The following is a 53968-nucleotide window of genomic DNA, read 5'->3' on the forward strand; positions in this document are numbered from 1 at the left end:
CCGATCCTCCTTCGCTTCCGAGACCTGCCGAGATTGGGCACATGTTTTGTAATGTAGTCAATCGCAATGTAATTACTTTGGACAAATGTGGAAACGTTCTAAAAAGATATAAACTACAATGTAAAATGCTTCGCCGTGTGCCTGCAACTTAGGAACACAACTGTGAATTAAACGATGAAGCATGTTAAAAAATACATCAAATAAAATCGCATTCATAATTTACAACGTGGAATGAAGATGAATAAAGAGACGAGACAAGACCGCAGTGTTGTTTGCTTGTATTGGGAAAAAGCAACAACATACCACGCATAAGACTGTAGCTAGCAACAAAAATATAAAACACCTTAATTTTTGAAGTAATCAATAAATACAAACACTGAGCGTACCCCCAACATGGACAGCGCCTCGAAACCAGGATCACCTTTTAAAAGCTTCAAAAAATTCTAGTGCAATGAAATGTACAAACTTTTCGAGTTGAAGAAAAATGATAACCGTAAACTAAACACAGATGACACAACAATCTTTCACGCGACAGGATGAGTGGCATTGATGCAAAAAAAAAACCCAGGAACATGGTCAGGTTCCACTCAGTTCCAGATTGAAGTTTTCGTGACTGCAAAAATATTTAATCAAATCACGACCCCAAATTTGTAATAATGAATTGAATTTCTAGGAGGGTAAATTGCTACTGTCCACTCTTTCATGCCTTTCCGGGGAGTAGAACCCTGGAGCTACACTGCCACCAGTTGAAGCTGAGTGGAACCTGACTCTTTGGTTCTTTCGGTAAAGTCACGTCGGTGAAAATAAAAAATAAAAATACTGAATAAAAATAGAAATAACTAAATTAAATCACGATGTTTCGGAAGCAGCACAAACTTCCGTCATCAGATGGGACAACCACAGCACTACAGTAATTTTGCTGTGGTTGTCCCACCTGATGATTTAATTTAGTTATTTCTATTTTTATTCTTTATTTTTTCACCTCTGTGACTATCCCGAACGAACCAAAGAGTCGACGTGAAAGAGTGGACAGTAGCAATGCACCCTCCTAGAGATTAAATTAATTCTTACAAATTTGGGGTCGTGATTTGATTTAATATTTTACATCTCATTTTTACTGCCTCGTTTGTACTGTTTCTCACTTTTTTTTGTCACATTTGCAGTTTTGTTCACGCCATCACCCTAAATGTAATATTAGTAAAAACAGCATTTTTGTATTATTTGCATTAAGTGTAGAACAACAATGATTGCCTCGCACAATACGACAGATGTATCATGAGCGTAAGAATATATTTCAAGACATGCCAACTAAAGCCCTTTTCTGTTTTACAACCACCACCATTCACGTTGCATCTGCCCCTTGTCAACAGCGATGGTCATTGAAAAATTGTCCTCCATTGTGGAAGGAAAAAACGCCAGGTAAACATAAATATCTTTTTTACCAACTGTGCTGCTGGACCATACAGAAATAATCCATGGAAGTGTAATTAGAGTAGACACCGTGACTACGAATAATCAAAGGTTTTCACGAGGAGGCCTGCTATGGTTTCCGTAATGAATACAATGTCTGTTGATGTGTTCTATTAATGTAGGGCATAACAAAAAGTATATTTATACATTTGGAGTATATAGGTATATAATTTCAGTTACCATGGAAATACCCAACGGTAAATATTTGTACTGTGCTGTTATTTTGGCCAACTCTGGGGTCTAAAACCGTAATAATTGACCGCTGAAACTGGCCACCATTCCGGCCATCACGGAGGTATGAGTCAATAAGTAACAGCAAACTTTGACCTGAGAACCATGCTTCCAGGACAACGTGGTCCCAGTGAAGTCCCGGAAGAGTGCAGCGATTGGAATATTAAGGTGCTATGCATGGTTTTGTTAAAAACCCTTTCACGTCCTTTGTGCATAACGCAATCTATAAAGTATTAATCAAAATGGTCATCGGCGTTCGTACTGTGGTTATGATCTCAACAGTAACGCTAAAGGCACCCTCCCCCAATCATATATTAAAGAACAAGGAGATTTAAATGAGACTATATCCTGGTCTCTTGAGTTCTCATCTCGCTAAACAAAATACACTTGAATCTATACTGTATTTTACAATTTGTTTTAAAAACACACACACATACAACTGAGTGCAACACCGATAAAATGGGACAAGATTCCTTGGCACGACCTTAACTCGAAAACACTTCCATGTAAATGACAAAAACATTACCCCTCCCGATCTCAGAATTGTTCTCCAGCAGAACACCCAAACTGGCGTCTGCGGTTGGCTACGTTTTTCCCTTAGCTCGGGGCTCCTTGACCAATTGGTTAATTTCACTCAGGCAGCATGCAAATCCGCAGTTACAAAATCACACTTTGCCATTCTCTCTGGCAAGGTCAAATACAACTTGTACAAAACTGAAATTTCAAGCTACGATATATAAATTTTAATTCATATGCTCTCCGCTTTAGTAACTAAGGTGTTCTTCCTGAAACCATAAGTCAATCTCTGTTGAAAGGTGAGGTCACTCCTTCGCTGCTGCTGCTGTAGTCTGGAATTGCTTCTCTCCCAGCCATCCGTGTTGCCAGTTTCATCCATCTGTCTCCATCTGTTGAGGTCTATGTTCAATACCGTCATCTTCTCCACTGCCTATTAACCAACCCTCCCCCCCCCATCTGTACATATATATTTATACGTTTTCCTTGTTCCAAGTCTTGGCCTACAATGCACATTTTCTACTTTTTAACAACGTCTTTGTGACAGCTGCATTTATACGCTGTATAAAACTCATTCATATTTGTATTTAGCAATTTTCACGGGTCATGGTCCTGAGTGCTCGATTTGGCTGTGCTGTTGAGGAACCATCAAGGCTGTGCAGGGATGGGATGTGGGAGTGGATGAATGAGTTTGTGCCAATGCCCTTTGACCTTATTGGGTCCTGAGTGAGTTCTCGCACCGTCGCTGGGGAGGTGGAGCTCACGTGTGCACATTTCTTAGGAGGCCAGCCCCCTTCCTTTGTGAGCGTGACCCTTGACTCCGGATCACAAAAACACAGTGATGCATTACACTATCGGGTCTCCAACAATTCTATATGTACATATATTTAAGAAAATAGCCCTCCCGTTCCTAATCATTTTGCCACTTAAGCGGCAAGCAAACCCGGCTGCAGTGAAGCAAATTCAGCAGCCCAAAGGTGTTCAGAAATCATGGGACGTGCCCCGGATAACCGCTTAGCAGTCGAAGCACCGGGCCTGAATATATATTTTTCTATATTTCATTAGCGCGCGTGCAGCGACAGCAAAGCAGGCCCAAAAGTCAGTACAAACTGAAACCGGCAGTACCAGCAGAACGCACGATGTGGCTTAAAACCACCACAATTGTTTTACATGCCCATTTTTTTTTTTTACAAATAAAGAAAAAAAAACACGTAAATCTGAAAATCTCTTTTTGGATCTAACAGAGAAGCAGATGACTTAACTGCAGCCTTCAGGCAGTTCTGATGCTTTTTCTTATTTTCACTCGTGTGTGTTTTATCAGCTTGCTCGCAGGCTGCTGCTGTCCCCTGGCTGGCAAGCAGGCAGGCAGGCAGCAGTGTGGCTCTACTCTTCGACGGTGTTCATATCTGACAGCGGGTTGGTCTCGCCACCATCTGGGCCTGCATCCTGCAGCAGCTGCTTGTAGCGCCTTCGGAAAAATCCCAGCTGCAATTAATTCAGAGAAGACGAAGAAAAAAACACGCACACATTAGAGAGGAGTAACTAGTGCATCGCAAGGGCTTTAGAAATGATTAGTACACTCTTTATGTAGTGTACATTTGTAATGCGGGCGTAAGCGACCTTCCGGATGTGACGTCACGGGGGGTGGAGTCATGTGACGTGGGGGGAAGGTTCGGGTCCTTAAGCGGGTAAACCGGAAGGGGAAGGCAGTCGGGGTGTGAGCGGAAAAGAGTGAGGCCACGCGGGCGAGTGTGGAGAGGGGGGGGGGGCGCCGACGGCCATCGGGAGCCAACCCCGAAGAGAAGAGGAAGCTGCGGAGTGGTGTGCAGCTGCAGAGGAGACAGCCAGAAGGGCTGCGTGTTAGAGGCAGCGGAGTGGCTGCCAGGAGGAGCTGCGGAGAGAGAGAGAGACAGCAAGAGGCTGTCAGAGCTGCGGAGGGAGAGGAGTTGCAGCGAGTACAGCCAAGGGGGGCTGTGTGAGAGAAACAGCAGCGGAGCTGCTGTTGTGGATCGGGCCGACATTGGAGTCAGCACCGTGGAGAAGCTACAGAGTAAAGACAGCCGTGTGGGTGTACAGCACGAACCGAATAAAGGACACTGAGCCAGACATCGTGGTCCAGTCGTTTATTACACTGGTGTCGGAAGTGCAACGGCATGTCGAAACAAGTGAGGAAGAAAGTTAATCCGGCGCCTGCATCGGCTTCTTCGTCCGACGACGACGAACTCCCTCCAACCACGGATCCTGTTGGGGTGGTGGAGGAGAGCCCGGCTGAGGCGACCACGGGAACGGGAGTGGAGGATGTTGGCGCAGTGGCGGGTCCGTCGACATCATCAGACGCGGATCAACGATGGCAAGCGATGGCGGTACAACTGGAGGCACTTAAGGACGTCCTGGCGCATCTATGCCATCTCGTCGCGCCAGGGACGATGGATGATGCAAGTGGTGCTCCGCGGGCCGCCACGTTGCCTGTCCTGCCGCCGCCATTGCCCACGCGGCAAGAGGCCGCCATTTTGCGCGCTCCGTGGCGCCAAACCGCCATCTTGGCCACGCCGCGGGCCGACGCCATTTTGAATTTGCCATCACAACCACCACCATTGGAAGACGGCGGGAAGAGGAGTCGGAGTCGCCACCTTACAACGGTTAAAGAATTTTCCGTCGGTGGGGACTGGAGCGCGTTCGCCTGCCGCTTCTTGGCGGCGGTACGCACAGCAAGATGGACCGATGCGGAGGCTTTGGAGGTGTTGCCGACTCTCCTGGACGACGAATCTGTCCGATTCTTCCGTTCCATAACGACCGATAAGAAGGCAACTTTATGTGGTGTTTTTCAAGAAATGGCCGATGCTTATGAGCCACCAGATGATGCGCATCGGCGATTCGCTCAACGACAACGAGCACCAGAGGAGTCGCCCGTGGCGTTCAGGGGTGCGGTGCTGGAGCTGGCCATGGCAGCTTATCCTGAGACGCCACAGGACCTGCTCGAGCCTCTCATATTAGGGAAAATGTTGGAGCTGTCTCGGGATCTAGGGATCCCCATGCCTGTGTGTGGGCATGAGAAGCTAACTTCCCGGACGGCTGCTAAGTGTCTCGATGCGCAATTCAACCTCCGTCGCTGGAAACAAGTGACGGCGTGGACGGGGGGGCCCGTCAAAGAAGGGGATGCGCTGGGGTGGAACCCTGCGCAGGCTGTCTATGTTCCGGATGACCGGGGCCCTCAACAACTGACGGCCGCCTCCGCTCCATGGACGGGACGCGGCGGGCCGAGACCGCGCGCGGCGCTACCAGAACGGGGCCGTCAGGAGGCGAGGCCTGCGCTTCGGCGCAACGAGGCCGAATGTTTCCGCTGCGGGCGTAGGGGCCACTACGCCAGAGACTGCTGGGCCCGCTTCCCGGCTCCGCCGCAGCAGGAGGCCTCGGCACCGGTCAAGTCGGCTAAAGATCCTCCGAAACAGGCATGTCGGCACGCACCAGACACTCGGCAAGGCTTTACACCTCACCCATCACCGTCGTTGCGCCATCCTAACGTTGTGGTTAAAGCATGCCCTTCGACGGGGCCTTGTCGCTCGGTCACGCAATGGCGCAAGTTGGCACGGAGAGTCGTCGCGGCCGCTACGGGCTCGTCCACTGTACCGGGGTCTATACAAGGGGTGGACGTACGCATTTTGGTCGACTCCGGCGCGTCTGCGACTATTATTTCGGATGTCATTTTTCATCTGTTGGGCATCCCGCCGGGGGCTGTGCGTCCGGTTTATGGGTCGTGCGTCGCTGCGAACGGGGGTAGCATGGGTATCGTGGGTCAGGTGGATGCTAAGATATCTATTGGGGATGTGTCGGCCTCGGGTGTTGTGTTGATATCGAGATCTTTGGCGGTTCCTTGTTTGTTAGGCACCGATTTTTTGGCTAAGATGCCCATTTTGATCAAAATCAATGAGAATTGTATTGAACTGCCGGGGGGCCGTCAAATCTCGTTTCTGCCGTCGCCCTCGGGGCGACCTGCTTCGGCCGTACAAGTGCAGGCGCTGTCCGTCGCATCTGTGGACATCCCACCTGGTACACAGATGCTTATACCCTTGCGGTATCGGAAGCCCCTGCCTGATCGGCTAGGAGCAGTAGGGGTCTTGTTGTCACCGTCCGCCGCGATAACAACCGGGTTGGCGTTAGTGGGGGCACAGACCATCGTCCGGCCGGATCAATTACCGTTTTTACAGGTGCTTAATGCGGGGGGAGAAAACGTCCGTGTCCCGGCCGGTACGGTTGTGGCACATGCCACTACGGCGTTTGCGACCCATGATTGTCCACATAGCCGGGGAGTTGTTGCTGGGGTTTCCGAGCCAAGGAGTTCGGATGATCGTTGGGTTGCTCATTTATGTGACGAAAATTCTTCCCTGTCCATGGAGCAACGTGGTGCGCTGCGTAAATTGTTGTTGACATATTCCGATGTGTTCAGCTCCGATGATTTGGATTTGGGCCGCACTTCGTTGCTTTACCATCACATTGAGACGGGCGATGCTGCCCCTATTCGATTAAATTCGCATCGGATGAGTCCTGCGGAGCGAGAACACGTACGGGGGGCAGTGGAAGACATGTTGGCTGCGGACATTATATCGCCATCTAACAGCCCATGGGGCGCTCCAGTCGTCTTGGTTAAGAAGAAGGATGGCAAATTGCGATTTTGTGTTGATTTCCGCAAATTGAATAAGATATCGGTGGCAGATGCGTACCCCCTGCCGCGTATGGATGACTCCCTCGACGCATTGTCGGGGGCTAAGTTCTTTTCCACACTGGACCTCTCTTCGGGATTTTGGCAGCTTCCCCTTGACGAGTCCTCACGGGAGAAAACCGCATTCCGTACGCCGCAGGGGTTATTTCAATTCAACTGTCTCCCGATGGGATTGAATGCGGCCCCTGCTACATTTCAAAGATTGATGGAGCTCGTTTTGACGGGGTTGCAGTGGGAGACATGTCTTATATATTTGGACGATATCATTGTCTTCAGCCGCACATTTGATGAACATTTGATGCGGCTGGAGACAGTGTTCACGAGGATGCGTTCTGCCAAATTGAAATTCAAACCAAAGAAATGTCACCTACTGCAACGGTCCGTCCGCTATTTGGGGCACATTGTGAGTGCTGAGGGAGTGTCCACGGATCCGGAAAAGACGGCGTGCGTCCGGGATTGGCCGACTCCGGCCACCGTGGGGGATGTTCGGCGGTTTTTGGGATTTGCCTCGTATTACCGAAGATTTGTGCCGGGTTTTGCGACGATTGCGAGGCCCTTGCATCTCCTTACGGGTAAAGGACGGAAGTTTGTTTGGGGACAGCCGGAGGAGGCGGCCTTTCGGAGTCTGCGTGATCTATTGGCCACGGCCCCAACATTGGATTATCCCGATTTCGATCACCCATTCATTCTTGATATGGACGCGAGTGACACAGGTATTGGGGCGGTGTTATCACAGTCTAAAGGGGGTGTAGAGCGTGTCGTGGCGTATGGTAGCCGAGTCTTGTCTCCTGCGGAAACCCGCTACTGTGTCACTCGCAGAGAACTATTGGCGGTTGTTTTTTTCCTACGGCAATTTCGACCATACCTCTACGGTCGTTCTTTTATTGTGCGTACGGATCATGCGGCCTTGCAATATGCCCTTAAAATTGACCAGCCATCCGGACAGTTGGCACGTTGGTTGGACACGCTACAGGAATTTTCCTTCCAAATTCAACATCGGAAGGGAGTGCGCCATGCGAACGCTGACGCACTTTCCAGATTACCGCGGCGCGCCCCTTGTAAATGTGAGTCGGGGACGCATAGGTGTTCGCCGATTCCAAACCCCCCTCAGCCGCTTACGTTGGCCGTCGAGAAGTCGGACACTCCGATGGAACCGGGACCGGCTGACGGGGTTTTGAATCTGCCGCGGTCTGTCTGGATCCGGGAACAGATGATGGATGAGTCATTGGTGTCCTTGCGGAAGCGGTCTGCTAAGGACAATGGGAGTCCGAGTACGGCTGTGGGGCCGCAAACCGCTCTCCGAGATGGTCTGCTTATGTGGCGGGAGGGGTTCCAGGAACGTTGGCGCCTGGTGGTACCAACGTCCTTGCGATTCGAGTTGATTAGAACCCTCCATTGTGACACTCTCTTACATTTAGGGGTGCAGAAGACCTTGTTGACGTTGCAACGTCATTATTTTTGGCACGGCATGGCGACAGATGTCGTAGGGCACGTGCGCGCGTGCCCTGCGTGTGCACGACGTAAGCCGCCGAAACATCCTTACGTGCCGCCTCTCCAGTCGATTCAGGTGTCTCGAGTCAATGAATTGGTGGCACTGGACATATTGGGACCTTTTCCACCATCGGCGAGGGGTAATAAATATTTGCTGGTAGGGGTTGAGTACCTCTCCCGTTGGCCGATGGCCTGGCCGTTGCCCGATCAGTCGGCCGCGGCCATTACCGACGCCTTTTTGTTTGGGTATATTATGGATAAGGGGGCGCCTGAGAGACTCCTCACGGACCAGGGCAGGAATTTCTCTTCTAAATTATTGGCGGAAGTGTGCGCGGGCCTTGGGACTAAGAAAGTACGGACATCCCCATACCATCCGCAGACGGATGGTATGGTTGAACGGCTGAACAGGACATTGTCTGCCATGCTTTGCCATACCGTGAGTGAACAACAATCAGATTGGGATCTGCACATCCCCGGGGTGCTTTCGGCGTACAGGATGACGCCTCATGCGGCTACAGGATATTCGCCGTTTTACCTTATGTATGGTCGGGAAAACGTGCCGCCGGTGGATGTGCAATTGGGAACTGGGGTGAAGGGACCTCGTAAACCACTTCCTGAATACATTCAGGACACGGTTCGCCGAGTCACGGAGGCGCGGGAGAATGCCCGCGTGGCTACGGCCAAAGCCCAGGCCCGGAACGAGCGATATGCGCGACGGTCTGAGGGGGAGTGCCCTTGGAAGGTTGGGGACCTAGCCTGGCTTCATTGTCCACAGGTACGTCCGGGGACCTCGCCGAAATTGCACAAACCCTGGCATGGTCCCGTACGCCTCATTGCGGTTCCCAACCCACAGTCAGCACGCGTCCAGATTGGGTCTCGTCGCTGGGTTGTGCATACGTCGCGCTTGAAACCATATGTTGCTCCCTTACATGATGCGTCATCCCCCAATGTTGCCTTGCCGGGGTCTGTTGCTGCTGACTCTCCCCTGCCTGCGTCCATTGATCTTGCTAGAGCGCCTGTCGTACCTGTTCCAGACAGGCCGGCCGTGACATTGCGGGGGACGAGGGGCCCTGCTCGGAGGACGCCTGCCAGGTCTGCGGGACCTTCGAGCCCTGCAGCCCTTCCGACCCAGCTGCGGGCACGGTCACAGGACAAGCCCAAGACTAACTCTTTAGAGACACGGGACGGCGGTGGACTTCCAGCTGCGACAGGGGGATTACCCCCTGTCATTCCTCGACTTTCATCGCGTTCCCGTTCTGCGAGTGGGCCGCCGACCGTCCGGGACGGGCCGGCGACCCGCACACGTTCCAAATCGCTTACGTTTCGTTGATTGTTGTTGTCTTGTTATTTTTTTCTTACAGTTGTATTTATTGCATGCTTTTTGTACGTTCGTTGATGTTAATTGCGTTGTTGTTGTTGTTCTTGCTGTTACATTGTATGCTTAGTGTCCTTTAGGGGGGGAAGCTCGGTTCGCCGCATTACGATTTGCTATTGGTCAGCCGAGGTCGGCTAGGATTTTTCTACGGGGGAGGGTGGTGTAATGCGGGCGTAAGCGACCTTCCGGATGTGACGTCACGGGGGGTGGAGTCATGTGACGTGGGGGGAAGGTTCGGGTCCTTAAGCGGGTAAACCGGAAGGGGAAGGCAGTCGGGGTGTGAGCGGAAAAGAGTGAGGCCACGCGGGCGAGTGTGGAGAGGGGGGGGGGGGCGCCGACGGCCATCGGGAGCCAACCCCGAAGAGAAGAGGAAGCTGCGGAGTGGTGTGCAGCTGCAGAGGAGACAGCCAGAAGGGCTGCGTGTTAGAGGCAGCGGAGTGGCTGCCAGGAGGAGCTGCGGAGAGAGAGAGAGAGAGGGCTGCGTGTTAGAGGCAGCGGAGTGGCTGCCAGGAGGAGCTGCGGAGAGAGAGAGAGACAGCAAGAGGCTGTCAGAGCTGCGGAGGGAGAGGAGTTGCAGCGAGTACAGCCAAGGGGGGCTGTGTGAGAGAAACAGCAGCGGAGCTGCTGTTGTGGATCGGGCCGACATTGGAGTCAGCACCGTGGAGAAGCTACAGAGTAAAGACAGCCGTGTGGGTGTACAGCACGAACCGAATAAAGGACACTGAGCCAGACATCGTGGTCCAGTCGTTTATTACACATTGATGATTTGCATTTTTAAGAGCTGTTGTGTCAATTGTGTTTATGCTTCTCTGGATTCTGCCAACAGCAGACGTATTAAACATTTAGGACAATTTTGTGGTTAAAATAGCATCTTTCAAATAAAAAAATATCCAAACTTCCCAGTTTTGTGTCATGTGGATTTTGCATTGTTCACCTAAATCTATGCAAACTGCAATTAAAAAAACCATCAGATTAAAAATGTTTATTAAGAATGTATTAAGAACCACGTTTAAAAAAAAACACTGGGAGAAATATTACAAAGGTTTTTTAATTTAAAGAATCTTGAGTTATTCATCCAGAAGAGGCTCACCAAGTCCCGAGACTCTTTTTCAGGAGAATTCTGCAAATTGTGTTTGGCCAATTACATTTGAAAGGATGTTTCGAATGGTGGAATAAAGATAACTACCTGGACAAACCCCACTCATATAAGGGGATAACATTCAAAGGGCCGCATAGATGAGTTTCATACTAGATTAGAAAAAAAACATTCTGGGTGGCTCCCTGCCTGGATTCCTGTCTGCCTGCCTGGCATGCCGCCAAGCGGTCATGCCCGGTGATGACGTCACCGCGCCCATCTGCTTGATGACATCACGTACACCCCTTAGCATTGAGCTGGGTTCATACGTCGTGCTGACATCACGACTGCCCCCCCCCCTCCACCTCGGATGTGGATCTTTTACAAATGTGATCGAGGAGAGAGAGTGAAGTGAGGGAGGGAGATAGAGGAGGGAGGTGGAGCTAAAGAGGGCTCTATATTAGATGAAACATTTTGCTGGCAGGCTGGGACAAATGGTCACGTGTAGGTTGTTTGTAGGATATACACGTAAAATATTGACTGAACGTGGACGCTGAAATAATATAAACTGCCAGGCAGGATTCAGTGTGACCAGCTGTCGAGAAAGCAGACATCACCTTCCAGAGGCCAAAGATGAGCAGAGCCAGCAGCAGGAGACCGCCAATGATGCTCCCAATGATTATTCCGACCGGAACTTCACCGCTTTCCAGCCTCGTGACCTCCAGCTCCACCTAGCAGCGACAGCAACAGCGGTTCAAGACCACATGGTACCAGGTGTCTAATGTTAAATTTCCACTGCAGTTAAAACTCAGACCTTAGCAAGTATAGACAAGCGATCATAATTTTCTACCACTTTAACAAAATGAAACGTAAGTTTGGATTAGGTTTTTTGTTGCCAAGTTTTTTTTCTAATTAAAACAAATGGCCTGAAGTTGACCTTAGTAACGGTGCGCGTCTCTATTCCACGTTGACCTGTGTTGTGATGACTTCCCCAAGGTAGCCCGGTTAAAAGCAAAGTGGGCTACACAGGCCCACAAGACTTGGGCCACACAGCCAGACTTGGTACGAGCTTGGCCGAGCAAGGCTACCACGGAAATACGGGGCTCACCCCTCAGGTCCGATATATGAACTAGGCTAGCCCACTTTTAAGAAGTCATGGGAACGAAGCAAAGGTTACATCTTTGCTCTCTTGTGGCGGAGTCTTATTATGCATCATGTCTAATCATTGAACAGCCAGCGCAATGTGTGAAATTGAGATTAGCTTCTCACCGCACGAAGAGGCCTGAACTTTTCATCATCCATAATCATTCATGTTTTAACTTTGTTTTCGTTTTTGTACTCAACAGTGGGCAGTGCAGTCTATGTGCTGCTGTGCATGTTGAAATAAGCACAATTCTATTTTTCAAGAATGTGGTTGGATGTAAGGAAGATGCTTGTTTTCAAATGTGTGGGCTATGTGACTCTGTGAGTAGGGTGTTTATGACGTTTTATCAATGTGGAGTGATCTGTGACAATTTTATTTTGAAAGGCGCTATGTTAAATAAAGGTAGATTGAATGATTTGAATGTTGTTGCAGGTTTCAATTAAAATTCAGTTTAACTAAATTACAATCTAAGAGGGGTATTTCGATTGCATAACCGTGGATTGACAAATAAGTTATGGTACTTTAAGGATCACCAAAAGCCTTAACGACAGATTAACTCAATAATCTTGCGCAGGTGTTTTAGGTCATCTCGTTTGCACATTTACTGAAAAATGGTGAAATCTGAGCTGAGTGCAGTCAGAAAACATCTCCAAAAGAAGGTCATCAAATTTATTGTAGTGAAATGGCCATGTGGCCATTTTGAGGAAACAACCGTTGAGTAAGTCTTCGCGGTGTGTGTCAAGTGCTGCAGCCAGGTGGCTGTGATTGGTTGATGTGTGCACGCGGACTGCCTACATCGTTTGCAATGCACACGTGTGTGAGATGCGTTATCGGCACACAGAAGTGAGGTGAGAGGGGATAGTGATAGAACACGGCACACACACATTCACCTCCGATTAGCACGGGTGGCTATGTACGGTGCGAAAGAAGTTCAACATACATGCATATATAGCGACGCGCAGATGTTGTGCGCTTGCTGCTTACCGTCCTCTCTTCGCTGCCCTTTGGAATTAATAAGAATGAGAAAGGACCCAACTCCAGCCTCCCGCGGGACACCAACTTCACAGATTTAAACTTCGCCTTCAAAGAGAAGTCACGCGAACCGACATTTATCATTGAAACACTCACCACCTATTTCATGCTATTTAATGCAGAAGCAGTGGAGTGGTTGGAGCATTTTGCTATGAAGCCAGTGACTCGAGTTCGATTGGCAACTGTGGCCAACACCAATGGCGAGTGAGGAGCTGAACCGGTCCCCACTTCACCAACCCGCATGTGGGTCCAAAATGCCATGACTGGCACTGCCTTCATCCAGCAGTGGATTGACAAAAGGCTGCAAATGATTCATTATTCATTATTTATTTTTATCGGTCATATTTCACAGCCAGCAGGGCATTGCTCTAAGGCACCCTCTGTTGTCAAGTTGTGAATTGCAGACTCGGTAACAATGAACACTATTTCAGTCCTGTGTAACATACTCCAAAGAGTATGTTTCAGTCCTGTATAACAAATTGAAATAAACGCATATTTTATATTTGTTTAAAATTTTGATTTAAATAACATGGTGGCATATTTTAACGTTTTCACCCTTAAAATGTTGTTCGGTTATAGAGGGCTATTCGACTAATTATTGCTATTCCTGGAAAATATTGTGTCCATCTGTCCATCCATCAGTGACGCTTTCCACCACAGCTCTTCCCGTCACCCAGGTCTCTCATATCCCTTTTCCACTGGCACATCTGAGCCATGCTAGTTCGGGGCCGGCCTTCAGGCTACGAGCGGTTTGCCACTGGCTATTGGCTGAGCCAAGCCAGAACCAAACTGTTAAACACTGACATCATACGACATTTGAAACTGGCTCAGGGCCAAGCAGGGTCAGGGGTGGGGTTAATCATTTTTGTCGTGCACTGCAGCTCGACTTATTCATTGCATGTGAAGTCAGTGGCACGGCTCAGCCTCGGCCGTGGAGAAATCATCTGGCACCTCCTGAGCCTCGCTGGGTTGGGCTGGGCTGGATCAACACGGCCCTGGCTCGGCACGGCACAGCTGTGCAGTGGAAAAGAGGCTTGAGCATCTTACCGTGGCGAAGGTGGTGTTCCAGAACCGGGACGTGATGGTGACCGACGCATCCTTGCCTTCGTCCAGCCGGCCGAGCGTGCACGTGAACACAGAGCACTGGACATCTGGGCATGTCTGTGAGCAGCAGAGCAGTGGCGGTCAGAGGACAGTAATTGACGAGCCGTGAGCGCTCGCACCTTCGCCGTGGGAGGCCCGTCGAGATGAAGTGTTTCTTGTGCACGGGGAAAAAGGTAGAAAAATTATGTATAATATCTACTTATTTATATACATATTGAATAACGACACACGACTGTGTGAATCACACGGCTGTGTGATGGGTGGGTGAATCGGTGGGTGGGTCAGTTCGTTGGTTGGGATGGGTGTGTGGTTAGTGGTGAAAGTGACCCTGGAGGTCGATGGGATTGCAGGCCAGTGAGCAAGCCAGCTCAAGCGTCTCCATCGTTGCTGGGGCCTCACCAGTTCCTCCACGTTAGACAGGTCCTCCGTGGTTTGCTGCACCTCGTACTGATGCTTGGCGATGTTCAGGGGATCAACGATGCCAGCGGTGTCACACGTTATCATCTCCGGCTGCCAGAGGCAATGAAGGAAGTCAGCGCACGTGTGTATGGCACTCCCACGCGTGCCGCACAGACTCACGCCACGCGCACGTGCATGCTAACAGCATGACGGAACAGCGCATCTCCCGTACAGTAGCGTTGTCGCAATGTACTATATTTTTTCACAATATAATACCAAATTTGTTTTCATGATATGAAGATTATCTCAATACGGTTATCCATATATTTTATCAATCATTGCGAATTTACAATCTATAATGCGAGGAATGTATAGGCCATCAGTTACACGCGAAAACAATATTAATTGGAGTTACTACGAAAACAACGATGTGAAATAACCTCCGAGACAACAATGAATTTGTTAAATGTTTTGCTAATCGCAAATTTAATTGGTAACGTAGATATTTGACCATCGTGTTTGTTATTTCATGCACATTTCGTCAGGAAATAAAATATTTTGAAAAAGTTAATGAGTGATGATAATCGCAATGTAACGAAGCAATTATGATTTGCCGGTGAGCACAGGGACACACCGGGGAAGAGCGAACGTTGGTCACGTAGAGCAGGCGGTTATTCTGCGCGGTGAACATCGGCAGGGAGATCTTGAGTTGAATTTCCTCCGGAAGAGGGAATCCAAATTTCTGGACCTGTTAAGGGCAGGAGAAAAGTGGTGAACTTGAGGCCAAACATGTTTTACAGATGACTTCCACTCAAATATGAATCCAATCAATTCCGTGTGTTCCGTACGTTTGTTTATATTTTTGTAAAGGTAATATGTTTTGACAATTGGGTTAAGTCAATATTTGAACACTAGACAATTCATGGAATTTGTTATTTCCCAATTCACAATATGACAAATTGTGACAATTCACAATTATCACAATTTCGGACCAGGGTTGGAATCAAATAAATGGAAGTCTTTCGTCTCATTTTAACCACCTCATTTGTATTGTTCATATATATTTTTGTTACTAATTTGTGCAATTGCATTTTCTGCATGAGCCTAAATGTAACTTTACTGAATCATTTGAAAATGACCATTTTATCTAGGTACGAGTCTATGCATGTATTGCCAAAATAAGAATCGATTTTAATTGTGGTGTCAATTCACCGTTAAAAGTCTATCAAAAGTACTTGTTTTGTGGTGAGAAAGAAACATATAACTTGCATTATAAAGATAGGTATGATTTCATGGCATTTACCACCACTTCACCTTAAAAGTGTATTTCAATTCAGGACCGATGTCATCCAGCCCCTTAATGATGTCCAGTCGTTGTGCTTTGTCATTCACCTCCAGCTGTGCAAGGTTCGAGTCCCTGACACACGAGAGACAAAAAACTAAAATAAACCCTTCACACACACGATCCTACAATCACTTGATCCTACAACCACTCGGCAAGACCACACACGGCGCTCGCCCGATCCGACACGTGCGCTCAAAAATCTCGCATGCAAAGTTCATCCGGTTGTACCTGAACAAGATGATGTCGGCTTCGTAGTAAAGGGGGACAGAGATGCGTGCGGAGTTGTTCTCCAGCTGCTGGGCCGTCTCCTCGCTGTCACTGCGTCACCAGCGCGCACGTGCATGGCATGACATTTATTGCTACGTTTCATCTTGAATGTTTATTTAAACGTGTGTAATATTTCCTTATGCAATGTCGTTGCTAATTCTTCTTCAGTGTATTGTCAATAACTAAAATAGATGGTAATAGTGCGTGCGCTATATTGCCAATAAATAATGGCAATATGAAACATACAGTACATGTTAACTGGCTCTGTAATGCCTCGGGGATAATTAAACAAACAATAAGGCTCAAACATGGCAACAAATATCATGCCGTGAAAGTGCACGGCGGCGAATGTGATTGTCCCACAGCCAAAGCCCACAACGTGCAGTTTTTTGTGTGAATATCATCATCATCCATAACCTATCCACTGCTGGATGAGGGCTTCTCGACTGTGTACAACACAAAAATACTCAAGCGCTGTGACTGTCAGACTGACTCAGAGACAAACAAGTTTCTTACAACGAAGATCAGGACACACACCTTTTCACTTCCGCGGAGAACGAAGCTGTGCTCATGATATTTTTGCGGCTGAACTCAAATATAAACCGTATCGTCATCTGTAAATTGATGTAAGACAAAAAACACGAATTAAACACGTGAAAAAAGAACAAACTCCAAAAATGATCGTATTTAAAAACCTGTGTTGTCCGTTAAAGAAATCGCCAAACATTGGTAACGTTGCCAGATTATATTATCAACTAAATAAAATAGCAACATCGCCCCCTACTGTGATGCTTCAGACCGAGTGAGTTTTGAGATTCGGTAGGGATTTTCTGGTCGAAGCAAATCTTAAACGAATAAGCGGGGGAAACACCAACATGCCTTGGCACTCGCTCTGAACACCGGGAATCCGATCTTGCAGAGCTGTGAGTGCGGATGGTCCTTGGGCACTGTGCAGTCGACGCTCACATCCCCGTCCTGCGAAAAGCGAAATTCCATCAGCAACCGACAGTGACGTCACCACGGGTGAGTAGGGATGCCACCTGTCCTGGTTTTCACAGGATCATCCTCTTTTTCAGAAATCTATAAGTCTTCCCAGGACATTAAAAGTCCAGTTTGCTTTGTCAGTTTTGTAACGATAAAACACCAGTTAAAGACTTAAAGTTATTGGGAGATATTATTCTGCCAATTATGTCCCAGGTGTGTGTTCCTCTGAGGTGGCAACCCTAGAAAATGAGCCCTGAGTGTGGACACAGAGATTCGTTTAAATTACTTCAGTAGTTCTGTGATGTAATTTTCGGCCTGGAAATCCAATATGTTGATGCAATAAAAAAAAATTATATGAGAGACAGAATGGAGTTCTGTTTATATTCATCATATCAACTGCTGCACCAGGACATTGAGCTGGCAACGTCTGGATTCACAGTCCAGTGGCCTTACCGTTCTACCATGACAGAATCCCACGTATAACATAGCGCAGGTATTTCCTCGAGTGGCGGTTGGGTGTAGAGGAAGTGGAGATTCAGTTTGATCGGCAGGACCTTCGTGTTATTATGACCTTGTACCGGCCCCGAGAGGCTCTCCTCCTGGACTCATCCCAAACTCAGTTTCGCCAGATGAGTGCCCCGCTTAGGAATGTCAGTTGAGTTTAACCGTCTCACCTCCGTGTCGATGTTGCGGAGTTCCTGGTTTGGCGAGTAGGTGAAGTTGAGCCGGGTGTTGTAGGCATTCTCTCGGCGGTTCTCCAGTGTGATAGACACCACGTGCTTATTCCTCTCTGACCTCACCACGTACGGAGACTCCCTGCGGCGGGATTTCACTTTCACTACTACGGCCATCCGTTATTCACAGCGCAGACTGCAACTCCGTCAGTATGACGCAAATATAGTTTGAATGGATAAACAAACGCACGCCCGGTATTGCATCGAGAGGCAGAAGGAGTAACGCATGGATGAGAGTTCAAGACATCGTGCAAACGGTTTGGAAAAGTGGGATTGGGCAGGGCCTATCTCGAGAAGGGATGATGGCCGATGGTCGAGAATAAAAAATTAACCCGTAAAAACAAAGTTTTTCACTATAAATCCTTTATATGCGTGGCGGCTAGAGTCCTCTCGTCCTCTGGCTTGAGATGGCTGCCACCTATGGGTCAGATGATTGCCTGCCACCATTAAGCAATTGGTAATTAAATATAATTTTTTTTTTCCTAAAAAGTGTAAAGTTATGGAAAAAAAATTTCACGAAAATAAATTGTCACGCACAACGAGTCTGTGTGCAAAATGTCAGCTCGATTGGATCACGGGAAGTGGGTTAAAAAACGACCGAAAGATTTGCACGGTCGTAAGCGCGCAAGCAAGTGAACTTAATATAAAGGATTTAATGACAGTGGCAGCCAAGGAATGGAATGTATCTGAGAGGCCCACCATCGTGGAGAAAGAGCAATGAAACCAGCTCGTGTGCAAGTCGAACAATCGTAAAAGATGGTGATGGCCTGGGCATCCTTCATCCAGCAGTAGATTCATCATAGCTGATGATGGTGGCAGTGTCTAAATACAGCTGCATCTCAAGACACTGTACAAAACTGGGACTTGTGCATCACCGATAACCATCAAGCAGATAGGTGTGTATCTATATTAATTAAAGTGTGGATGACACAGTACTGCAGAGATAAAATACATGTAAGGTCAGGATAAATAGGAAATGAAGGTGTTGAGCCTAGACTTGAAACGGTGTAGGGGTAGGGTCGCCAACCCTTCCGGATTGGCCGGCAGTCTTTACTGGAATTTGTATCGATCTCCCAGTGACTACTGAAAGCAATCTGGGAGATATCAGTTATGGAATATTTTAAGAAAATGTATCGATATAAAATGTGCACATAAGTCATATGGAAGTTAATTCATTGTTATAACATTAACGGTGTCAGCTTATTGCGGTCTTCTTTTGTAATTCATCACGTATTGCATCATTTTGGGAGAAAAAAAAATCTCCCGGAATAGCTTCAGCAGCACAAATGTCAGTGCGGAGGGAATGCCACTTGCTCTGTGCCCAATTGCTTTCATGGCTTTATTTTGGTGATTTCGAAAAGTGTATTGGTTTAGCCATGTTTGTGTTGTTGTAGTACAGAGTTAGACTGATGGCCTTAATCTAAGTTGTCTTGTGGTTGTTGTTGTTGTTGTTTGACTTGCATCCCACTGGGATTTTTGCACACAGCGTTGGTGTACGGTGTTTTTTCTGCAATATTTTGCTGTCTTTTCTTGGATTTTCTGTTTGCACTCAGTCACATATTCACTTTAAGATGTTTTTTGTTCATGTTTTTTGTTTGTTGCGGTTGCACCCGATTCAAGAGCCGAATGGCTCACAGGGCTATACCTAATACATGAACTTCAACTTGAATGTAAATCACACAGCCTCACCGTGTGCCCTTGATATCGTGCTCCAGCGTGAGCACCAGATCCGTCTCGCAGCGCTCGTCGGTGCCGCAGTCCTTGGTGAACGGCAGCTGTAGGGGCCGACAGGACGCCGAGCTCAACACGCGAACCCCGCGGCCGGATGACGCGGCGATTACACGGCGCGTCGTTAGAGCAAACAACGCCACACGTTCACCGCCCACCGGGTTGGATTACGTTTGCATGTATGTTGAAAAAACATCTATTCGTATTTTCAACAGCAACTCTTACGAGGGGCAACAGAATCAGATTATGAGACATCGAGACAACGGGGATAAATACATGGAGTTATAGGTGATCCTATGTATGTGTGTTGAACTTCTTTCACACCGCACGTAGCCAACCATGCTAACGGAGGTGCGGGGGAAGGACAACAAACTAAACACAAAAAATCAGTTCTAAAGAAATGAGTTTACAATCTACATTTAAAAGTGCACAGCTCCAGTGGCTTCCTAATATCGGAAGAAAGAGCGTTCCAGACGGCCGCAGAAACGCATCTTAAAGTGTGCGATGCAGTGACAGCCTTTCTTCGATGGCTAGCCAAAAAGTCGCTGCAAGGATGACCGGAGTTCGCGTGATCAATGGCGGAGCCAGTGGGGGGGATGGTTTTTGCTCTTTGACGTTTGATGGGGGCTAAGGACTGGGACAGTATTGCGGGTTCCCCACTCAAATATTCCTTCTATTTCCTGTCTTATCACCACCTGTGCTAAATTTTCTAAGTAAAGCTAAATCGAAGTTAAACCAAACAAAACGACTGACTTCGACACAGCGCCGGCAGTAATGCACGCAGTGACATGATGGCTTTAATTAAAAAAATACCTATAGGATGTATCATAATGCTACAGTGTTGCTTTTGAACCATTATAAAGCAGTATATATTTTTAGGAGCCCGTCAAAATCAAAGCCCCTTGGTTGCAGTCCCTAAATCCTCTGCATTCATCTATCCCTGACCACCAACAACATTGCCGTATGGTCTGGTAAAAGATGACCAAAAAATGAAAGAATTGGCCTCAGCCACCGTGAGCTTGAGGTCACGACGGTTCTCCCGACCTCGAAGATCTTGCTACTGAGCTCCTCCGCATCCAGCACGGGCCCCTGCTCGGGGTCTTTCAGGGCAAGGTCCACGCGCAGCTCCAGCGGCTTCACGATGTCGGCGAGCTCCTGCGAGGGAAGAGCGCAATGCAGATAGCGAATCGAGACGACCAAATTCAGCTTTTGACGGAGGGTCTTGTCAAAAACCAAGAGAAGGAAATATTGCCGTGAGCACTATCGCTGAAAAACGGGGGGCGGGTGCACGTCTCGGTGTCGCTTCTCACCATCACGTAGAAAGTGTAGTCCCTGCAGAACGGGGAGGAGGTATCTGGCCGGACGGTCGCAGTGCCCTGCAGGGTGCGCTCCACCCCGCCGACAAAGTGAGCGCGCGACACCGACCGCACGGGGTCCAGAGTCATGTTGTACACCAGCTCTGCTGGTCAAATGCGCTCACGTTTTTAATCGAGTGCGGACAAGAAGTAGGCTTTTAAACCTTTGCATTGCTGTGGAAAGTGGGACTAGTTTATTAAGAGTGGACATTGTGCAAGCTTTGTTCGTGAATGATGGATTGTGGCCTTTGAGCTGACCTTAGTTTGGGTGTGCTATGTGTCTTGTGAGGGGCACTTTAGTTCCTTATTTTATTTTATTGCTGTTGCCTTGTACAGCATTGTGAGGTGCAGTTTTGCATGAACGACACTATTAAAAGATATACACATAATTATTACGAACGATACACTATTCTATTAAGTGTCTAGATTTTTAGTATCACATTGCTGACTCATAGCAAATTACGGTCATGGGATTGCTGTGCCAAGAACGAGTAAAAATGTCTGACAGTCACAAGTGCAAGATAAACATGTTACAGATTCTTGTTTTTGCTCTACTGGCCGTGTACACAGCACCTTCCTGTCGAGTAGCCCCACGCACAGCTCGATACGCATCCATGTTGCCCGAAAGCCGATGGTTTGCAATTGTAACCACGTATCACTTCATGAACTAAAATTGATTATTAAGCGAAGACACATCCTCGAATTGTGTGCGTATCAACATTTTTCAATTCGTAATGGGTGCTTTTCAATTCAGTACACATCTGTGCATTCAATTAAATTGTATAGGGCCCTGGCAGCCAGATGGTAGGATATTGGGAGACTGTTTGCGCAAATCTTGGAGGATCCGTTTCTACTTTGCAGCAGCTGTGGGATTTGCCAGAAGCGAGACAGCGTTGCAGAGTCGTGGTGGCATCGACAGCTGTGATTTTGACCCCCGTGTCCACAAACAGCGCAACCATATGGGGTGTTGACACTTCACTCACCAAGCGGAGAGCCGGCCATTTGAGCAGGCCGCACGTTGGCACTGAGGCACAACTGTGCCATCACGCAAACAGCGTCCTGCCCCATCCCCTTGCATGTCTTGTCCATCATGTTGATCTTGTTCGGGTTGAATTTGACCATCACCGAGACCCGTGCGATCGCTCGGGACCTGATGGAAAATCGCGGTCACTTATAGCGGCGTGTGTGTTCATGTTGAACTTCTTTCGTGCCGTATGTAGCCAACCGTGCTGATCGGAGGTGTGTCCGTGCGCGTGCCGCGTTCTATCGCTGTCTCCCTTTACTTTGGTGATTTCGAAACGTATGGTTAAGCCATGTTAGTTTAAGTACGGAGTTGGCCTGATAACTTCATCGAAATTGCCTCATGGTTATTGTTAGACTTGCATCCCATTGGGATTTTTGCACACAGCGTTGATATACGGTGCTTTTTTCTCGAAGATTTTACTGGTTTTTCCTGGATGTTTCTGTTGCGCGTCGTCACTTTAAGATGTTCTTTGTTCATCTTTTGTTTGTTGCGGTTGCACCCGAGTCAAGAGCCTCATGGCTCACAGGGCTATACCTAATAAATGAAACTGAAACCTCACTTCTCCATGTGCCGATAGCGCATCTCACACACGCCGTGCATTTCAGACAATGTCGGCAGTCCGCGTGCACACATCCGACAATCGCAGCCACCCGGCTGTGATACTTGACACCGCAACCCGTGCTGAGAGTCGCTACGATCTTCCGCTGCCCTAGGAAAACCACCTACGTCAACCTAAGCCTAAAGCCAGCGCTGAGCCCCCCCCCCCCCCCAGCCAATTACCATGAGCGCTCGCACCCTCCACCTTCCGTACTCTTCATAGCCCAGCGGCTCCGTGAGCCACGCTGCAGTTGCAGCGCCTGCACGCTCGAGCCATGCCACTGGCTCCTTACCACAGCAGCACGGCCTTGCCGTTGGCCCCGACGGCGAGGTCGGGGATGCCGCTCCGGTCCATGTCCAGCATGCCGTGGAGCGCGCGGCCAAAGTACTGGAGGCGATTCGGGCCGAGTGCGGATGCCGCAACGCGCTGATGAATGAATTCGACAAAACACATCGATTACATTCAACAAAACGGTTCCGTCAGTTCGAGAGACAGAGGGAGGGGAAGAAGGGGAGGGAGGGGGGAGAGGGATTTACGTGAGGGGGGCGGGGGGGGGGTCAGCACCTGCACGTGGGTGGTGCGCAGGGAGCGGCCGTGGCCCTGGAACAGGTAGACAGCGCCCTGGCGCTCGTCCTCCAGCGGAGCCCCCACCGCCAGCTCCCCCCAGCCGTCCTGGTTGAGGTCGGGGACGGCGGCCAGAGCCGAGCCGAAGCGCGAGTCCTGGCTCTCGGCCGGCGAGAGGTGAGCGCTCCACTCCAGCACACCCTGCGTACGTGCAAAGGCAAACAAAGACAAAGATTCCCTGTCTAGCCTGTAACAGACTGTTGGGGCAAGTGCTGTTAGCGAGCACTTATGGAGGCCGGCACGGCACACGAGGGGGTGGGTGGCCAATACCACGCGCGGCCGCCTTTGTCTCCCCAGTGAAGATGTTTACACACTGCACCAGGTACTCATTTGACACTGAGTCGACCTAGTCAAGGCCCACGACCGTTTCAGATAATCATCACTGGTGTTGTGCCCGATCGGGAATCGAACTCGGGTCACCAGGTTCGTAGTGCAGCGTGCTAACCGCTACACTACCGCTCCCCTGCATATGCACACACTCACGCACACTCTCACACACACACGCACGCGTGGGGAGAGATGAGTGCTGCACTCAGCATATCCTGCATGGGCACAGCAAGACAAAGACACACACACACAAAGAGCCCCCAAATAGACTTCAACAGACCACGCTGTTTAGTGCTGTTAGCGAGCAACCAATGTATGCCGGTAACACATGTTCACTGGAGGGAATAACTAAACTTTACCCTGGGGAGAATATACATTCACCAAATATATATTGTCGGGGTGGGGGTGGGGGGACATATTTAGGGGAACCAGTATTCGTTCATACCAGCTCAGTGGTCTGACCCCTAAAGCCTCCCGGCCACCTTTTGCAGTAGTTTGTTTCTAGTGCCGGGGTCACGGCGGGGCACACCTGGGGGCTGAACGTGTAGAGGTAGACGCGGCCCGTCTCTTTGCGGGACGAGTCCATGAACATGGGGGCGGCCACGAGCAGCACGTCCGACACCGAGTCCCCGTCCACGTCCATGGCGCACACCTCCCCGCCAAAGTACGAACCGATCTGCGGGTCACGGCAACGCGGCGGCGTGCCCGGTGACCGGACCGCTCACCGGATAACGCTCGCGCCGGAACGCCGGCGCATTCGTCATCGAGAAACAAAACAATCCCCCTCGAGAAAATAAACTAATGAGGCGCGCAGCTTAAAAGTCCATTCATCATCAGACACGGGGTACGCCTGTAAGTCTCACCGCTGGGCCGCTATGCCAGTGTTTCTCAGCTCCAGTCCTCGCGAAATCCCTCACGTTGCAGCTTTCAACGATTACCAACTATCAGATGTGTGTGTGTGTGTGGTGTGTGCTGTGGGCTAATTTTTATTGTGGATAGAAAAACATTTGTAGCCATGAAAAGGTGGGCCATGGGGAGGTCGCAAGGACTGGAGTTGAGAAACAAACACTGCCCCTAGCCAACAGAAGGTGGCACAGCGCTTCCAACGCAGCCCTCCACGGTCTGGGGGGTGGGCGTTGGGTGGGTGGGGGAGGGGCAAAGGGGACGCCGCATAGTTGCAAGTGAATCAGAATATGTATTTACACTGGAGGAATCCGATAAGCTATAAAGCTCTTTCTCACAGATGTCCAGTAGGGGCGGCTCAGAACGTTACAACAACAAACAATACACCAACGCGATAGGAGTGCAAAGTATAGGAACGATAATAACTAAAAATATATGAATAAAACGAGCCTATTTTATTTTACCAGGTAAAGCCCATTGAGCTATTAGCTTATTTTTGAGAAGCGATCTGATCCCAGATGATGACTCACCGTGGCTGTGAGTTAGGGATCGGGAGGCAAAGAGTCGAGGTGCTCGTGATCGGAGTCATTCACGCAGGAGCACTGCCCCGATATATTTAATGAAATAGCCGCCAGGGTGGGACATAGGGCAGCCTTGCTTAACATGCAAGCGACGAGGTTTACAACGTGTTCATTACGTAACATCCATGACAAATAGTTGAATAGTACTTGTTTTTTGTGTAAATATAGTTTTTTAAATGTAATTGTCAACACTAACTTGGCACCAAACCGAGTCAAACATAGACCCCCGAGTGTCCCACCCCCTGGCTTCAGCGGTCTCTCCACTGAGCAACAGCAACACCCATGCCGTAGCCCCCTTTCAGCCTGCAAATCACCGAGCATATGTTTTCTGGCCTTCAACAAGGCAATGTGCATGCCCCTTTGGTGATGATGTGATGTGACATGCAAGGCATGATGGGGAAAACCTTTCCCACTGTTACAAACCGCACCTTTTTTTGTCCAGAAATCACCTTTTTGCATCACATACTGTCACTACTCTAAAGTGCTATCGACGACCACCACCAAAAACCTCGGCTGGCCTGTAAGCGTCATCTCACTGCGGTGGCGAGATGTTAACTACATCGCCTGGTATACAGGAAGTCATGGGTTCGATCCCGACCCTGACGCCTGCTGTATATTTGGAAACTGCGTGTCTCTCTCCCCCCCGTGGTCGTGTGGATTTTTCTCTGGGTCCTCTGGTTTTTCCCTCCACATTTAGAAACATGCGTTTAGAGTATTTGGCTGCTCTACATTTCCACTTGATAAGCCACTTCATTGGGCTATTATTTGTGATCAGGTCGCTTCTGAAAAAGAGCTATATAGCTCAGTGCGCCTTACCTGGTAAAATAAATATATTTCAGTAATAGTACCTGTTCCCCAACCAGGGCCTGGCGAATAGCATAATCCGTGGAGGTGTCGTCCCTGCCGAACGTGACCACCTTGCCCGTGTGGTTGTATCGAGGTGCTCCCGCGATGTACAGGGTTTTCCCCTGCAGGCTTGCGGATGAGAGCGAGTACCCTGAACGTGACAGAAACGCAAGAGTTGTGCGGTCTCACTACGTGTCCACGAAACACGAGCCGAGCTATGTAAGCGAGTCGCCTCCCGCTCCTCTCCCCCTTCGCCCACCACAACTCCACTTAGCTGCCAATTGAGACAGAAGCCAAAACTCTTCCAGGTAATTTCACTTCTTGGGGTTGGCCTGAATTCAACATCAGAATGCAGGTCGAGTGGAAATATTGAAATCTGGGAAAGATCTGCCCACCTCACGTGAGAACGTGAGCATCCTGGATAGTTGTGGATATGCCACCTTTTTCACAAATAAGTGGCGATAAAAAGAGCACTTTGTGAAAAGTGAAATGTTAATTTGCCTGTGAAGAGACTAGTTTTCGGAATGTGCAATTTCCACCACTAGCACGAGGCTGCCAATGGAGCAGAGCACCACCTCACTGTTAATGTTTTCATAGATACATGTACTCTCAAACTAGAGTTTGAAAGTGGTGCACAAGCACAAATAACCAAAAGTCAACGCATTTATCAACAACACTGTGGCCTTAATGGGAAAATAAATAACAGGTGACGTTTCAGGCAATGGCCCTGTGATATGAAGAAGTCCCATTGCCAAAAACATCGCCCGTTAATAAATTTTCCTTTTAAGGCCACAGAGTTATTGGTAGTATATACAGCAAAACAAACAACAACCGCAACAAAAGTAACGAACGCAGCGAATGCAACACTTCACATCACGGCGTCGGTGGCTAGGCCAGGCACATCGATGGCTGGGCCGTGTGGGTGGTGGTGGTGATGCTGGTGGTGGCCGCTGCGACAGACCGAGGTACGTGTTGTGGTTCTTGAGAGACGGCGGGAACTCGGCGGCCAGCGCGGCTGGGGGCAGCAGCACGGAGCCGGCGCCACCCGCGTCGGGCACGTGCAGCACGGTGCCCAGCCAATCGAAAGCGCCCACCGCCCCCAGCAGCCAGCCGTCCTGTGAAGCCAGCGGCCGAGCCTTAGTGTCTCCCACCAGGGCGATCGATATATATACGCTCCGTCCGGGTTCATTGATATAGGTGCGAGGAGATCGTTTTTGGAGTAAAAAAAAATTAGATTATTTTTTTGTTTAAGGCGAGTTTTTGGATATTTTTGTTTTCGGAATTTGGGATTTTTAAGACGATTTCTGTAATGTTACGTGCCTTCGTGCTAACTGAAGTGACGTCGCCCGATGTCAAGTGACAACACTTTTGGTGGGAAAAACGCGCAGGTGTGATATCACTGAAGTGACATCACTTCCTGTGACAGTGACATTACACTTTCGGATCAATCTCAAGCGATCGATATTTTCGGATCTTCCGACCTTTAGCATGACCTTGTTTAAGGAGGGGGGAGGCATACAACAAACTCAGGTGGGCACGAAATGGTCAAATGTTAAGACAAACTTTAAACAAATGTTAAATGCTAAAGAGAATGTGTAAGTATACAATCTGCCTTTGTCTATCACGCATTCTGCTCTGGCTCTCGCTCCCTGTGTTCATGAGGAAAGGCTGCAACGCCAATGAATTAATTATATTTTCGACCAACATGTTTTTACTTGACAAACATTTAGCAGGGCGACTGCACAGCTCGTCCAGACACTATGGGGCTGCATATTAATCTGTATCCACGCTCTGCTTTGTCTACACATTATATCTCTACCCATGTAAGGTTTACATCGAGATGTAGAACAATAAGGGTGCTGCTCGGCGACTTAAAAGAGGAGGCCAGTTGATGAAATGAAAATTATATACTCTTTGGTTCTTTCGCTAAAGTCACGTAGTTAGAAATTATTTAAAACAAATCACGTCGTTTCGATTGCAACACAACCACAACCGTTTCGATCTCAACACAACCTCAACCTCTTGTGGGTAGCCGTTTGCGACCCTGGTGCGGCCGGGTACGGGTACGGGTAGGCCGTGAGTCACTGGTGAGTAACCGTTTGTCACTCATTTCGGGTAAGGTACGGGTACGGGTAGGGAACGGGTACCCATTTGCGACCCTGGTGCGGCCGGGTACGGGTAAGGAATCAAAACCCGTTTGCGACCTCTGCCCCCAGGAACTTCGTAGTCAGGAGCCGCTCGTACCTTCACGGGGAGTATGGAGAAGCCAGCCTCTGACATCTCCATCTCGAACGTCGAGATGTCGCTGGTTCCTGATGGGAATAAAAGCGACAACAACACAGTGACATCACAGTTATTTTTCAGCTCTAAATATATTTTCCCAGAGTAATTAATATACGCTATAATTGCTTTAAAGTCCTTACACATACCACATCTAAGTTAAAACATGGCTCTAGAGTCACTATAATTCATTCATTGATTCCGTCTGTAGTAGTGGCGTAGTTACTGAGGGTGCAGGCGGTGTAACTGCACTGGCCCGCAGGGGCCCAGGAGCTGTGGTACGGAGAGGGGAGAAATTGGACGGTGCAGAAGGCGGCGAGGGGGAGAGGGCATTTAGTTCCTTGTACTGGGCCCATGCCAACCATGCTACGCCACTGACACTCGTATTCCCAAATTCTATTTTATTCACCCAGGAAAGTATCACCAAATCTCAAGACTCCTTTCCAGCAATCCTACCTGAGGTTGGTGGAGGTTTTTTTCAATATCCTCTTTTCTTCCATCGGATCATTGGACAAATTGATTGCCTCATAATTACCTCACAAACCGAAGATTCCCAAATTCCTTGTGAGTAGGATCCCCGCTGATAAGAAACAACTTCACATATCAGACTATATGAACTATCTCCATATATATAAAAGGCAAAGTTGTGAATATGTGTGTCTGTTCAAAATGTTTAGCGTACTTCCCGACATGCAACAAACTTGAAATTTGGCATGTGGACAGCTTCCAGACTGTACACAATGCAAAAAGTATAAAAATAGACTTTGTATTTCGGGGGGGGGGGGGCGCAATAATCGATATATTTTTCACGGCAAGTGAGCGGTGACGTCACATCTGTGATGTCACCCGCATGCGGCAGCGTGACGCAGTGTGCCTACATGACGTCACGCACCCCACCCTCTGCGTAGGCCGTGTAATAATCCAAGCCAAGAATCCAAGTCTCAGGCGAAGCCGGGTAGTAAAACTAGTGGCCCATATAAGTGGGTTGTGGGAGAAAAACCGACCCTTGCCTGTTCTCTGTGATGTTGATGAATGAAAGTAGGTTTTCCCATTTTTTATGGTAACAAAACAGGCATCATCTGGTCTCACACCGTTTGGGACTAGTCTCAAAAGAAAGCTGTCTCTGGTGTGGACCAATCAGTTTCAAAGACAATGCATCATATTATCAGTGTATTTTGTTTGCATTCTGACCACACATATTGTGGTTAATGCAGACATGATTCCTTGTAAAAGGTTTCAGTTTGGTGTTTTAACATCTCAACACCTGTTTTGTTGGCAGAAAAAAGGGGAAAACCTATTCTCATATTTTGGTATTGTCAAAGGAGGTCCCATGATGTTGATGAATATCAAGTCGGAGTTCCTGGCATGTTATTTCTAAATATGGGTTTCACTTGAGGCCCATTTGTAACCACACCAATCAAATGTTGTGACATTGTGTTAAAGGTTGAAAACGCTTACAATAACAGGAATAAGGAATACAATTGCTGCTACAGTAAACTCTATATCAGCTCAAGTCTCCCATAAATCTAGTGACTTCTGTGTGGCCACCGCTACTCGAAATTCCTCCCCTCTCCCTCCCTCTCTCCCCTCTCATTGTCACCCTCTAATCCCCAACATCTACACTGTGTATCCTTGATGATTCTCCCCTTCCCGTGGTGTGCCACGAATGAACAGTATTATATATATATAAAAAACTTAAATTTAGTCCATTCAACAAAAACACCTCTAATAAAACAACAGATAGGTGACGTTTTGAAAGACCACATGATGTAACTGGCATTGGCCAAACTCCCAAATGATGAAAAATTTATCTGCAAATCCGTCAATTGGGATTACACAGAACAACATCACCTAAACTGTGAAAACTTGGCAGGACCTCCTATATTTGAGTCCAGTAGAGTCTATTGGAAGCACCACTTAATTCTCTAATGATATATTTTCAACTTGTTAACGGGCCGGACAGTATCTGCTCATTCTCAAAGAGACAGAATGACCCGGAGGCACGAGGAACGACATACAGTAGAAGCAGGAGATCCGGCGCTAAAGTCCCCCTAAAGCTCCGCGGTCCTCTACACATTAAGGTGTTATCGATTCATTAATGAGAGTTTACGTGTGGCAGGAAAACCCACGTGTGTGAGGGGGAAACACTCTTTCCCATACAGACGGAACAATTGAAGTGCACATTTGCCGTAGCACCTTCTCCCGGCCAGCCAGGCAGGGTGTGGCACCTCGATGCCCCCGGAAAGGGAGTTCCACAATATTTGTGTGATCCACCAAACCTCGATTGCCTCCACAATGCTGGATTATAACGCACAAATTCACTACGCACCCTCCAGGCTATAGATGCGTTCCCCAAGGGCCTTGGTGATGTCCACGAGTGCTCCTGTGCTCTTGACGTCGAAGTAGTATTTCTCTGTGGGCGTGCTGGCGATTGAGCGGATCTCCGCTTGGAGTTTTTCCACAGGAATGTTGGAACTTAGGTAGTAGTCCAGAACCTGCATTGGATTGAGATAAATGGGAGCAAAAACACAAAGATCCCCCGTTTAGCCTAAACAGACTGTTGGGGCAAGTGTTGTTAGCAAGCACCTATGAAGGCCGGGCATGGCACACGAGGGGGTGGGTGGCCAGCACCACGCCCGGCTGCCTTTGTCTCCCTAGTGGCGATGTTTACACATCGCACCAGGTACTCGTTTCAGGCTGAGTCGACCTAGGGGAGGCCCAAGACCTAAGAATAGGCCCAGGACCGGTTCGGATATATGTCACTGGTGTTGGCCATGAGCGGGAATCGAATTTGTGTCGCCGGGTTCGTCGTGAAGTGGAATAACTGCATACAAACAAACACGCACACATGTTTCCACGTAATCGTGCATGAAAACAAATAAAAATGGTCCCCCTCATAGCCTTTTAAGACTGTTGGGACAAGCGCTGCTAGCAAACAAGTACCTGTGGAAGCTGGCTAGCACCACACCCGCGATTTGTGGTAACCACGTTTTTTCTTCTCAATTTTAAGCAGCACAAATTTTAATCAGCAATAAGCAGCACAAAACCCACAAAGCAACTGTACTCCAGTATTATTATTATTAAGACTCATGAGTATGGTACAGCCATAATTGGTGACTGCCATCTGTGCAGCCTCCTCCCACATTGCCCAAAGGCTTAGAAGTGCTCGTGAATGCCCTTCCTTGTGCTCCTCTGCCCCTCTGCTCCTCCTCCCTTTTGCCCCTCTGCCCCTTACCGCAATGCCGAAGCGAGTGATCCCGTCATTGTTGCATTTCTCGATCACCCCTGGCAGTTTGTAGGCATCAGATGACTCCCCGTCTGTCACCACAATCATCACCTTGGACGCCTCGGCTCTTCCGCCGTTTTCCGGCAAAAATGCGGTCGCCCTAGACCCGACACAGAGGCGCTCCCATTAACACCACGAGCAGAAATAGAGTAAATCTTCTCAGTTTTGAAGAAAAAAAAACCTATTCGTATTTTAAACAATAACTCTTACGAGGGGAGACAGAATCAGATTATAAGATATCAAGGCAATGGGGATAAATACATGGAGTTATAGGTGATCCAATGTATGTATGTATGTTGAACTTCTTTCATACTGTATGCATCCAACCGCGCTAATCGTAGGTGCGGGAGGAGGACAACAAACTGAACACGAAATAAGTTCTGAAGAAATTAGTTTCCAATCTAGTTTGAAAAGCGCATAGCTCGAGTTGCTTCCTAATATTGGAAGGAAGATCGTTCCAGACGGCCGCAAAAGCGCATCTGAAAGCGCGCGATGCAGTGACCGTCTTTGTTCGATGGCTAAGCCAAAAGCCGCTGCTGCGAGGATGACCGGAGTTCGTGTGATGGTTTATGCGCCTTGACGAGAACAGCAAAGTATTGTGCTTCATTTGTTGCAAGCACTTCGTGTGCAATGAGTTGTCTAAGAAACAAAGGAGTGAGAAAAGTAAGAGTAAGGGCAGAAAAAGTAAGAAATAGAAAGGAAAGGAAAGAGAGAAGAGTAATAGTCAATACATAGTGAGGTGAATGGCTCAAATCGGGTGAAACTTCTCTTCACCACAACTTTACTGCCTGCAACGTCTTATGCTCCATAAACCCAAATTGTTCAGCAAAAAATCCCAGGCCTCCCCCATGCCATGTCCATATCGGTATATAAGCTGCTCCGTGACAACAAAACAGATGACTGGCGTTTATATTCAATGACTTGTTTGTTGAGAACACTGGGCTGGCAACCTCTGAGAGTCTGAGTTGCAATCCTGAGAGTGAGAACGGGCCAGGAGGCTCACAAGTTGCAGCATGAACTGGCACCGCTGACTTTCAGGTTCAGAAGAAAAACATTCTCATAGCTCGATTTTGATTGAAAGATTTCGGGACTGCAGGGATTCATATTCTTGGTTCTTTCGGTAAAGTTACGTAGAAGGGAAATGATAAAATAATAAAAATATAAAACAATACAAATTATCACGACGTTTCGACTGCAACACAAGCAATCATCATCAGGTGTGAAAGCCACAGCAAGAATTTAGGTCAATATATTTCAGAACCAGATTTATCGTGATGCAGTCCCTTGTAACAACGCTGAACTATATCACCAACTAACCACATTTGAGAACCTGATTTAATTACAGGCGGCTGCCTGGATATGAAACCAAGATCTCAGCAGTGCAAACTCAGCGCTTTGACCTCCGAGTAACCCAGCCACCTCACACACCAGAGTTCTACACCAGTAGTATATCAGGGTATCGAGGTGTTGGTATGGCACCAGACTAAATGGCTCACCGTGCTGTCTCAATGCCCATGGCCGTGTTGGTGAGTTGGCCTCCGCGCTGAGGGATATTGCTGGCTGCAATCTTCAGCTGCGCTTTGTTGGTGAACTTTTTGAGGCTCATCTCATTGCTCACAGTTTCCCCGTACTGCATGATGCCAACCTGCACGGAACATAGCCGAGTGTGTGAGGTTAGGACGTGAGCGTACATTTGGGTGGTCGCCATAGAAGAACAGTACAGCACTCGTTAGATTTTGCTGCGCTTTTCTTCTGCTGCCCACCAATTAGCCCTGCGGCTTAGAACGATCCTCTGTACACGGTGGTCATCCATCAAACCAGCGTCACCGTGTATTTCCATTTGGCTCTGCTGATATCAAGGGCTCACGGCCAGGGACATGCACCAGATGTCACGCTTGCCCATCCCTTTTCAGAAAGAATCAATGCAAAACAACGTCATGGACACACGACGGACCTTGTACACTCATCATTAGCCACCATAAACTCAAAGCCAGGTCAAAAGGTCAAGGAGTGGACTGTGACGACTCCCAGTAATTGCACACTATGTTTATTGACTGGCAAGGGGCCCCAGACGCCCAGGAATGGCCCTGGGCTGTTCCAGCACAGTCCCGATCTTCTCTCCACACTCCGTGAGTCACGTGGCTCTGTGAGTTTGTCCTCTCCTTGTCCATCAACCCAACTGGTTTTGAGGGCATCTCGGGTGAGGGTGGCGCAATGGTGAGATGTTAACTACCTCGCCTGATATACAGGAGGTCGTGGGTTCGATTCCGACCATAATTCCGCATGTATATTTGGAGTTTGCATGTTTCCCCTGTGGTCGCGTGGATTTTTCTCCCAGTCCTCCGGTTTTTCCGTCCACATTTAGAAACATACGTTCAGAATATTTCGCTGCTATACATTTCCACATAAGCCATATGGTTGAGCTATCATTTGTGGCAGCTAGGTGGTTTCTGAAAAAGAGCTATACAGCTCAGTGGGCCTTACCTGGTATAATAAAAAAGGTTAGTTTAGAGAGCGTGGGTTTTACTACTCAAAGCAGGCTACGTGGCCCACTCGAGGAGCCCACTTAGTGCCGGATTGGCTCAGTAGAGCTGACACGGGAACCCCTACCGAGTCCAATAGCACGGTTCAAAACAATCGATTTTCCACATGCACAGTTTAATGCATGCATCACAAGCGTACGAAATTATTTTCATTGGTGAGCCGTGCATCGTTAGCATGGCCGCTAATCACCGATGATAACAATGACAATGATGGTGAGTGTTTAGCTTCACAGGGTCTATCACGCAGCATTCAGCAATACAGTCACCTGCGTCTGCCCAGGCCCAATGGGGAATGTCTCCAGGATGGAGCTGAGAAAATCCAGCACGGACGGCCAGGGCCAGATGCTGTTGGAGCCATCGAGAACAAAGACGATGTCCAGGAAAGAACGGCAGCCTGGGAGCCAGAACAGAGCATGAACGCACGGCGGTTAGTTTGGCAGACACGGAAAGGCAGGCCAAGATGCAATTTCGTGCAACGCCTCATAATCCCGATGACCAATTCAGACTGAGCGTGCCCGATACCTGTCGAATCCCATAAGTTAAGCAGGGTTGTGCCTGGGCGACCACCAGGGCTTGGCAGGCGTTGAAGGCGTGGGACTGCAAGATGTTACCCCCTCGTGTGTGTGGATTGTGTCCTTCATCTGGTCTTCTTCCACATGCCAAACTCTCATTTATAAACCTGGTAAATCATCTAATTCCAGGACCTTCCTTGAAATATAGTCTTGAAACTCAGTGAGTCTTGAATGAGTTATAAGAATAATTATATTGTATTCTTATGTTCAGGAGCTAAACGCCAATATCGAGGTCTGCCAGCCACGAAAGGGCTTCAGGAGATAGTTCGTGTAGTTTTGCTATTCTACTACTGAAGGAGCGCAGTCTACAGCGGTTTACAATATGGTCAATAGTTTAGATTGCATGGCCACAAACGCACTACTGTGGCTTGTCTTTAATTTCCCATTCATGAAGGAGGTGTGCGCATCGGCCTGTTGATGTTCTGATGCGGTAGATGGTTCCACCGGTGTCTGCGAGGAATGCTAAAGCCAGGAGGACCGATGTTTGTGTCTCGAATGAGGTGATACAAAATTTGTCACATTCCTATACTGCACTACGTTATGTGTAATCACGAGGGAAACATCGCTTGATCAGTGCTCCTATGAAGCAGAGAAGCTTTATAATGGTTTTCGTGTGAAATCTGCTCTTTGTTTTTTGACCTAAGAGCCACGGTCTTGACTGGTGTCAGAGTTCCTGTGCCTTTAAACTTTTGCTCAAATCTGTTTGTAAAATACTTTCTTCGGTAATCATGGAAACCCAATGTGGTTAATTGGCAATTAAACAGGAATGTGGAATGTTCAACACATTACTTATTGTTTAAATTCACTGTCAATTCCTCACTCTGGTTTTTAAACCCAGAATTCCACTGCAAACTACATTGTGTTCAAATGACCATTCAACCTCATTATAAAAGTATAATAAAAGGAAATGCTTTACTGCTTTAAGCTTTTAAACAAATCACCCCAAAAACACTCGACCTCATCATATTTTAGTTTCAGTTTCATTTATTTGGTATAGCCCTGTGAGCCATTCGGCTCTTGAATTGGGTGCAACCGCAACAAACAAAATATCTCAGAAGCTAAGCAGAACTGCATCTGGATACTGCTCGCATGGGTGACCACGATGCACAGAGGACCGGTGTAATGAGCTGTGTGGCCTGTAGATGGCAGTGCAGCAGAATCCACCCGGACCAGCGTGGTGAAGTATGGTCAAACATCACTCACGGCCCACAAGGTGTGAGGAGGTCCTTGCCCAGCACTGGATTGACAAACTGGGCTGTACATGTTCACTACTACTTGATCGTTGGCAATGGAATCCACCACTTTTCAAATGAGGGTGGCTGGTAACATTCTTGATTTTCAAACTGACACCGACTGCGGTATACGGTGTAAAACCTAACAGACGGCCGATCAAGCTCAGAACAGCCTCAAGTCACATCCGTCTGTCGCCATTCATAAAGTATAAGAACCATTCATCAGCAGAGCAGGCCCTGGGCATGATGCCACGTGACATCCTCTGTGACAATGGAGTATTTTTGTAAAAGACATTTGTTCCGTTCATTGACTCTGCCATACCTGTCATAGTCGGCGCAAATGGCCTTCCAAGCTGCCGGAAGTTAGATCCAGCCAGAGCACAGGCACCCACGGGGAAATACAGACTTCCACACTCGTGAGCCCAGAGCGGAGCGCAGGACTGTGGGTTTCACACACACACACACGTGACTATGTACACAAAGAGAAAGGTTCCATATTTTTCACTGGACAGACTGCTGGGGCAAGAATAGCCTCGAAATGTGTCCGCATCTTAAGACGCTGTGCAGACACAATGAGCATGCGTATTTTATATCGAGAGGCGGGCAATCATTGGCAGAGGGATACAAGGAAGGCTTTGAGGCTGGGCTTGAACAGGGGGCAGGCAGTCAACAAGAGAAGAGAGGAAGAAAGGAAATGAGTTCCAGACAATGGGGGCAGCAAAGGAGACCGAGCACCTCAACTGTCAGTGACCACCTGGTAAGGCTGGCACGGTACATGGAAGGATGATGTGGCCAACGCCATGCACCCTCAATCAGCTTTGTCTCCCAAGTGCTGGTTGTTGCGGTGGAGACACACGGCACCAGGTACTTATTTTGGGCTAAGTTTATCTTGGGGAAGCCAAGGGGAGATGGCTGGTGGCGTGTGTGGTCAGGAATGAAATCAGTCTGGTGGCAAACTTTGAAAAGTTGCCTACAAATTTGGTGAAAGGTGGGCCTCTTGTTGGAAGCAACTACTGTTGTGTGCCAATCTGTATTGGTCAGATTGGCAAGTAACATCCAAAAATGCAATAGCTATGGCAGACTGCACATTTTCATGATACTGTACTGTATATCTTGGGCCTTGTTTTGTAGGTTCAGTGGTATTTGGGTACTGGAATAAATATAAATGGGAAAGGGCGCAGGCCTGAAATGTCTTGCTCACGCCACTGCTGGCAGCAACTTCACAGGGTTTTTGGTCCATAATACAGGGTTTTTTTGCCAGAGTTGAAAAACAAATCTGGCTGTCGCCTGATGAAGCTAGTTGTAACAACTGGCAAAACGTCGTACTTAGATTGTAAATGTTGTGGCTTTGCTCTCCAACACACCGGTGTACTGTACTAGTAACGAATTAGCATGTTCTGTTTACGTGACAAACCTTCCTAATTAGCTGTGTCAGATGGGTTCAACAACACATTTATATATTTATGCGATCTGACCCAAAAAAAACCTGTATTTTGAATGATATTGGTCGTGAAAGCCCGGATATTTGGTCGACGTTTCCACGCTGGCCACATGTCTTGGAAGAGGTGGAAGTACCCACACTTTACCCCACTACACAAAATGTGGCATGCACATTTGCACTGTTGGGTAAAAAGAAGCAGGGGTGGGGGGCATTTAAGAAGCTTGAACCATTGTTTCAACTGATGTCAATGTCTGTAGTGGTGGTTTGTTATGTATCCATTATATCTAGCTTCACATCCCTGAATGACATCAGTGATGGATAGCCCATGCTGATTATCCAACGATACAAAACTCGAAATATGGAGGCAGTGGTTGACCTTCAAGTGACTGGTGCTCGTTATGCATTCTTCCAAAATCGAAAAGCTGGTCTTGTTCATCAAGAGGGGATGCACAGTTTTAGCAAAATACAAAGTGTCCCCTCAAATAACATTCGGATGACAGAAACTTCATTCATCTCGAAGCTTTGGTTTGACGGCAAGCTGTTGATTTGAGGTGCTATTGAACACAGGGATTAAACATAACACGTGGCCTCTCGACTGTGAAATCTTGGCAGGACCCTCCTGAAAAAGTGTCTTGAGACTTGATGAGTCCTTGCTGGGTAAACAAGCATATATATAGATTAAAAGTTGCCTCTCAATAGGTTTAATGGGTTCCTCTTTTGAACCCATTTCAATGACATGTATGGCTGATGTCACGACATTTCTTCTGTGTGGCTGTTTTTGTTGTAGTTACAGCCTGCGCTGTATAATACATCGGGCAGGCTTAAATGTTCGATCACATGTCCAGATAATGTCATCATCACCATCTACTTTTTCCCAAGTTACCACCAGTGAATAGAAATTACATTGTGCACTGTACAAAAGAAAAATTATCCGCATGTTTTATCATACGGATTCAAGTAAGGTCACAAATCTAGTAATGACAAAGCCAGTATTTGAATTTAAAAAACCAGCCTTCAATTCACACAGCATAACTTCATCATGTGCTGGAGAGTTGCAGGGGTTAGTGACTTGATAACAGTAGAAGCCATATAGAGTCTGCGGCACTATCTTCAGTACATGCAAAAGTGGAAAGGTAGTGCAGGTTCCACTGGTTCAAACCTCTGTTTAAAACATTTAAATCATAGAGTTGGGTGATTGAATATGACCTCACAATTCATGGTCTGTGTACATAGACCTCATATACACAGCTATCAATGAGAAATTGGAATTTTGGTGAGATGAAATGTTGATGTGATCTAATTTGTCCCCGTATAGAGAAGTTGGAGCAATCACAATAGCGCTATGCCATAATCCTTCTTTAAAGCGCTTCCTCAACAAAAGCCTTGCATTTTGGAGAAGAGGTTGTTTTTGATGATTTTCAATGCGCATTATTCTTATGCTACATATGGTTCTTGAGTTATAAACACATCTAAATAAATCAATAGTAGTATGATTGTGGTGATGATGATGATGACAGTAAAACATCATTGAACACATCAATAGTAGCGTGACAATGCAGTTGCATGACTTCTACAGTAGGCCCCTTATCGTGGCCAGGGCCAGGCCGGATGCACACACTTGGAGTGCTGCTCACCATGATACTCTTAGTCCTGGGGTGGACGGCCAGGCTCAGCCCCAGAGACATGTTTTCCCTCACCTCCGACACATCCGGGATGGTGATGGAATCTGCCGAAGAGAGACAAGGATCCCCTCTAAAGCCATGCAGACCGCTGGAGCAAGTGCTGCTCTTCTTCCTAAACACTCTGTCCATGGGGCAGGTCCATGGCTCCAGCTCCCTCCATCCCACTCACTCTTGCCCCCCCCCCGCCCAATGGCGGAGCCAGGATTTTCAGGTAGAGGGGGCAACCCCTCCAGCAATGAAAAATGATAGGAGTTGTTAGTAAGTAACGACTTGTCCCTTGCTTTTTATTCGACGCGTGTGCGGCGATGGTGCAGCCATCGATCGAGGGTTGAATTCAAACCACGTTGTATGATCGGCATCGCGCTCGCTGAAGGTGTTTGCCTTCAGGGAAGTCGTGGACTCTATACGCAACTGCGCACAGTTCTGAGTCACTTATAACTGCTTTGCCGTTACTTATTGCCAATTATGGACTCACACTATTGTCCTATCATCTCATAGAGTCCCTGGCACGTAATAATATGCTACACAGTGGCAGTGGGGGGTCGCAAAATGCCGATTTATTACTAATAAACCCCAATGATCCGATCGAAATTAGGGATTTCGATCGGTTCACTGGGGGGGCACGTGCAACCCCCCCCCCCCCCACCGGCTCCGCCAGTGCCCCCGCCCCCCTGTCGTCTTCACCTCGCAACAACAACAGTCTGCGCTAGGATACTCCACCCTGTTGCTTTCCTCAAGAGCGTTCTTGGGATGCCAACATGATCCAGCTGGAGTGTCGCACCAAACCCAGGGGCCAAGTCGGGGTTGGCGTAGCCATATAGACACAGGCATTAAACGTAGAATAAAATGCCTTCCCAACTTATTGTTACTTTAAAAAAAAATACAGAAAACATATATTTACCCCTACAATCATACAGATTGTGAGTGCAAGTGCTGTTAGAAAGCACCTATAAAGGCTGACACAGCATAGGTCATTGTTCTTCACTCATTTTCAGAGGGGGGCCACTTTCGCTGATAAGACATCAGTGTGAGGGCCGCCACACCGCCTGCAAGGGGTGTTTTCACTATTTGTGTATTGTTGGGGGAGCTAGAAATCAGGGCCGCACTGAAGGCCACCAGGGACTGCCATTGGCCCACGTTCAAAGTTCAAAGTTCATTTATTAGATATAGCCCTGTGAGCCCTTCGGCTCTTGAATCGGGTGCAACCGCAACAACAAAAAAAACATGAACAAGAAAACATCTTAAAGTGACTACGTGCAAACAGAAAATCCAAGAAAAGACAGCAAAATATTGCGGAAAAAGCACCGTACACCAACACTGTGCAAATATCCCATAGGGATGCAAGTCAAACAACAACAACCACAAGACAACTTAGATTAAGGCCATCAGTCTAACTCTGTACTACAACAAACAAACATGGCCAAACCAAAAAACTTTTCGAAAATCACCAAAATAAAGCCATAAAAGCAGTGTTTTTCAGTGCCTTGCACTGAAGAACACTGGCATAGGTGATGGTGTGGTGTGCAACCAACATCAAGCCTGGGCCACGTTGGTATCTGAGCACTGATGCTTACACACTGGATCAGGAGCTCGCTTTAGGCTGAGTTATCCGGATAGTTTATGATTCTACATGCCACTGATGCAAACTGTGGCTGGGATCAAACTCAAATTGCCAGGTTCTTAACACGGTGCACAAACCACAGCACCACCTCTCACACATGTTCTTACAAACCCACACACACACAAACACACAAATGAGTATACTGACCACTGAACTGCAGCTTCTCACAGTTCCCATTATGTGAGGGCACAGGACACTTGTACAAGTCCCCGGTTCGTGGGCCAGATGACAACAAGCTGGGCGCCCCAACCAACAGCCTACGCAAGACAACACACGACAAACAATCATGTTAATCAAATCTGTAAGTGACGAGACAAACCCTTCAAAACGGAATAGTGCAGGCCAGAAACCTTAAGTTTCAAACAACATGCACAAATATTTTTTAAAAAATTAACCACAGTGCACTTCTTCTTCTTCTTGGTTCTTTCGGTAAAGTCACGTAGAAGGGAAGTAATAAAATAATAAAAATAAAACATAATAAAATAATTCTCACGACGTTTCGGCCACAACGCAAGCAGCCTTCCCTTCTACGTGACTTTACCGAAAGAACCAAGAAGATGAATCCCTGCAGTCACGAAAGCTTTAAACCACAGTGCACTTCTTCAGGAGCATCTGATTGCTTTTGCATAATGCACAAAAGCTCAGTGCTTTTCACACGTTTGTGTGTTGTTTGCGACGACATTGTCTTGCGTGTTCAGGTCTGACAGCCGAAGTCCAGCCTCACGGGAAACTGAATGGATGTCTTGAATTCGTCTACTGAAATGTCCAAGGTTCACAGTGGTTTAAAATGCGACGCACAGTCTTGCTCAGGATTTCCAGAGTCGCGTGCCGGCAAGCTTCTCTGATTCTCCACTTCAATGGGTGATGGCCACATCAACCACGGGTGCTACGAGGAACTCGACTCAAGGGTGCACCATTGCTTTCAAGGAAGGTCAAATCCAGGGGGTTCAATGGCTGGGTTGATGATGAGACATCTGTGACTGACATTTGTAAACGATACGCGTGTGACGGTCAATGCTGGTTTTTTAGGCGCAGATTTTGCTATTAATTAATGAAGTGGTTTTATTTTGTCCATTGGTCTCTAGTACTAAAGTTTATTTCAGACCACAATGAAATAGTTCTAGCCACAAGTGGCTTTGCAATTTTCCATTAACTGACCCGGAAGTTTCTACTGTATATATACGATATACGATAGATGCAATGATGTACTATGCTTGAGGTGTAATTGTTCAAAAGAATATTTATTATTTACTCTTGAAATGTAACAGTGGAGTTGAGAGGCACATCATGAAATAAAATATTTTGAATGTGGGATTCATAATCCAAATGAACTTGGTGGCAATGCCTTAGTAAATGTCTTAAAATAAAATTAATAATGTTAGCAGCTGTGTGTTTATGACTGTTATAAAACGAGTCACTCATATATTATTGCCCTGGTGTGGTCTGCCTTGTAGCAGCTAAGACTCAGGGGGATGTGAGAGCTGTCCCAGCAAAGCCCTCTGTTACACATAGAAGGCCCTATCCTAGAAAGACAAGGCCATTACGTAACTAATCATCAGTATAATGTAGTCCACCTTCATTTCCTTTTATGGACAAAAATAAATGAAGGAATTGCATCATCAGTGCTACACAGGTGTAGTGTTGTAAAGGACGGACTTATAAACTTCTTGATGGCACACACTGTTTATTGCCTTATTAAATTACACAATCCTTATCACACAAAGGGGTAGATGGTCCCCTCACCCGTTACCCTGAGGAGGTACAGCCTCCAGACCTTGTACAGCTCCACACTCACGCTTAGCTCCTATTCTAAGGAGGACCAGCCTCCGGACCTGCTGTCTATCTAATCTCCCCGCTAGACTAGCGTCCTCCGGCTGGGACCTAGGGGAGGCACACGGACCCGCCGCTGGCCCGGCGGGTCCCCGACCTCTGGTCGCTCAGGACCTTCGCCCTCACAAGGGCGGGAAGGCTGCGAGCCAGGGTCCTATCCAGGACCTATCTCCCCTGACCACTGGTTACTCTGAGCCCCAGCCCTGACAAGGGCTGGAAGGTTTGGTCCAGGGTCCTAGATGTCTTCGGCCGACTTGGGTCTTCGTGTAGCAGAACTGGCCAAGAGCTCTCAGCGCTCCGGCTTTAATACCTGTTCGTGGCCGGGTTGTCCAATTCATGGCCACCTTGTGGAACCCTCCGATTGGTCCTTCCCAATCTGGCGTTTGGATCCTACCTCACCCCATTTGACCCTGACCGTTTCATTGAGCGGGAAAAGCTTGTTTACGATCCGCTCTCTCACAGCTTGCGAACAGCGAGTAGTTATCACCACTACACAGGCAACAGCATAACACAAACGCCTCATCACATTCATCAAAAACTCTTCCTTATGAGGAAAACAACACACGAGGGGCGTCCTGAAACACTTAAAATCACACTGTCCAGAAGGGAGGCTCTTGTTGAGAGCAGGCAGATATAAGCGGATGGAAAAATATACGCATAATAGTTTTTTTGGGGTTAGAGCGCCTAAATATAAATGTGGTGTTATACCCGCCACCACCCTACACAGCCAATTAGTAAGGTTTGTCACGTAAACAAAACATGCCAATTCGTTACTAGTTTAGCTCACCAGTGTGTAGTAACTTATTGTCATATTTGTATACGTAACAAACCTTATTAATAAGCTATGATGGTTGGTGGTGGGTTTAACGACACATTCATATTTACGCGATCTAACCCAAAAATCCTCTATTATGGTTAATATTGATTGTGAAAGCCTACGTGTTAACGTCATATTAGGCCATCTGCAAGGGAATAATACAGTAAACTATCGGAAAGTGATGATATCGTGACCCAATGAAGCCAACATGGGTTATTATAAATATATGTGTGGGCTTTCAATTAGTCCAGCACACTGAGGCTCACTTTTCATGCACCGACACTCATTCAGAGGAAACACTGCTCACATGTCAGCTTTCTCAAGATGTCCAAGTTGTTCAACACTAAAGTGGAAAGTGCGATCTCCAAATTTACAAAGCTAGGTCAACTTTTTTCTGCCACTCCTCTCTCTGCTTTGTAAAAGGGCCATTGCCAACACGTGAGCCTGTCGCAGCAGTTCCCCTACTGTTGTCCGCGGACCCCTGTTTGGCCGTTAGGCTATTGCTACAGGGGGTCCGCGGAAAAGAAGAAGAAAAAACATATTCCTGCGGAGGGAGCTGGTAGGAACGTTGAGTTGCTCGGTCAATGGCCAGGGTCAACGGCGGCGTGGTGTATTCCGCAAATATGTCCGACTGTGAGGGCGGGCACAAGCCGGCGTGAGTAGGTTAAACGTTGAGTTTTATAAGGGCACCACGGGGTGACCAGCCCCTCCCCACCCTGACCCTCCCCACCCAACCCCCACCCAGCCCCACCCTCCCCACCCAGCCCCTCCCCACCCTCCCCTCTCCACCCAGCCCCACCACTCCCATTTTTGGATGCACAATAATCCCCTGTGGGCTGGTGTAACCAGGAGGTTCCTACCAGTATAATAACATCCTCACCAAGGAAATGTACAATTTTAAATAACTCGTAGGTTTAAAAAGGGTCCGCACACTCTAAACGGTTGGGCACCGTTGACCTATATCGTGTGTTTCGGTTATAAGGCAATGTTGATGATGAATGCGATGGGTGTTTCTTAGTTGCGCCTCCTTGTATAAAGAATTACTGTGCTGTCCCACAGCCACTCGCGGAATTTGTGTTTTTGTAACATTTATACAGTTCCATCACAGTGCATGACAGTGGTCATCTAGAGACATTATTCCCCAATGAGAGATTATTTGGTTAAATCTACAAGAGCAGCAGCACAGAAGGAGCGATCTCCCACTGAGCGAAGGTTTTGACCAACGAGTTTGAAAGTAGTCCCTGATTACACTGTAACAAAACATTTTTGTTCCTGGGTAGTAAGTCTTACTTTCTAATTGCTTATGCGTCAAAAGTACAGAACATGGCGATTATTCCCCACAAACTTTGTTTTTGTGACCAGGACCCAAAAGCAAAGTTAATAATCCACTCCATGAATAACACTGTGTAACAAATTTATAAAAAAAAAATTGTTCCTGGGTAGTAAGTGTTATTGTGTAATTGCTTATGCCTCAAAAGTGCAGAAAATGGCGATTACTCTCCACAAACGTTGCTTTTGTGACCAGGACAGTGATATTTAGAAATTTGCCTATTTTCAATGAGAAAACGTGTGCATGTGTCAAAACCTTCACATAAAGCCCTGGTCACAAAAGCAAAGTTTGCAGGGAATAATCGCCATTTTCTATACTTTTGAGGCATAAGCAAATACGCAATAACATTTACTACCCAGGAACAAAAACCGTGTTACATCGTGTTACTGTAGCAGAGAGCATGTGAAAAGGAGAGTGAAAGATGAGGGGCGTTTTACCTCCGATAAAATCCACAGGCTACAAAGTGCAACCCAGCAAGTGTTGTAAATACACTTAAGAGAGACGTAACCATGAAAGCATTTTAACTAGAAATGAGAAAACATAAAACAAACACATTCCCTGAAAATGCCTAATTTATGCGAAACGTCAATTTGATTCTAGGAAAACTAAGCCCCGATTACCATATCATACTAGGCGCAATGCATCTCTTCAGGCATGGATGGATTTGTTTAATAAACATTTGCATCATGGTAAATGTAAATAGATGATAAATAAAGGAAGATAATATCCTGATAACATATGATGAAATATTACTTGTTTTATTCATGCTGTCGAAATTATATCCTGGTTATAAGGCATTTTGCGCCATGTGAAAACCGCCCCACACACACACACGAGTTAAAATGCACTGGTGGCTCAAAGCAGGTTACCCGAATGTCCATGGCCCATCGAGAGATAGATTTACAAATGTAATAAGGGGAGCTTATCCCTGATCCAGAGCCCTATATATTCCGGGCCCTAAGTATTATGAGAACCTCCGTTTGCATGTGCATTGCACGCAAAGCTGGAAAGGACCTTTGAAACTACCCCAGCAAGTGTCGTTGGCTTCATGCGTGGCGTGACCTACAAACGACACCAATAAAGAACGTTGGTCTGCGATGTGGATGCACAAAACAATCATTAAAAAAACCCGCCAATATTGGTAATGCGCACCTTTCAGACACTGCTGAATTGATAACAAAAATCAATGGCGATTCTGTTTCGTTAAACAACACTACCGTGTTGATTTGAAGCTTTCGTGACTGCAGGAATCCATACCCTTTGGTTCTTTCGGTAAAGTCACGTAGGTAGAAAAATATTAGATCACAACGTTTCGATCGCAACACAAGCAAAAACTGCTGAAGTAGGCATCAGCAGTTTCTTCTTGCCGTGGTTGTCCCACCTGATGGCGATTGCTTGTGTTGCGATCGAAACGTCGTGATCTATTATTTTTCTACCTACGTGACTGTACCGAAACAACCAAAGAGTATTATGAAAGCTCGTTCGTAAGTGCGGATGTTTGGAAGTCGGTGTTCGTAAGTTGTGGACTACCTATACTTAAGAATGCAGACACCGTGCAGCGAATTGTTTTTCTGGTTATGAGTAAATGGAGAGAGAAGTGTTGGTGACCACGTAACCATTCTCGTTTTTTAACCCACTTCCCGTGATCCAATCTAGCTGACATTTTCCACACAGACTCGTTGTGCGTGACAATACATTTTCGTGAAAAAAATTTTCCTAAATTTTACACTGTTTAGGGAATTTTTTTAAAATGTTTATTACCAATTGCTTAATGCTGGCAGACAATCATCTGACCCATAGGTAGCAGCCATCTCAAGCCAGAGGCAGAGAGGACTCTAGCCGCCACGCATATAAAGGATTTAGAGTGAAAAACTTTGTTTTTACGGGTTAATTTTTTCTCGCCGTGGTTGTCCCACATGATGACGATTGCTTGTGTTGCGATCGAAACGTCGTGATCTATTATTTTTCTACCTACGTGACTTTACCGAAACAACCAAAGAGTAACACTACTGTGGGTAAAAGAAGTCAAACGGGCCGAGCCTGCCAGGACGACTCATGCCCAGCCCTGCGCCCACGTGCAATCCGATCCGTTCCCCGTGCGTCGGCACACAGGGGAGGAGGGAGTCGTACATGCCCAAGCGTGGCTTCTTATGCAGCCCCACCACGAGCAAACCACTCGGGTCGTGCACAACCACTTGCCCCGAATGAACCAGAAACCACAATCCGGCACCGTTTCCGAAACTTCTACTCGAGAACGCATTGTGTCCCCACACTAGGCAGGACGTTCCCACAGCCCACGCAAGCAGCCCTGAGTCCATAACTGCGCTCCTGCAAGGGAAACAGTAACCCTCGCCACCGTATGCCTACTTATTTCTCAGCACAAATGAGGAATTTTAACCGAGGGTTTAGAGCCGGGGGCTTGTGATAAACAAATAACGCGGCTGCACCCACGGTGAAATGTTAGGGTGTGTAGCAAAGTTGTTGGGGGTTGTGGGCGGGTGTGTGTGTGGCTCTATTTTTTTTTTGGGAAACCAAAGATTTTTGTTTTCCAAACGCCTTGAGCAAACCCTTATCTGATCGTGGACTACTTGAAATATGCACAGGTAATTGTAGTGTGAGCCTCTAACGCTGTTGATTGGCAAGTCAATGCCCAGGAAAATAACGAAATGTCATCAACGCAGTTAAAAGACGACGATTAACGACTGCAGTGACTTTGTCCTCTAAGATAACAGGCCTGATTGCAAACGCTTCTTTTAAAAGTGTCGTTTTCATCAAGCTTGTACCATTGCATATGACCACATTTTCTTGGTTCTTTCGGTAAAGTCACGTAGAATGGAAATAATAAAATAATAAAAATAAAACATAATAAAATAATTCTCACGACGTTTCGGCCACAACGCAAGCAGCCGTCCTGAGGTGAAGAATAGGTCTGTCGAGAAGACAGAGTATGTTTTATTTTATTATTTTATTATTTCCATTCTACGTGACTTTACCGAAAGAACCATGAAGATGAATCCTTGCAGTCACGAAAGCTTTAAATCGAAATATGACCACATTCTCTTAAACACGCCAATCCTATCCAATATTGGAAACCATGTGGGGTTGCACCAGGTTAGAACTTACATGGGTAGACCACCGGGGCTTGCCAGGTGTTGTAGGTGCGGGGCTTCCGAGAGGAATGGCCAAGGAGATGGCAGTGGTGAGTGTCACCTCCCGCTATGCTTGGTGGGTTTTCACCAGGTACTGTGGTTTTCTCCCACATGCCCATTGCTCACCTATCCAATTGGTCAAACATTCCCATGCAGGACCCTTTTGGAAAAATATCCTTCAGACTCAGTAAGGCTGCTCTAGGTAAATCATTGGCATTAGAGTAATATACACACTGTACTGTATAACAATACAGAACCGCAAATCTATAGCTGTTGACAAACATCAACGATTCCAGGATTACAGGAGATGGGTCGTTTAAATGTTAATATATTCTTATTTTCCATGCTTTTTCTTGAGCTTTCTATCGAGTTGTTATCAACAATCGCTGAGAAAATTCTAGTTTTGGAACGCTCCACTTCGCTGTTTACATCATCACACAAACATCACTTGTGACCTACACTTTCACAGATAAGACTCACGCGTGAATGGGTGTGAGAGTGGAAGGAAGTTTACTCTTGCAGACTTTTGCCTTTGAGTGTGACCCACATTACAGCTTAGAATTATAACGATTGAACAGGCTCGGAGAGACAACGTAATGCAGCGTGGACCTCTAACTCTTTTTTTAAAATGTGACAAAGGACAATGCCATTGGCTGAAAACACTTTAGGACAATTGCTTTCTACCATATCATAGTCTTATGAAATAAAAGTTGCACTCTTTGACTCGATGGTCACACTGAGTCAAGTGGGCAGGTGCTGATTTAGCATGCGATTAAGCCCAAAAGAGAGAGGGACTTTCCAATGATTCTAGATTTGAAGCTTTCGTGACTGCAAGGATTCATACTCTTAGGTTTTTTCGGTAAAGTCACGTAGGTAAAAATAAATTTTAAAAAGCAATAGGAATAATTTATTTATTATTTCTATTAGTTTCCCTTTTATTATTTATTTTTGCTCTAATTGTGTTTACTAATAACTAATACAAAAAATGTACTAATAATTAATAAAGAATAAAAAAATGTTTTTACTAATAATGTATTTATTATTTATATTGTTTATATTTTAATTACTTATTTTACCTACGTGACTTTACCGAAAAAACCTAATAGCATTCGGGATCCTTGTACCACACTGCACAGCACAAAATGCTGTCGTTCAACCTCAAGGAAGCGCTCACCCCCCCACCCCCGCCTATTGCACCTGGGCCCCTCCGGCGCTTGGGCATCGGCGCAGTTGCACCGGCTACACACTCAATAGGAGCTACGCCACTGACCCCCCCCCGACCACGCAACACCCGTCCCACAGGTGGGAAGGGACACCAACGGAGGTTCGGAAGCTTCTCACGGTACCGAGTGGTTTGGTGCAGTGGGCTACCGGGCATGAGGACATTAACGACCTGCCGCCAGCGTGGTGGCTCCAAGTTCTCATGGAAGGGCGTCTGTCAAACGCCGAATAAGGAGATAGATGCCCCGTTAAGGAGTTCGCCCCTTGTTCAACCATTCGTCGAGGAAATCTCTCCTCAAAACAAACAGGCCGGTTTGAAACATCATCCTAGCCCGGGTGCAGTATAGCATTCCTTGCGTTGGAAGTTTGGGGATTCAAGCGGCTATTGTACGTTGTATGTGCGAGACTAGGCTACCGCATGCTGACGTTCTATGCGATCCCCACGACAAATGCATGACATGGTCTCCCTGTTGTACAGTGCCGTGTGAAAAGTAACGTCGAAAAATACACACGCTAAACTGTAAGCAAATACGTGCGTTAAGAGTAACGTCTTTCTTCATTCCTGAGAAGTTGTTTTTTTTCTATCGGTTACACCCACAAATGCGGCTGGGATAGTGGGTTTGTCTAGGCCTTAGGGCTAGGCGGAGTCACTGGTCTGGCAGCTCTCATGAGCATTTTGGTCAGAGATAAGCGGCAAGTAAACACACCAGTAAACAATCATCGTCTCTGGTCGCACGTGATTGGGAGAACCTTACTTTTCTGGAGGAAAAGAAAATGCTTGCTCTCAACAAAACACCGAGTTCACATGAACTCTAACTGCAGACACTGTTGTGGCTTCAGTGTAGCAAAACCCATTGTTGTACCGTACTTTGTATGCTCTCACGTCTCGACTCCTTGCCCTTCACCAAGCCACGCTGACCAGCGTGGTGATGTATGGCCAAAAACAACCCCATGGAACGCACGGCATGGGATGGCTGCCATCCAGCATTGGATTAACAAAAGGGCTGTACACGTACAGTTGCTGATTTCGTTCATCCAATAATACCTTGTGAGCTCTGCACCATTACGTAAAACGCTGGTACATTCTATTGTAATTGAGAGTAAGACTTTGTGGGTGATCATGGGGCAAGTCAGTGTCAGCCCGACTGAGCCCATTTTATCAGTGGTATATAATGTCAGAAGTAGCTCTGTGGCATCTGCTTACAAATACCGTGTTCTAACACGGGGTGCTGCACTGCTCTGTGAGCATTGCAAATTGACTCTTCATCACAAGACAACAAACGCACCGCATGTGCAAACAGGATATAACTTTATAAACGGATATGAAGAAAAAATAAAAGGGAACATTTATTTTCAAAGTGCTGCAATTACTGAAACAATAAGCTTTTCAACGTTACAGAGGAAAATAAAGTGAAGCGTTCCACAAATCCCCTAATTGTAGGTGTGTTTGTGGAATAAACAACACAGTCACTGAATTTACTTTCACAAGTCGGAGAAATATCTCAACTTATTCAATAAATGATTGCCCTGTTTGTATTCACACGTGTGAAAACACATTACATTTTTCCAACAGGTAATTGTGTCTCTCATGACTAAGGACCACTATCGGTGTTTTCTATTGTGATTCATTTGTACTTCTTTAGTTATTTGTCGCCGAGTAGAACTGTGGGTAATTTGTATGGAATTCAGCACATGTAGCTTATTTACCCTTAAAGCTTACATACTGTGTTCTAACTCTATGAGTGGATTGGCATAGGGCTATACATTATTATTATGTGTTTATGGTGAAGGGGTGTTGACTCAGTACAGTAGTTAGCGCACCGTACTATAATTCCAAGGTGCAAAGTTCACTTCCTGGCTGCCTATTAAAATCGTTGATATTTCATCCAGCCAAGGTTCGCCCCCATTTCACCAACCTGCACTGACCAGCATAGTAAAGTGCGATCAAACAACCTCCACGAGTGACACAACATGCGGGAGGCCTTCATCCAGCAATGGATTGACCATCATTATCATCCAGCAGTGGATTGCCAAAGGGCTGAATATTATATTATTAATATTAACAGTAATTTATTCCAAAAAATGGAAAGGGCATGTACGTTTGTATTAACCTGTTTTCAGAGTTTTAATACGTTTCCTTTCTGAAAGATGCATACATTTTTTTTTACATTCATCCTTTCATGTTTTAAAGTAACTTTTATTGAAAGGAAAGGCACTAATTGCAATGTACAAGTGAACCGGAAGTCCAGCGAGAGTCCACAGGGGAAATGCAGCAGGAAGCACTCACCAATTGTTGGATCTCTCTGCATACTGCCGCACAGTGTAGCCAAACTGGGCATCTTCAGGGCCCTCATAGAACTGGGCATTTTTGGTTCCAATATTAAATGCCCAGCACACACCTGCCAAAACAACATCAACAACAACAGGACTTTAAAAAAAATATTCGCCATCTGCCATTCGCTTCAGTAATTCACTATCCTCTTGCTGGTGGAAGTGCTTCCCGTGTTTGCGTCATCTCCGACATAATATCTCAGCAGTCGTCTGAATTGTGTTTGATGTCTTCTGGGGGGATGGGGGGGTAAACGTAGGCAGGGTAGAACGAGGGTGGAGTGGTTTGCTCGTTGCGCTATAATCTGGTGAACTGAGTTGATACCCAGCCACGATTAATTTGAATCGGTCCTCGACACTAACCCGTGCTAACCAGCGTGGTGAAGTACTAAAAACAAACTGAAAGGCATGTGGAGAGATCTTCATCTAGCAGTAGACTCATAAAGGGTAGTGCATTACATTGCAAGTAGTGAGCAGGCCAGTGCAGTAGCGACTAAACGTGTCAATCGTAACAAAGTGGAGGGCATTTCATGTCTGAAAGGAAAATGCCCCTCAAATTTGGAGTGGACATTACGTGAGAGAAGCTTAAAAAACCTCACTCACATTCCACGTTGACGTCTAGCTTCAGATCAAATTGCAGCCGGGCACTCTGAGTGTCTGACTTCCCAGTTTAACACACTCCATTGGAAATGGTGAATAATGAAAAGAGAAAACAACATTAAGGGCTGTGCTGAAAAGAATTCAAAACTAAAATCTCAGGTGACGTGAACCCCAAAAATCCATCCATAAATGGACCCAAAAGGGAGACTAAAAAAATAGGCTGTCATTCAACAAAATCTAACGTTTTTTAAACTGGCAGAGTGCAAATCTCTGCTAAATGTGATGAGGCACCAGCTCGTGCAGTGATAACACGCATGACCCGTCTTGTGTGTTTACAGTGTTCAATGTGCCTGGGCTTGCACAGGATTGTGGGTGTGAGGCTTTGAGCTACTGCAAATGATTATCTTTAGTAGGTAGAGACCCAGCAGGAGATGTGTAGTTGTTTGTGTTTGTGCTGTATAACTCCTTGATGTGTGTCCAGCTTGTACTGCATGTTGTTCCACGTATCGGAGAGCTATACAACTACAGACCCTTTATTTTTCAAACTTCCTGCCATTGTACCTAAACCGCGTAACTCAACTATGCGTGAAACATCTTCCCAGAAATAATGTGATGAGAATTCTGCCGCATATTAATCGGAAAATCAAATCTTCAGAAAATAAATATTAACGGAATTATCTTTGCAATATCAAAAATATTTTTAAATGCCCCTACGATTAATTTCAGTTCCTAAGAAGTTTTCACGAATATTTTTTTCGTCCCACCTCCGCAGATCTTCTCTGCTTGCACAGATCAGAACCGTCTTAGAGATATACATAAACATAACACAGTGCCTTATTGTTAGTCACTTGTGCGTACGCGTTCTACAATCAAATAAGGAAACATTTAATAGATTTTTTTAAAACACTATGCCCCCTCCATCATCCGGCCTCTCAGCATTCCACTTTCGCACAAGCGGCATCTCCCAGTGAATTATTCGAAATGTCTCTGTCATAATTGCCATCAGTGCTCGGAAACAGGGTAGCCCTTTTATCCTTTCACATTCAACGGCTGGGGGGGGGGCCCTGGCTGACAGCCCGGCGCACCCATCGTTGCCATGCGGTGCACCCTCACGGCTGGTTGGGTTTTTTTTAGTTGCAACCAAGCAGTGAGAATGAAAGAAAAAAAAAGAGAAAAATGTTTCCCATGAAGTTTACTTTGTTCAACCAGCCGAGAACTCGAGAGACCAGGATAAGTCTCATTTGCAAAAACTGAGCTGGGTAAGCCATAGATGACGAAAAAAATTGAATAAAAACAAGGAAAGTAAATACATACTCAGAGCAGGGCAACCGCACTCACCAGAAGCGGCGCACTCACCTTGCGTCAGCGTGAGAAGGCAGACGAGGCCCTCCGTGCGGAATCCCATCCTTGCACCGCCGCAACTAATTGCCAATTCAGGTCACGTTGCCGAACTGCCCCCAAGTGAAAAGACCCTGGCAACAAGAAAATAAGTGACCGGGATAAAATATATATTAACTTCCGTTGCTCGACACTTGTGAGCTGGAGCATGCACACCTTGTGGAAATGCCTGGCGGTTGTGGTGGTGGTGGAGGGGAGAGGCGAGGGAGTGAGTGAGCAAATGGTGGCAACTACATAAGCAGTAGTGACAAGAAGGATCAAAGAAAAGTGAATAGGGGAAGTTTTGTGAACAAGTGTGGGGCAGAGCTCCTCCCACAGTGCGGAGGAGGAGGGAGGCTTCTGCTGGCTGGTCTAACCAGCAGGATAAGCACTGCACATCACCGGGCAGAATCTGCCTAAGTTACCCTACAGCAACCTCTGTGGCTTTCGTGCAGTGAGTCAGAAGGCAAGCATTTGCAGTACCGTAGTGTGTTGTGCAATGACTTGTTTTTTTTTCTCAGGGGTAAAACATAAAGGCACGTCCCTGCAATGATTTCCCTTCTACGTGACTTTACCGTGAGAATTGTATTTTATTATGTTTTATTTTTATTATTTTATTATTTCCCTTCTACGTGACTTTACCGAAAGAACCAAGAAGATGAATCGCTGCAGTCACGAAAGCTTTAAATCGAAAATCCCTGCAATTGTTTCCTCATGCCACTGCTGGTGGATGGGCCTCCAAAAGACGGAGCTCTGTAGAGCCCCCTCTAGAGGGTGTTTTGGCCTCCTCTT

General features: G+C 47.0%; 1 protein-coding gene across 1 annotated transcript; it reads right to left on the minus strand.

The window, feature by feature from the left end:
- Positions 1–269: 269 nt before the first annotated feature.
- Positions 270–53443, minus strand: LOC144935487 (integrin alpha-11-like). The gene is made up of 30 exons (XM_078862186.1): positions 53156–53443; positions 51159–51270; positions 40672–40781; positions 38856–38947; positions 36103–36220; positions 34243–34370; positions 32930–33078; positions 31383–31533; positions 30477–30642; positions 28112–28179; positions 26829–26982; positions 25870–26018; positions 24067–24213; positions 23151–23351; positions 22879–23012; positions 21948–22114; positions 20920–21068; positions 20654–20764; positions 19571–19656; positions 17822–17963; positions 17043–17138; positions 16701–16777; positions 16125–16214; positions 15866–15968; positions 15186–15299; positions 14552–14662; positions 14096–14209; positions 13001–13096; positions 11490–11603; positions 270–3699 (listed from the first exon to the last, which is right to left on the minus strand). Exons 1-30 carry the CDS (start codon positions 53202–53204, stop codon positions 3598–3600), a joined length of 3600 nt encoding a protein of 1199 aa, XP_078718312.1. The 5' UTR covers positions 53205–53443; the 3' UTR covers positions 270–3597.
- Positions 53444–53968: the final 525 nt, after the last annotated feature.

This window comes from Lampetra fluviatilis, chromosome 13 (genome assembly GCF_964198595.1).
Source record: "Lampetra fluviatilis chromosome 13, kcLamFluv1.1, whole genome shotgun sequence".
In the NCBI taxonomy this organism is placed as follows: Eukaryota; Metazoa; Chordata; class Hyperoartia; order Petromyzontiformes; family Petromyzontidae; genus Lampetra; species Lampetra fluviatilis.

Bases quoted from the DNA above. Each gene is read 5' to 3' on its own strand.
- LOC144935487 (XM_078862186.1), bottom strand. From the start codon at position 53,204: ATGGGATTCCGCACGGAGGGCCTCGTCTGCCTTCTCACGCTGACGCAA. The intron at 14,663-15,185 runs GTGTGTCCCTGT...TGCCTCTGGCAG, and splicing joins CCAACGTTCGCTCTTCCCCG to CCGGAGATGATAACGTGTGA. The intron at 13,097-14,095 runs GTAAGATGCTCA...TTCTCTTTGAAG, and splicing joins GGAACACCACCTTCGCCACG to GCGAAGTTTAAATCTGTGAA.